Here is a 59,544-nt window from a genome sequence, read left to right as displayed (position 1 = left end):
AGTAGTATCTTGTTCTGAAGTTTCATGATCATCATCATTATCTTCCTCACTAATTGGTGTAGGTGTCACAGAAACCGGATTCTATGATATACTACTTTCCAATAAGGGAGCAGGTACAGTTACCTCATCAAGTTCTACTTTCCTCCCACTCACTTTTTTCGAGAGAAACTCCTTCTCTAGAAAGTTTCCGAATTTAGCAACAAAAGTCTTGCCTTCGGATCTGTGATAGAAGGTGTATCCAATAGTTTCCTTTGGATATCCTATGAAGACACATTTCTCCAATTTGGGTTCGAGCTTATCAGGTTGAAGTTTCTTCACATAAGCATCGCAGCCCCAAACTTTCAGAAACGACAACTTTGGTTTCTTGCCAAACCATAGTTCATAAGGCGTCGTCTCAACGGATTTTGATGGTGCCCTATTTAACGTGAATGCGGCCGTCTCTAAAGCATAACCCCAAAATGATAGCGGTAAATCAGTAAGAGACATCATAGATCGCACCATATCAAGTAAAGTACGATTACGACGTTCGGACACACCATTACGCTGTGGTGTTCCGGGTGGCGTGAGTTGCGAAACTATTCCGCATTGTTTCAAATGTACACCAAACTCGTAACTCAAATATTCTCCTCCACGATCAGATCGTAGGAGTTTTATTTTCTTGTTACGATGATTTTCAACTTCACTCTGAAATTCTCTTTGAACTTTTCAAATGTTTCAGACATATGTTTCATTAAGTAGATATACCCATATCTCCTTAAGTCATTTGTGAAGGTGAGAAAATAATGATATCCGCCACGAGCCTCAACATTCATCGGACCACATACATCTGTATGTGTGATTTCCAACAAATCTGTTGCTCTCTCCATAGTACCGGAGAATGGTGTTTTTGTCATCTTACCCATAAGGCACGGTTCGCAAGTACCAAGTGATTCATAATCAAGTGGTTCCAAAAGTCCATCAGTATGGAGTTTCTTCATGCGCTTTACACCGATATGACCTAAACGGCAGTGCCACAAATAAGTTGCACTATCATTATCAACTCTGCATCTTGTGGCTTCAACATTATGAATGTGTGTGCCACTACTATCGAGATTTAATAAGAATAGACCATTCTTCATGGGTGCATGACCATAAAAGATTTTACTCATATAAATAGAACAACCATTATTCTCTAATTTAAATGAATAACCGTCTCGCATCAAACAAGATCCAGATATAATGTTCATGCTCAAGGCTGGCACCAAATAACAATTATTTAGGTCTAATACTAATCCCGAAGGTAGATGTAGAGGTAGCGTGCCGACTGCGATCACATCGACTTTGGAACCATTTCTCACGTGCATCGTCACCTCGTCCTTAGCCAATCTTCGCTTAATCCGTAGTCCCTATTTCAAGTTGCAAATGTTAGCAACAGAACCAGTATCAAATACCCAGGTGCTACTGCGAGCATTAGTAAGGTACACATCAATAACATGTATATCGCATATACCTTTGTTCACCTTGCCATCCTTCTTATCCGCCAAATACTTGGGGCAGTTCCACTTCCAATGACCAGTCTGCTTGCAGTAGAAGCACTCAGTTTCAGGCTTAGGTCCATATTTGGGTTTCTTCTCTTGAGCAGCAACTTGCTTGCTGTTCTTTTTGAAGTTCCCATTCTTCTTCCCTTTGCCCTTTTTCTTGAAACTAGTGGTCTTGTTGACCATCAACACTTGATGCTCCTTCTTGATTTCTACCTCCGCAGCTTTCAGCATTGCGGAGAGCTCGGGAATAGTCTTATTCATCCCTTGCATATTATAGTTCATCACGAAGCTCTTGTAGCTAGGTGGCAGTGATTGGAGAATTATGTCTATGACGCAATCATCTGGAAGATTAACTCCCAATTGAATCAAGTGATTATTATACCCAGACATTTTGAGTATATGCTCACTGACAGAACTGTTCTCCTCCATCTTGCAGCTATAGAACTTATTGGAGACTTCATATCTCTCAATCCGGGCATTTGCTTGAAATATTAACTTCAACTCCTGGAACATCTCATATGCTCCATGACGTTCAAAACGTCGTTGAAGTCCCGATTCTAAGCCGTAAAGCATGGCACACTGAACTATCGAGTAGTCATCAGCTTTGCTCTGCCAGACGTTCATAACATCTGGTGTTGCTCCAATACATCTTAAAATGCTACCGTCAATCAAAGCAAGATAAGATGTATAAAAGATAAACATCACATGCAATCAATATAAGTGATATGATATGGCCATCAGCATCTTGTGCTTGTGATCTCCATCTTCGAAGCATCGTCATGATCACCATCGTCACCGGCGCGACACCTTGATCATCATCGTAGCATCGTTGTCGTCTTGCCAATCTTATGCTTCCACGACTATCACTACCGTTTAGTGATAAAGTAAAGCATTACAGCGCAATTGCATTGCATACAATAAAGCGACAACCATATGGCTCCTGCCAGTTGCCGATAACTCAGTTACAAAACATGATCATCTCATACAATAAAATTTGTCATCATGTCTTAACTATATCACATCACAACATACCCTGCAAAAACAAGTTAGATGTCCTCTACTTTGTTGTTGCAAGTTTTACGTGGTTGCTACGGGCTTAGCTAGAACCGTTCTTACCTACGCATCAAAACCACAACGATAGTTTGTCAAGTAGGTGCTGTTTTAACCTTTGCAAGGACCGGCTGTAGCCACACTTGGTTCAACTAAAGTTGGAGAAACTGACACCCGCTAGCCACCTTTGTGCAAAGCACGTCGGGAGAACCGGTCTCGCGTAAGCGTATGCGTAATGTCGTTCCGGGCCGCTTCGTCCAACAATACCGCCGAACCAAAGTATGACATGCTGTTAAGCAGTATGACTTATATTGCCCACAACTCACTTGTGTTCTACTCGTGCATATAACATCAACGCATAAAACCTAGGCTCGGATGCCACTATTGGGGAACGTAGTAATTTCAAAATTTTCCTACGCTCACACAAGATCATAGTGATGCATAGCAACGAGAGGGGAGAGTGTGATCTACGTACCCTCGTAGACCGACAGCGGAAGCGTTATGACAACGCGGTTGATGTAGTCGTACGTCTTCACGGCCCACCGATCAAGCACCGAAACTACGGCACCTCCAAGTTCTAGCACACATTCAGCTCGATGACGATCCCCGGACTCCGATCCAGCAAAGTGTCGGGGAAGAGTTCTGTCAGCACGACGGTGTGGTGACGATCTTGATGTTCTACTATCGCAGGGCTTCGCCTAAGCACTACTACAATATTATCGAGGACTATGGTGGAAGGGGGCACCGCACACGGCTAAGAGAACGATCTTAGAGATCAACTTGTGTGTCTAGGGGTGCCCCCTGCCCCCGTATATAAAGGAGCCAAGGGGTGGTGCGGCCGGCCCTAGGAGGAGGCGCGCAGGAGGAGTCCTACTCCTACCGGGAGTAGGACTCCCCCCCTTTCCCTAGTTGGATTAGGACTTGGGGAAGAAGGAAGAGAGGGAAGAAAGGAAAGGGGGGTGCCGCCTCCCCTCCTTGTCCAATTCAGACTTGGGGTGGGAGGGGCGCGCGGCAGCCCCTAGGCCTCCTCTCCTCTTCCTCCACTAGGCCCATTAAGGCCCATTAGGTTACCGGGGGTTCCGGTAACCTCCCGGTACTCCAATAAAATGCCGATTTCACCCGGAACACTTCCGATGTCCAAACATAGGCTTCCAATATATCAATCTTTATGTCTCGACCATTTCGAGACTCCTCATCATGTCCGTGATCACATCCGGGACTCCGAACTAATTTCGGTACATCAAAATATATAAACTCATAATGAAACTGTCATCGTAACGTTAAGCGTGCGAACCCTACGGGTTCGAGAACAATGTAGACATGACCGAGACATGTCTCCGGTCAATAACCAATAGCGGAACCTGGATGCTCATATTGGCTCCCACATATTCTACGAAGATCTTTTATCGGTCAGACCGCATAACAACATACTTTGTTCCCTTTGTCATCGGTATGTTACTTGCCTGAAATTCGATCGTCGGTATCTCAATACCTAGTTCAATCTCGTTACCGGCAAGTCTCTTTACTCATTTCGTAATACATCATCTGACAAATAACTCATTAGTTGCAATGCTTGCAAGGCTTATGTGATGTGCATTACCGAGAGGGCCCAGAGATACCTCTCCGACAATCGGAGTGGGAAATCCTAATCTCGAAATACGCCAACCCAACATGTACCTTTGGAGACACCTGTAGAGATCCTTTATAATCACCCAGTTACGTTGTGACGTTTGGTAGCACACAAACTGTTCCTCCGGCAAACGGGAGTTGCATAATCTCATAGTCATAGGAACATGTATAAGTCATGAAGAAAGCAATAGCAACATACTAAATGATCTCGTGCTAAGCTAATGGAATGGGTCATGTCAATCACATCATTCTCCTAATAATGTGATCCTGTTAATCAAATGACAACACGTGTCTATGGTTAGGAAACATAACCATCTTTGATTAACGAGCTAGTCAAGTAGAGGCATACTAGTGACGTTTAGTTTGTCTATGTATTCACACAAGTATTATGTTTCCGGATAATACAATTCTAGCATGAACAATAAACATTTATCATGTTATAAGGAAATAAAATAATAACTTTATTATTGCCTCTAGGGCATATTTCCTTCAAGAGTATCGTCCACGTACCCTCATAGACCGTAAGCGAAAGCATTAAGAGAACGCGGTTGATGTGGTCGAACGTCTTCACGATCCGACCGATCCAAGTACCGAACGCACGGCACCTCCGAGTTCAGCACACGTTCAGCTCGATGACGTCCCACGAACTCCGATCCAACAGAGCTTCACGGGAGAGTTTCGTCAGCACGATGGCGTGATGACGGTGATGATGTTGCTACCGACACAGGGCTTCGCCTAAGCACCGCTATGATATGATCAAGGTGGATTATGGTGGAGGGGGGCACCGCACACGGCTAAGGGATCAATGATCAACTTGTGTGTTCGAGGGTGCCCCCCTGCCCCCGTATATAAAGGAGCAAGGGGGGACGCTGGCCGGCCCCTGTAGGGCGCGCCAGGAGGAGGACTCCTCCTCCTGGTAGGAGTAGGACTCCCCTTTCCTACTCCTACTAGGAGGAGGAAAGGAAGGGGGAAGGGGAGAAGGAAGGAGATGGAGGAAAGGAGGAAAGGGGGGATGGCCCTCTAGTCCAATTCGGTTTGGGCTAGGGGGGCTGCGCGCCCTGCCCTCCTCTCTTCCACCACTTGGCCCATGAGGCCCAATACTTCTTCCCCGTATTTCCATAACTCCCCGGTACTTCGAAAAATCCCCGAATCACTCGGAACCTTTCCGATGTCCGAATATAGTCGTCCAATATATCGATCTTGACGTCTCAACCATTTTGAGACTCCTCGTCATGTCCCCGATCTCATCCGGGACTTCGAACTACCTTCGGTACATCAAATCACATAAACTCATAATACCGATCGTCACCGAACGTTAAGCGTGCGGACCCTACAGGTTCGAGAACTGGATAACCAATAGCGGAACAACATACGTATAACCAATAGCGGAACCTGGATGCTCATATCGACTCCTACATATTTTACGAAGATCTTTATCGGTCAAACCGCATAACAACATACGTTGTTCCCTGTGCCATCGGTATGTTACTTGCCCGAGATTAGATCATCGATATCTCAATACCTATTTCAATCTCGTTACCGTCAAGTCTCTTTACTCGTTCCGTAATGCACTATCCCGCAAAAACTCATTAGTTGCATTGCTTACAAGGCTTATAGTGATGTGCATTACCGAGAGGGCCCAGAGATACCTCTCCGACAATCGGAGTGACAAATCCTAATCTCGATTCATGCCAACTCAACAAGTACCATTGGAGACACCTATAGAGCACCTTTATAATCATTCAGTTACGTCGTGACGTTTGGTAGCACACAAAGTGTTCCTTCGGTAATTGGGAGTTGCATAATCTCATAGTCATAGGAACATTTATAAGTCATGAAAAAAGCAAAAGCAGTAAACTAGAACGACCAAGTGCTAAGCTAACAGAATGGGTCAAGTCAATCACATCATTCTCCTAATGATGTGATCCCGTTTATCAAATGACAACTCATGTCTATGGCTAGGAAACACAACCATCTTTGATTAACGAGCTAGTCAAGTAGAGGCATACTAGTGACACTCTGTTTGTCTATGTATTCACACATGTATTATGTTTCCAATTAATATAATTCTAACATGAATAATAAACATTTATTATAATATAAGAAAATAAATAATAACTTTATTATTACCTCTAGGGCATATTTCCTTCAGTCCCCCACTTGCACTAGAGTCAATAATCTAGTTCACATCTCCATGCGACTAATACCCAAAGGGTTTACTAGAGTCAATAATCTAGTTCACATCGATATGTGATTAACACCCAAAGAGTGATCATGTTTTGCATGTGAGAGAAGTTTAGTCTACGGGTCTACAACATTCAGATCCGTATGTATTTCGCATATTTCTATGTCTACAATGCTCTGCACGGTGCTAGTCTAGCTAATTGCTCCCACTTTCAATATGTATCCAAATCGAGACTTAAAGTCATCTAGATCAATGTAAAAGCTTGCATCGATGTAACTCTTTACGATGAACTCATTTATCACCTCCATAACCGAGAAATATTTCCTTAGTCCTCTAAGGATAATTTTGACGGCTGTCCAGGTATCTACTCTTAGATCACTAATGTACTCCCTTGCCAGAATGATGCTAAGGTATACAATAGGACTGGTAAACAGAATAGCATGCTTTATAGAAGCTATGACTGAGGCATAGGGAATGACTTTTCATTCTCTTTCTATTTTCTGCTATGGTTGGGTTTTGAGTCTTTACTCAACTTCACACATTGCAACACAGGGAAGAACTCCTTCTTTGACTGTTCCATTTTGAACTACTTCAAAATCTTGTCAAGGTTTGTACTCATTGAAAAAACTTATCAATCGTCTTGATCTATCTCTATAGATCTTGATGCTCAATGTGTAAGCAGCTTCATCGAGGTCTTTCTTTGAAAAACTCTTTTCAAACACTCCTTTATGTTTTTCAGAAAATTCTACATTATTTCCGATCAACAATATGTCATTCACATATACTTATCAGAAATGTTGTAGTGCTCCCACTCACTTTCTTGTAAATACAGGCTTCACCGCAAGTCTGTATAAAACCATATGCTTTGATCACTTTATCAAAGCATATATTCCAACTCCGAGATGCTTGCACCAGTCCATAGATGGATCACTGGAGCTTGCTCACTTTTTTAGCACCTTTTAGGATCGACGAAACCTTCTGGTTGCATCATATACAACTCTTCTTTAAGAAATCCATGAAGGAATACAATTTTGACATCTATTTGCAAGATTTCATAAAATGAGGCAACTGCTAACATGATTCGGACAAACTTTTAAGCATCGATACGAGTGAGAAAATCTCATCGTAGTCAACAATTTGAACTTGTCGAAAACATTTTGCGACAATTTAAGCTTTGTAGATAACTACTAGGAAAACGCTTATACATAGAAGTTTACCAGTAGCGTTTGTTTATAACCCCACGCTACTACTAGTTAGTAGTAGCGATGGCTATAAAGAGCGCTATTGGTATCAGTTAGCAGCAGCTCTTGTTACACAGCACCACGCTACTGCTAAGGGTAATACACCACACCCCCCGGTCAAAAAATAGCAGCAGCGCCTGTCGTCCAACCTGCGCTACAGCAAGTGGGCCTAGCAGTAGCGCTGGCCCATTTCCCGCGCTGCTGTTAAGCCCACTACTCCCCCCCCCCCCCCCCCCCCCGCGCCCCCCGGCCCGGCCGGCCTCATCTCACTCTCACTCACACTCCCACACTCCAGCCTTCTCGATCCCCCGCACGCCGCCGTCGGCCCCCGCACTGCCGTCCCCCGCGCCGGCCCTCCTCCCTGCGTCGGCCGCCCTCGCCCGCGCCAACCTCCTCCCCGCCGGCCGCCCAGCTCCCCTGCGTCGGCCTCCCTCCTCCGCCCGCCGCCCCGCCCCCTGCGCCGGCTCTCCTCCCGCACCGGCCCTCCTCCACCAAGAGGTACTCCTCCCTCCTTCCTTCTCCTCCCTCCCTCCCTAGTTATAGTTATTAGAGTAGTTATTTTGAATTCTATAGTTGAAAAAATGTAGGTTATTAGAATAATTTAGGTTATGCATGATCGAACCCTTGCTTGGACAGATTAGGTATGAACCCTAGTTAATTTGTATGAACCCTAGGTTTTTAAATTTAGCTAGGTTTTAAAGTTAGGACATAAATTTAGCTAGATTTTTAATTAGGTGTAGTTGATAGAATTTAGGTGTTTTAAGTGTATTTAAAAGAGTTTTAAGTGCTTTAGTTGTTTTAGGTGTAGTTAACAAAATTATAGGTGTTTTTTAGTTAAAGAAATTGTTGTTATTTTTTTAGTTAAAGCAAATTTTCCTGTTATATGCAAATTTGCAGTGGACATGTCATATTTTTCCGAGTGGCCTATGTTTTGCCAGAAATGTCAATTCGTTTACGTTCGGGCAAATTTCAGGCGCTCGATATGTCCTGTTTATAGCAAAGGTCATGCCAAATTTTGCTTATTGCGTTTATTAATTTTGTTTTCATAATTAACCATTTTGTTCTCGACGTCGACGATGCCTATCCCGCATCCTCGTCGTCGCCTCGGCAGAGGACTCCTATATATGTATTCATGATGTATTATATGATGATCTTTGCTACAAACTACTACAAACTACAAATTTTAGGTGTTTTAGTTGTTATATGATGAACTTTGCTACAAATTACTATATATGTATTCGATGATGGATTATTAATTACCTATTAGGAAATGTCTGACGACGAAAGGGAATTCGCTATGTGCGAGTACTGTGAAGATAAGCGCAATCTGTGCGACAGGCCTCACTTGGTAGAAGGTCGGCGCTTCAGCATCAAGCTCCAAGAGACCTTCGGTGTTGAAACGGTACGCAACGACGATAAGTTTTTTTGTTATTTTTTGCACGACTTCTCTGCTCCTTCAACGTGTAATTTCCGTCTTCTATAATTCGACTAGCTTATCCCATGCCATGCAAGACGCTATGTCTTGGAGAAGATGGGTTTTGAAGATCATGAAAGAATGGAGACAAAGATAATTCAACTAAGGACCCATCATGGTTATGATTTTGCTGTAAATCTATACAATTCTGTGAACTCATCCAATTTTGGTTGCGTGAATTGTGAAGCCCTTTGCAAGGCGTATGATTTTCATGAGGGTATGCTTCTCACCTCCGATCTTGGTGATCCTGACATCGACGAAAATGATATGACCATTTGGGTCCTTGTTGACACGCTTCCAGTTCTACCGCTGTGTGAGTTTATTAAACATATTTACTAAGTAATTTATATTGTTTATTTCAAAATATTTGACAGTTTATTTCCATTGACATCTTATTTTCATTCTTCAAAAAATGTACGGAAAATGCTAGACAGAACCTACTACTACAATGATGAAGGACAATTAACTTATAAGGAGCAAGATGGTCTTATCGCATTTTTTACTGATATTGAGAATTACAATAGCTATTATCAAACTCCTCCACATTATGGTCAATACGTGCCACTAGTGCACGTGTTGAACTACGGTAACATCATTGGAGATATCATGGAAAGATTTTCAACTATTATGACATTCGTGCATCTTTTGCATAAATTCTTCTAAAACTAAACTATATTGCTAACTACAAAGTTATTACTGTGTTTTTGAACAAAAGTCCCGATGGATTGTGTGCCTCATCTGATGTTGACGAGAGGTCGCGTTAATGTTATGAGCTTACGGCCACCACGGCCAGGTCAGCCGCAGTATCCACACCACTCATGTCCATGCCGGATTTCTAAAAGCGAGAAAGCCATGATAATAGATGATTTCAAAAAATGTTTGAACCATCATAGAGAGCTACTTGGAAGCAACATTGTACGTAGGCCAAGACTTGGAGACAAGATGATCTCCGTTCTTTATTATGGAGAGTCAATTTTCCTTAATGCAGCGTCAATGCCTATCTTGTTTTATGATATTTTACCTAAGAGAGTGTAGAGTAGGTCCTATGAGAGGAGTAGGTCGTAGCTAGAATGTGTTATTATGTGCTACAATGTGTTAGAGTTGATAATGATGATGAGGAGCTGTGATTATGACTAGTGACCAACTTGTTATATGATGTCTCATTGACGAACATTGTTTGATGGTGATGACAAGTGGTAATAAATCTTTACCTACTAATAAAGCAGCTATCGCTTATATATGGTCATCCATCATTAGTACTTTTGCATAAAAGCCCTTGAAGTTTATATGAATCAACCCGCAGTCCAAGGTCAACCCGAACAGTTACGAGCGATAGAAAAAAAACACTCCCAATCGCATCTCCACCTCTAGCACTCCGCCACCCCCTGCCGCGAGCCGCCGGCCCCAGCCCCGCCGCAGCTCGCCGCCACCGCCTACCCCGCTGGAGACACTCGAGGCCGCGGCCATTGCCGGCTCCCACACCCGCGGGTCTCCGTCGCAAGCGGAGGCGAGGAGGTGGCGGGGTTCTTGGTGGTCGCCGGCGTGGCAAGGGCCGAAGGGGTCGCCGGCACGGGTGTCGGGCGCAGTCGGAGCAGAGGAACGCGGGCAGCGGCGCGGCGTAGGAAGGCGGGGCTGGTGCTGGAGCTTGAGGGCGCGGACGCCATAGCTCAGGGTGGACGCCACGAGCAGGCTTTTTGGCCCGCTCGTGGCCCGCTGAGGACCGGACCGATCGGTCTTGGCCCGCTGAATAAAGTGGCCGGTCCGGTTACCAAATATCAGCCTGAAAAAACTTCGGATCCGGTCCGGTTTTGGATCGGTCCCACACGGTTAACCGAAGCAGCGCAGCACACGATTCAGCGACGCGCGCATTCAGCGGTTATTCATTCCTTTTATTCCGTGCGATCCACACATCTCGGAGATCATGACCGATTCCTACCTCTACGCCTCCCCACGATCCTATTAACGCGTGCCACCGATCAGAGGCAGGCCAGAACATGTACGAGTCAATCTATTACAAATGAACGTGGACATATACGTGACATGCACTACTTATTTGTAACATGCACATTGTAAAAAAGGTAGATATGGCACATGCAACAAACCTGCAACGTGGAATCCTATCGAGGCAACAGAATTAACGTGACACAAAATAGGAAACAACGAGGAAACAAGTTTTTTTCTTTGGAATCAGGAGGCAACAAGAGCCACGCCAGGAACAGACCCGTGCCTATGGACTTCATCCTCTCGGGGGTCTTCGAACGCCTCGCCGACGCCCACCACCAAGAACTGGGGCACCAGCCAGAACGCGCTGAGCCTGATGGTGACGCCGCCGCCGGCACCGCTCGAGGTGTCCATGCGCTTCTTCTCGGCTAGCCTGGAGACGGCCATGCCGAGCGTGGCGAGGGCGAGGCCCGCGGCTATTTTCCCTCTCCTTCTCCTTCCCGTGCCCCCTAGACTCCTGCGGACGTGCGCCGCCGCTCGCCGTCGCCATGCACCGCCGCTCACCGTCGCCATATGCCTGCATGGGCGGTCCTCTCGGTCCGGCCCGAGCTTCACCACCATCGGTCCGGTGCCTGAAAAGAGGACCGCGGCGCTGGTCGGTCCGGTCCGGTTCGGCCCGCCGGCGGCCGGTCCAAACGGCGGCTCGGTCAGGGACCGGACCGGCCCGGACCGTGTCCACCTTGGCCCATGGCATGCGTCCAGATGACGGCAGAGGGCCAGGCGTGGCTTGGCTTGGTGTTGGAGCTTGATGGCGCGGCCGCCATGGCATGTGTACACTGTACAGATGACAGTAGAGGGCCAGGCGTGGCTTGGCGTCGCTAAGAGCCACGAGGTCATCGCTGCCGGCCTCCGTGCACCAGCTGCTGTAAACCCCCATGCGCCGTCGCCGTGGGACGTCTGCGTTCTGCTGCTCCATTGCCGGCACCTGTCCCTGTGCGGCGTGTGCGAACCCGCTGTGAACACCTGCCCCGTGTGCACGGCCACCAAGAACGCCTCGCTCCATGTCCTCCTTTCTTGACCATCCAACTCCGAGCCCCGGCTGGGATCAATAGGCGACAGTGGGCAAAGAAATTAAAACTGAGAAAGAAGATGATCTTAAAGTGAAATCAAAAGGAGGAAGATGGATGGATGGATGATAATGAAAAAAAGGATATGCCGCTGGTGAGCAATATAGGACCCTGTTACCCAACCTGGGATGCACGGCGGGGCAAAGCGGCGTCCCGCGGGAGGGGTGCGCATCGGCTTGGGCGTGCAGGCACGGGATGGCGGGTGAACTCCACCGAATCTAGGAATGGGGACAGCGCAGGCCGCAGATCCGGTGGCGCGAGCTCTTCGTAGAGACCGGCGGCGGCGGTTGGGGCCTACTTGAGGCGACCATGGCCCGTTCCTGTGGGAGGGAGTAGAGAGAGAGGGGGGATGAAACGGGAAGAATAAAAGCGAAAATAAAGAGGTTGCGAAGTGGGGCCGTGGTTCTCCGGCGAGGTTGCTGCCGCCGTCGGGCATCGATGCTGAATGAACGCCGCGGTGGGTGCAGCCGGCAGAGGCGGCGCATCCCGAGGAGGAGCTCGTCGGGGTTGGGGAATGGATGTTTCTTTATAGTATTATTGGGTTGTCGATGGCGTGTGGAACCATAACGCTGGAGCGCCAGCGAGGCATCTGGTTTCTTCTGGCTATCAACCAACGTGTTAGCGCTGGCGTGCACGCATGTTGAGCGGACAGATGAATACCTCTGAGTTCATTATACGCAGATACACACAAGATATTAGGTATAGATAGATTTTTTTTTATTTTGTGCTAAAAAGGTTATTTCTTGGATACAGAATCCATATATGTACGTGGATTCAAGTTCTATACATGCATCCTACAGAATTAGTGGTTCGTATTTTTTCGTGAAATCTGCTTATATAATTTTACAAAGTGTCTGCATACTTTAAAAAATGGTTCTGTAATTTAAAATGTGTTTGTGCTTTTTGAAAAAATACAAGATTTTTCAAAAAGTGCCTTTGCATTTTAAATTGTTTGTATTAGTTTTTAAAAAAGAGTTTATGTATTGAAATATTGTTCGCATTTTCTTAAAAAAATCACCCTTTTTAAAAATGTTCATGTAATTCTAAAAGTGTTTGCATGTTAAATAGTTTTGTAGTTTTAGAAAGGTTATGTGATTTAAGAAAGTGTCCGTGTGTTTTAAAAAGAAGATGTTAATGCATTCTAGAAAAAAATACAATTAAAAGCAAGTTGGATTATGAGGAACGATGTATGAAGTAGGTGCAGAGTGTAGCTCATGTAGGGCGGCCCTTAGGTCCAGCTCGACTAGATTAGTTTTATAAAAATTATAAATACCCCTTTGCTTTGGCGCGGTTTAATGATAAGTTTGTTGTGTGATGGCCAAGATCAAAGGGGATTTTTTTTTCCTTACCCACTTTGTGGGCCCTAAATTCCTGATTGATTTTTCTTTACAAACTGCTAATTGGAGCAGTCGAATAACCTGGGTTAATTTGTTTCTCGATCAATCCTGTGTAAGGTTAATGCGTAGTGTCTTTTCACGCATTTTCTCTTGACATCGAATTGATATGCATATTGCACTTGGTGAGAAATTTTTTAATAACTCACACCAATATACTAATTTAGATACCGTCAACAATCTAGACATTATCCTTCATCTGATTGTTTCGTTGGCCATACACCAAGATCTGTGCCATATGTGGACGTGAATCAGATGTTGCCAACTCTGACATCACTGGTGAGGTCATCAGAATAACATTCCAAAGAAAAAGTTTAGTGTCATTTTATTGTATCATTTTGTTAGCATCATCCTTACAAGTTTAGAGTAGCGAGCCTCCGAAGCTTCGTCTTTCATCTTTTTTTTCTCACCCATCATTTCATACTAATCATATTGGGCCGTTATATTTTTTTCTGCACTCCCGTTGCAACGCACGGGCATTTGTGCTAGTAATAATAATATAAAGCTTCTGGTCGTGCGTTGCAACGGAAAGACCCTTCTCTTTTCGGAAATTGAACCCACACTACCTACGTAAGTGGCTCTGGGGAAAACGATTCGGTAAAAAAAATCCCTTCCGCGTATCCTCTGTTTCTTGGTATTCAGACCGGCAGTTGGAGGTGGTCGCGGCGAACGGGTGGACGAGGTGGCGGAGCAGGGGCCCCGGCGAGTGGGGAGCTTGAGGCACAGCGCATCCTGGCGCCGCACGGGGACTACGAGCCGGAGGCGCACCTGTCACCCACCAGCGCAGACCCCAAGGCCGTGCCGACGAGGAAGGAGAGAATCAGGATGAGGAGGATGTCGCCGCGGCAGCGAAGGTAGCCAGCAGCCTGATGAGGCATCTACGGCCCAGCTTCTCCGGCGCGCCATCCGGAGATGGGACGGACGGATCGAGGCGAAGGACGATGGAGAGGTGGTTGGAGGCGGCGAGCTCCAAGGCAGGCGGGGTGATGCGGTTCTAGATGGACGACGACTTCGCGGGCGGCTGGGCCGAATGAGCTGCCGTGGCCCAAGCGGCGGACGAACGGGCGCTCCTCTCGTCGTCCTCCTCCCGACGGCAGGCCAGGCAGGCGGCAGGAGCTTCTCCGTTCTGCTTGGCGACCTCAAGGTCCCGCTATTCGGGGCGCTGCTCCAGCACAGCAGCAGAACGCGCCTCCAATGGCAGGGGCGGCCGCCGTGGTTTGAGGACGTGATGCGGGCGTCGACGGCTACCGCGCCCCGGAGGTGGTGGACGCGCGGCGACACTCTCTGGGCGTGCTCTTGCTGGATCTCCTCAATGGCAAGTCCCTGACGCACGCGTCGCTGCAGGATGGCGACGGCGGCACGCTGGACCTGCTGCGGTTGGTGCAGTCGGTGGTGCGCGAGGAGTGGACGGCCGAGGTGATTGGCGTGGAGCTGGTGCGGCTAGGCGCCACGCCGAGGAGAAGATGGACTCGCTACCGCTGGTACCGGCGAAGCTACGGCATAGCACGTCGCTGGCCTGGCCAGCAACCGGCGCTCCGCACACATCCCTGCCTGACGGCCCCCCCCATCACATAGATACACAAACACAACAGCGAGCTTCAGTTATCTGAATTTTCGGTTCAGTGTCCACAACAGCGAGCTTCAGTTATCTGAATTTTCAGTGCAGTGTCGTGATTTGGATGGACGCCCGAACACAACAGCGAGGCCAGCTTCAGTTCTCTAAATCTTCAGTGCAGTGTCGTGATTTGGATGGAATTGGAGACCGTGTCCTTCTCCAACATAAGTCAATTTCAAATGTAATTGAGTTCGAGTCTCTGTTCTTCTCCAAGGCAAAAGCATGTAGTTCCCGACCCGGATTGGACTTCGCTGTCATAAGGAGGGATCCTCGACCGGAACGTCCATCAGGCCGCGTCCCTCGACCAGAATCTTCATCAAATCCCATCACATTGCAACTTTCAGAGGAACATCCAATGTCGTTGGCGGAGGAAAATCATCCGTCCAGCCGTACTATGCCGAGTTCGCCGGCGGAAGAAGAACACCCGTCGAGCCCTCCATCGCCTGAGGCGGCTAGACCAGAGGTATTTCTCCCCATGAAAGTTACTACACCTGAGGCTAGCATGTTTGCATCTCTGAATTTTTTTTAGAGATTTGTTCAGGATTGTTTGTTGTCTGAACAAGACACATATCTGAAGATTCAGTATTGACTTACACCTTGGAGTTTACATCTGTTGTGGTGTTCCTTTATTCTAAACTGAACCATGCTAATCCGACCAAGTTTGGGCCTACACATAGTCAAAAGTTTGAGTGATAGTTATGTTCCAGTTGCATCTATATTCAGATTTCACAAAGGAACAAAGTTCCATGAAAAACAACCTGTTAGTGTGTTCCTTGACGTCATACACCTGAGCACCCCTACTGTTAGCACCAAAATTAGCATTATTCTTGGCATGTATATGGATGCTTTGTTTGCATGATTATTTGATTGAAGTAGGGCAGAATAACAGTAAACTGAACCATGAAATTTTAGAACCAGAAAGTAGGCATATACATCGTCATTAGCTCCATTTTCTGAAGTCGCTCCATGTTACTCCAGTTTTAGGTTCTGTCCAGTGATGTTCATCAGACATGTCACAGTGCGTGTATGCTCTAAGCGATAGGCAACGGACTATGGGGAACATATTTGTTTTTTATAATCATTTTCTGATTGTTGTTTTCCTGTAGGATATGTCATTACTTTTTTTAGTGGGTAGTGACTGCACTACCGAACTGACTATGATGTACTACCTCTGTTTCAACTGATTCCAGCTCAATGTGTCATCACTATCTAAATTATTTATTAGATGCTCAATGAAATTCAGAACTAAGCAATTTTTTCTTCTGTCTTTTCAGTGATGGGAGGTAGATTGAGCTGATAAATTTCTGCACCCACCTTGAGGTCCATAACGTTCTCCTAATTATATGCAGCCCAATTCGTATAGATGTATTTGTTTGAGGGAGAGGACTATCTGTGATCAGAAGCAACAGCATGTCTGTATGTGATCATCATGTGTGCGAGAGATGGCAGGAGTATGTGATGTGTATTTCTGTGTACACTACTGAAATTTGAGATGGGCTCTAAGCCCATATAGCAATTTCTGAAAAATCTCTAAGGGCCATGTGGGTTATATGACACTAGGTGTAGTGGGAAGTTTAGTCCCAACCCGCTAGTGGAAGGAGAGTTGGAGTGGTTTATAAGGGTTTCTCTTCTACATCCTATTGGAGCTTGAGAAGAGAAGAGGCCCTCGCGCACTCCTCCTCCGCCACCCGCCTCGTCACGACGCGACGCGACGCGGGTTGCGGGATTAAGCTGAGCCGAGCTCACACCTACGCGCTTATTTTTGCCAGTCACTAACGGAGAGTTCTCTGACAGCTGGGCCACGATCTGAGACGTCGGATTATGGGCTGTCACGGACTCGGACGTGGGTCGAGCCCACGTCTCCCACGCGGCCCTAGCCTCCACGAACAGATCACATCTGCTCCACTCGCACGCCCATCGTCGTTCCCTTGCTGCTGCTGCCGCCGGTGACTCCATCCCGTCCGTCGCGTACACGGTCGACGGGAGAGCAGGTCTCCGAAACCACGCCCTTCTGGTTCCTGTACGGGGTGAGGGGCGAATAGGTTTTTGGGCAGCGATTACCCGACTGCTCGCTTCCGATCGTCTACTTCCTCTACATCCGCGTCGCCTTCATCATCACCATGTCCATCGACGCTGAACGTGCCGCCGCCGAGAAAGCTGAAGCCGACAAGAAGGCCGCCGAGGACGCCGCTGTCGCCACCAAAGCCGCGGCCTCTGCATGGCCTGCTGGAGGGTATAACTCGTTTATCCTGCTCCTACTGTTTTCTGTTTTAGCCATGCTAGCGTTATATGTAGATCTTTCTGCAATTAGCGTAGTATGTGCTAGCTTGACTGAATATTAGTATGTGTTTACTTGTGTCAATGTCATGCTAGTGATTTACTCGTCGATTAATTTAATCGAGAAATTGCCTATTTACTCAACAATCCAAAAACCTATTCTGTGTAGGAATTTTTCGGCAAGTGGCTTTGCCGCTGCACTGAAACCGGATAAGTTTACTGGTACATACTTTAAGCGTTGGCAGACTAAGACCACGTTATGGCTCACGGCTATGAACGTGTTCTGGGTCACCGGTGTCTCCACGGGAACGATTGCTCCTGAATAGGAGAAGGCGTTCAAGGAGGCTACCGTTGTGTTTCTCGGAGCAGTTCTTAGCGTGATCGGAGATAAACTGGTCGATGCATATTTACATATGCATGTCTCCAAGGACTTGTGGGAGGCGCTCGAATCTAAATTCGGGGCCGCCGATGCAGGGAGCGAGATGTATATTATAGAGCAGTTCCACGATTACAAGATGGTTGAAAACCGTCCTGTATTGGAGCAGGCTCATGAGATAATATGCATTGTTAAGGAGCTTGAACTTCTTAAGTGCGAGTTACCGGGCAAGTTTGTCGCGGGCTGCATAATTGCTAAGCTCCCTAATTCCTGGAGGAACTTTGCCACCACTCTGAAACATCAGAGGTGTGAATTCTCTGTGAAGAATGTCATTGGCCATCTGAGTGTTGAGCAGAATTCGAGGGCAAAAGACTCGCATGAAAAAGGGACCGAAGGGACTTCTGTCGCCAACATGGTGAACCAGAGAAACCATAACTCCCACAAGCCCAAGGGAAAGAACGGTGTCCAACAGAATACCAACTTTAAGAAGAAGGGTAAGAAGACCTTCAAGAAGAACAAGAAGGATGAGGGCTACTTTACTTGTGGTTCGGTTGAACATTGGGCCAACAAGTGCCCAAACAAGTACAAGAAGCCAGGACAGGACTCCAAATCTGTCAACATGATTGTGGGCAACAATGAGAATGGTGCATCTGGGTACGGTAATTTATTTACTGTTTTTTATGTTTTTAATGTGCAATAAGTACATGAAGCCAGGACACGAGGCAATGATAGCACAACTTAAGTGTGTGAACATATCAATATAAAATGATTGGCCGGATTATGTTTTTTATGCATTCTAGAAGTGGCATTTCCGTGAAATTAAAAACTAGCTTTACATTTTTCTCGGAACAATTTGTGAAATTTTATTGGAGAATATTTTTCTCCTTTTGCATCGTTCGTTGCCCATTCGTCATGTTCTGCTCCTGTTTGTCATGAGTAATGTGATGTGTTGAAATAGAGGACGTAAACTTGTGGGGGCTTTTAGCCATGGGGCTATTGGGCTAGAGTCATGTGATATATTTTTCTCCCGTTGCAACGCACGGGCCCTTTTGCTAGTATATGATTCAAATATTTAGTACTAGTATTAGCCCAAAAAGAAATAGTAATAAAGAGGATTTTTGCGAGGATGAAAGAAAGTTCAGTATAAGCAAAAAAAAATCACATATTATTAAATCAATTAGGTTTGTAGCTAATCTTGTATGATATGGATGTATCTCTTAGCTAGATAAATCCATTAGAAAGAGAAAAAAAAGAATCATGCTTGCCTGTATCTGCATGCATGCGTGTGCATGCTAGTACCAGCGACCACCTACACACACGCGTAACGGCAGAGGCATGCACGCACGCGCAACGCTCTCGCTGGTGAGGGTGTCGGAACTCGGAAGACAGACGTCTGGCTGGAGATCCTGGCGCGCATGCTCGGCTTTGCCGACCTCTTGCGGTGCGCAGCCACTGCTCCTCCCTCTTCGGCTTCCTCCTCCGGAAGCGGCGCCACGGTGGGGAAGGTAGGCCGGCCGGTGTCGAGCGTCGTCCATGTGCCTTTGTTACTGGTTCTTCCACTATTTGGACAGCAGGGAGGAACATAAATAAAAAGGTGTGCAAGGAACAGCGGCTCACCTGATAAACTGTGCGGTGCTTGGCTGCAACTGGGAAGAACGGAGGCGACCACGAACTTGGCAGCGGTCTACAACGGCGAGGATGACGACAATAAATGGAGCTCTGCATAGGATCAAACGGTCCTAGTCAGGTAGGTGCGAAGGTCCCCAAGATCATCCCAAAGATATGATGGACGAAAAGCGCTCGACGCCAGGGCCGGCCCTATGTTTTGGGAGGCCCTAGACGAACTCGACGACATGAGCCCTCCAAGTCCTAAGACCATCCATATATATATATATATATATATATATATATATATATATATATATATATATATATATATATATATATATATATATATATATATATATATATATATATATAATTTGTGTGTGTGTGTGTGTGTTTGCGTGATACATATATATAACTTCATTTGCATAATACTAAAAGTAAACTTTCAACCACACATCTTTAGTTTGAAATTTGACTACAATAGTTGTTGGACAATGCAAAATAAAACAAACGTGACATGATTACCTCAAATAGGAAACAAATTTATTTGCTCCTCTGTATACATTCGCAATCTTCATTGACCTTAACATCTGAATTTTCATGCTCGGGATTAGTTCCTTGCCTATGTTCTTCACTGACATCAACAATACTTGAAGATGTAAAATACTTTGTCAAAGAACCCTTCAGTGGTTGAATTTTCAGATGTATTTCTTTCTTTCTTTTCTTTTTTCAGCACCCGACAAATGCTTCTTAGGCAACATGGCATGCTAATGTCCTAATATTATGAAGCAAAGAGTAGACAACGAATTAGATTTTTATAGATCGGATGATCAGAACCCTAAACATGTACACAAAATGACAAAAAATTAGGATGGTTGAATACATACTATGAAAGATTGAATCAGAAAATTATACATCAAAAAATAGATACTTCATGGGATGAATAGTTCAATATACGTACTAAAGAAACTATTGAAATTGGAGATGGATGAATGGATTAAGAACATCCGAACATGGATATTGGGTACAGACCTGTGTTCGCATACATATGTATTTCCGTATTGCTCGAAGGCCGAGTTGTCGGATTGCTGCGTGCCGCGGCAGCAACGAGCGGCTGAGGCACCAAGCGAGGAACGACGGGGCGACGGGCTGATGAGACGACGAACAAGAATCGACGAGCGACGAATGGGAAAAGTTAGATTATTTTCGAGAAGAAAGGGAAAGCCAGACATTCCGATTGATTTGTTTAACACATGCGCGTGCATCGAGTGGCTGTGACTTGCGTGCATGACGCTTCGCTACGCATTACCAGGCGATCCGATGGGGCGAGCTCATCTTGCTTTCTTCCTCTCATAATTTTTCCCGTGTCTATTTTTTTGCTGGGCTATACTATATGTGTACTACATCCTGGGCCCCCCTCCGGCCTGGGCCCTGGGCCATCGCCCCTCTGCCCATGCCCCAGGGCCGGCCCTGCTCGACGCTCATGGTTGCAGCGGGCGCTCGGCTCGATCAAGTTGAGCCACTGTTAGTATCAAGAAGATGATTGGGAGAGAAGACATGATTGCAAGGGAAGGGGAAAAGACTCCACTAAACACATCTAGTGATCGGCATTAAAATCAGAACTTGCAATGGAAGAAGAAAAGGCTCCACTAAACAGGTTCGTATTTTCATTTAAAATCATTGCATTGATAGTGGGCCTAGTGGCCGGCCAACCGTGGATGCATGGCATAGATCAATGCTACTACATATACATGGAAGAGAGAAACTCGATTCACACGTGAGCGTGTATGAGTGGAATGCATGCAGGAGGTGGGTGGAGAATTGATGGTATGGCACATTGCTGAGGTGGATAGGCTGCATGTCAAGAGAAATATGTTAATGGGGATGAATTATTTAGGTATTATAGATGCTAGTAGGCGGGGTAGGTTAAACGCCACATGAATCATACACCACGGAAGCATAGCAAACTGCCATGCAATAAACAAATGGTGAACCGTTTCCTCCTGGTCAAACAAACAACATTGTTTACTGCCTTGTCACTTGCGCTTTGCCAGCTTATCTTTCGTGAGAATAACACCCCCTATGGACTAAACACATGCAAATTTTAGCCTTTGGTGGTACTTTGGTTTAATAGATACACTTTGAACGAAAGACTAGCCTAGAATTAATTAAATCCATATACATGGTCTAATAAAACATGTGTCACTCATTAATTAAGTGACCTCATCAACCTGCATACTAAATATAGCCTAGCAGTCCATCTATCCCTGATCCATAGCTCACATGAACTTCAAGGAGACATCCCAATAGTATACTCACAAAAGCATCCTTACATTGCACAATTTTGTACATACATGGATATTGCAGGGCTAAAGGTGTATCCCTATTAAGATATCCTCTCCAATTCTCATGGTTCGACCATCTTCAACTTTAAGGCTACCCCTATTAAAGAAAGCAACTTTTATTCTCATCAACACTTGAAAGTGAACATTCAAGCATCAGTGGAGTTTGGGTGGTGAGAGCCAAGCAGGGTGAATATCATGCCATGTTAAGCAGCCTGGATATGGTGATCTTGGTCGAAAAGAAGAGCGGCATGGCTCTAGTGTCTACGGTGCTTTATTGGGGCACATGAGGGCCTTCAAGGCTAGCTTCTGGTCGCAAGTTTGGGCATGAACATGTGAGAGCCTAAGAGAGACCAAACTCAACAGTGCATTTATTTCTTGTTGCTTATAATTTTTCGGAAAGGAGGTTGAAACACCTCGGCTTCTGCATCATTGTGATGCACACAATCATTTTTTATTAATTATTACATGGAGTACTTACCAAATGAACCATGTACGAACCATTACAAGATACAAAATTTGCACCTATGACTAAGTCGACTTGTTCGGTAGCAACGCCTTCAAGAAGGGATAAACCTCCTTGCACCATAGTCATCACGCCTGATCGTAGATGACCTGGACCAAGATTTGTATCATGGTTGCCAAGACTGGTCAATGAAGACCAGAATAACAACAAGTAGACAACACCTTCAACAAAGTGACGGCACAAGTTTGTTGTTGTTGAGCCCGATCAATAAAGGACACGACAAGAGTTTTCACTCTTGATATGAAGTGGTGTTCCAGTCAGCATCTTGATGCTAGATCATTTGATAGTCACATCTACCAGTACTCCATGCTAGGCCGAAAAGGCACTGATCAATAAAGGACACGACAAGAGTTTTCACTCCTGATATGAAGTGGTGTTCCAATCAGCATCTTGATGATAGATTATTCGATAGTCACATCTGCCCGTACTCCACACTAGGCCGAAAACGCATTTGCTGCTTGGACTTGAGACAAACAAAATCAGACCATAGATTTCATTACAAAATATTGTGAAAACATTCCTAATTATATGTTGGTTCTTTCTACTTACATACAAGGAAGATGCGACTCGGTGCCAGAAATATGTCAAGTCGTGGTACATTTGTGTAAAAAGGAAAACAAACTAATTAGATAAATTGCGCAATCAACATCTCATCTGGAACCAACCAACTCACTGTATGTACCTTTAATACTAGATTAGTTGAATATTTCACACACACAAAAATAATACTAGTTGAATATTAGGACATCCATGTAAAAATATTTGGCCATAGGTAGCTTGCCTGGTCACTGACAGTGGCTCTGTCAAAATGTACACGAGATTACATATGAAGGGAACAAAATCAGGCAATCAACCTCGCTATCGCTAACTAGTCAAGACACCTAGTCGATGATTACGGGTCATTCACTCCATCGACGCTGATCACGGTTAGCATTCTTAACGCATTTGTGACCGTCACGGCAATCTGTGATCGATTCATCCAGATCTTGCTGAATTGCTGGTAAAACGGTACTACGTACCTCACTAAATTAATATAAGACATTTTACCGAAAAAGGGTTTTTCCTGCTTTGTATTTCAAAGCAACCAACACCGTACACATAGCATTGCTGGGTGAGCAGCACATCAAACCCCCAAAAAAATTGCCAACAACGGCAGCTCGACAAAGTGCGGATGACCCGTCACCGCGGCGCTCTCAGGAAACAAACCACCACAGCCCGAGGCTCCAATCCGATCCGTCATGTACCAAGCAGCACCTCCAAAAAGGGATGCGACACCAATGACGTTGCTGCTCGGACATATCCTAGGGATTCCCCCGGCGCGCTGAGGGAAATGGAGGATGGCTATCATCGACATCCTCCAGGAAGGAATGGTGGAACCCACCGGTGTCACCGTATCGAAGGCGGACGAACCGACAAGGATTTCTCGTGGCGTTTTAGATCACTAGAGGGAGTAACATGCACAGAAATACTTGAACAAATCATCATCATGTAATGTGCTAGTGCTAAACAGTTTGAGAACTGTCTGACAGACAGCATCTGATGCAACACTGAAGAGCAAAGGCGTGCTGGTCGGGCAGGTGTGACCATTGGTCGATTTAATGCGGGAGCTCTGAAACATGCATCACAAGACGAGTTCAGGCGTGTTGCACGCTCTTGAGTTGAGAGACGGGTTGAATGGGTAGCTACTCATGGAAGCAGAAAAATGATGCATGGAGACGGAGTACTAGTGTTGATTTACTTTCCTTTTTTAAGAATCTACTAGTGTTGGTCTACTGATAGATATAACTTGCATAATGAAATGTACAGAGTGACGGAAGAGAAACTGGTATGCTAAAACAAACACTTGGTTGGGATATGTTCATGCCACTGGTCAGCAGAAAGTGAACATGCCGCTGGCTCCCTGCCCAATTTACATCTCAGTGAACTAAGGGAAGGGGAATGATTGATTGATTACAGGACATTATGATGATCAGCTCCTCAGTGGCACCAACAATATCTGATGCCGTAGCATCTCGGTTGGGCTGTTCTTTCGCAGGTCGACGGGCCGAGAACAAAGGAGCAGCAGCAGTACGTGCTTCACCCTTGGTTTGTGTCACGACGACAAAATGTCCATGGGCAATGGGTTTGGGGAGGACGCGATAAGATCGCACCGCTATTCTTTGAGACACCTTGATGACCGATGGGCGTAGTACGTACGTGCCGACATGCGTGTCGCCTGAATTATTGGGGCCGGCGGCGATCGCTACGTACGTGACGGCGACATGTATACGTGATACTCCTCCACCTGCCGGCGTTACCCGTGATACAGTAGGCACGTACTCCGTCACGTGTGGATGGATCTTTTTTACGTGAAACGGAAAGAAAAAAAACGCCGTTGCCGGGGATCGAACCCGGGTCACCCGCGTGACAGGCGGGAATACTTACCACTATACTACAACGACTTGGGTGCAAAACCATTTTGACTGTTCATTCACATCCTTGTTCATGCAAACCTATCAGCTCAGTTCACTGGTCGACATCCAGTGGGTCACATCCAAGCTAGATGGCGGGCGGGCGACCCAACCGGGCCACGTACGGTGTACTACTGGCTAAGAGCATCTCCAACAGCCGCGCTAAACAAGCACCGCGCCGTAAATTTGTTCATTTTAGCGCGCACACAATTGATAGAGTGACTTCAGCGGGCGCGGCATATAGGGTTGGACGCACGGTCCGAATCGCCAACACGCGCTGTGTATTTAGGGCGTCCGCTTTCGCGCGCGGCACACTCGAGCGCTGGCGTCGCACTCTCTCCTCCGCGCCACCTTCGCCCAATGCGCGCCGGCGCCGCCGAGCTGGATCCGATGGACGCACACGCCGGCACCCCAGATGAATCGGAGGAAGATGAGGACGAAGACGAGGACGAGGACGAGCTGGACCCGATGAATCGGAGGAAGACGAGGACGAGGCTTTATGTGTATTTCGTTTGTGTCATGAACTTGGTTGGATGAACTTGTGGGCACGAATTTGAACTTGTGGACATGAACTTTTATTCTCTAACTTGTTTGTGTGAAATTTTATGCCATGTTCATTGCATTTTGAATGTTTGAAATCCATTTTGTGTCACAAAAATGCAGCATATGGCACGCGCCAGCGAGTCACGCACGCTGCATTTTAGCGCGGCTGCTGGAGGCAGGGCTGCCCGCCGCGCCAAATCAGACGATGGGCGCACGGCAAAGTAGTTTTTAACCCGCGGCGCGTTGGGCAACTGTTGGAGATAATCTAAGATGAGCCACGTACGGTGTGCTACAGATTAGAATGAGCCACGTACTACTGGTTAAGATCTGCAGTACTAGTGGTTAAGATGAGCCACGTACGGTGTGCTACGGGGCGCTCTCTCTCCGCTGAACCTGTCAGTTCGGTTCAGTGGTCGACAGCCAGTGGGTCACGTCCAAGCTGGATGGCGGGCGACCCAACCGGGGTGGAGCCTACTGGACGACAGGAAGCGTCGGCGAGAGCGGAGACCCGATCGATGCCCAACAAGTTGCATCATGGAACACATGCCTGATCTGACGTGCCTCCCCTCTAATCAAAAGACAGAAGACGAAGTATCTCGGGTTGACAGTTCTTTCGCAGATGTACATGGATCGGCTGATGATCCGACGCAGAGAACAGGACGAGAACAGGGAGCAGCATATTATTTGCCTCGTCGTCGGTAGTGGCAGCTCATCGTGGCCGGGTCAGGAGCCTCTCTCAAATCACGATGACAAGATGACCATGGCCATGGGGTGGGGGATGGACATGATTGCAGAGGTTTCTTTCGGACACCTCGACGTGCCGATTGGCGTGTCGCCTCGATTATTGGGGGGCTGCGATCCGTTCGTAGGTGACAGGGGCATATATAGTCTACGTGATACGTACCCGTGTTGCCCGATAAGTACGTGGTAGATTAAATAGCTCGATCATCTCGGCGTGGATTCAAAGAGCTTCTGCTGATTAATCTGATCGTAAGACAGATGTGTGCATCCCACTGACGCAGAGGCCGAACGTGTCAACCTCTTCTAAAAAAACATAAGCTGATATGTCTCCCTTACCGTATCAGTTCAGTGGTAGGCAACCAATGGTAACATTCCAACGCAACCCGGCCTCTCGCCATTGGGTGAAGCCTAGATAAGCTACGAAATGTCCGAAAGAAATGAAACAGGAGAAGCAAGAATTATTACCATGGAGTATCTAATGCAACTACATTTGGGATGTTTTTCCTTTTTTTGCGGGTTACATATTGGATACTACTACATTTGTGCACCCGTGCATCAGCCTTCATGTCGGCCATGTGGAGCTGCCAGATTGACTGATTGGAGTGATTAATTTGAGGTACCACGTTGCACCTTGCTCGCCCAGCTGCTACCAGATCAATCAGCCATGGTGGTGGGCCTGGTCGTCTTTTAAGATACCAGACTAATGATGTCGTGAAATTGTCACGGCAGATGTTCTAGCAACAGGACTTAATCATAGGGCCATCGCAACTAGAAAGCTTAAAGGGGTTAATCGGGACAAAGGACACGAGAGGTTTAATACTAGTTCGGCCCCTTATGATGAAGGTAAAAGCCTACATCTAGTTGTGTTGATATTGCTGGGGTTTCAATCACCAAGAGACTAGTTCACCGGCTTGGTTATCGATCTCTTGTTTCTTGCCCTAAGTCGCCACCGGGTCGTCCCCTTATATACACGGGTTGACGCCTGGTGGCCTACAAAGTCCCGGCCGGCTCATACAGCGTGTCCGGCTCAGTGACTTCTTTTACATGCCTTTCCTTACAAGTCTTTCCTTACATACGGCGGTTTACAATATTTGGGCCTTAAGCCACCTCTAGGCCTTAGGCCTTCTATAAGCTTTAATAAACTATCGCCTTGAATGTTTATTGGGCTTCCTTTGTGACCCGCCATTGGGGCTGACCCGGCCTCTCCTGAGCGGGTCATAGCTGATAGCTATATGCCCAACATTAGTCCCCAGATTGATTTTGAACTTTGTTCTTTGTCAATCTTCAACACTTAAACAAAAATCCATCTTCTTATCCTCGCAGAAGTTTTTGTAACCCGCCATGACGTCATCTCTTGAAAACACGAAAAACTTTTATGACGGCATCTCTCAACGGATCATCATCTTTAATGCCTTCTGAGAATCGAAGCGTCTGTTTAGTTGGATAACCATTATTCGGGTCTTCCTCGATTTTCACGCCCGCCTGTTCGCTTATCCCCTTATAAATAGGCACGCGCCCGGTCTTTCTCATTCTCCTCTCTTCTTCGTCTTCCTCCTCTCGCGACCTCCGCTGCTGCTCGAGCTCCGTCGCCGTCAGAGAGCCTCTCACCTCTGTCAACCTCGGCCGCTGCATCGACCGGAATCAGTCTAGAAAAAACGGCGGCGACCTTGCGTGGAAGCTCTATGGCTGTAAGCGTTTCCCTTCTTGCCTCTTAGATCTGCATTTAGGGCTTTCTAGGTTTTTCGCATGTTCTTCATAGTTCTTCGCGGTTCTTCGCAATTCTTCCACTGTCACCTCTTCTTGATCCAAAAAGAGATATATGCTTGTGCGGTAACTGTTCGATGCCTACTCTTGACATTAGTAGATCCCTTTTTCTGGTGGAAAGGCCGCATTAGGACCGATGCATTCATCTGTGCTATATTTTTAGGTCTAGAAATTTTTTCATTTTGAACAACCATTTGATCCATAATAATATCCAGAAGTTAAGAAACTTGTTTGTCTCAACACTTAATCAGTTATGTTGCTGGTATTTCTCAAATGTTTGTAGTCATGGCGGCTTGCGGCGCCGGCTTACTTTTCCTTATATGACATTACTTTCCCTTATTAAGTCGCCATTACTCCCCTGTACCATTATCACTTAATTTAACCGTATCATTGAATTGAACTGGCATGTTGCTTTCCTTTCAGTTCGTTTTTGAACATCATGCCGTCCAAAGCGCCGATTGTCTGCAACTGGGTTCCCTCAACAGTCACTGAGGACAATCTAAAGGAATTCTTTACCATAGGTTTTTTGCCAGGGAAGAATGTTATGTCCTACCGTGCGCCTGACCCGGAGGAACGGCCCAATCTAAAAGATGGTGAAGTTATCGTCTTTTCTGATCACATGAACAGTGGCTTTTCCCCACCCGGATCAAAGTTCTTCAGAGATGTCCTCCATTTTTTCAAACTCCACCCTCAAGACCTCGGGCCTAATTCCATATCCAATATCTGCAACTTCCAAGTTCTCTGCGAGGTGTACCTTCAAGAAGAACCGACTGCAGAACTCTTTAGAGAGTATTTTTATCTGAACCGCCAGAATGAGTACACCAATGGCCCTAGCCTGGAACTTGGAGGTATCTCAATTCAGTGTTGACAAGGCGTCGTCTTCCCCCTAATAGTCTTGCCAAGTCATCCCAAGGACTGGAATCAGACTTGGTTCTATTGTCAAGACTCTTCACCAGCAAATGAGCATCCACTGTCGGGTTATCGCTCAGAGCGTCTTGACTCCAAATTTGCACTCCCTGACAAAACTCACTGCCGCTGAATGCAAGAAGCTGATACCATCCATTAAAAGGATTAACGCTTTATTGGGGAACGACTTAACCGCAGTTGACTTGACCCGCTGTTGGGTTGCGTGGCGGGTCATCCTTCTAAGTCGTCGATCAAAGTTGATGTGCGAATATGGTGGAGGCCCAGATGACTCTCTTCGTCACAGCTCCGTTCAATTAACTGAAGAAGATATTGTTTCAATGTCAACCCTTCTGGTGAACGGAAAATACGAAGACTGCAGTAAAGTCGGGTTAAACCCCTTCTACAAGCTTAACCCAGTGCCAGAGGTAAAGAAACTCTGATCTCTTCCTCTTTGTATTTTTCTCAATCGTTTTAAATACCTGCATGACCTTTCATCTTGCTTATTTGTTTATAGGCTAAATCTGATTTCTGGAAAGCCAAGTACGACTACGAAGCCGCCAAGAAAGCTAGAGCCGCCGCCATAACCGCCAAGAAGACAACCCAGAGATCTAAGAAGAAGAAGAAAAGCACCGCTGAGGATCTGTTGAAGCTTGATGATACTTCTGAGTCGGAGGTAGCCCTTGACTCCCTTGGCCAACTTTTTAATAATCTTATTAACATTGATCATTGCCAGGACGACACAGGGGCCAGTCAGGCCGTGGAAGAAGAGGTAACTATTTCCTCCAACTCAGCCCATTTGCCAAGACAGAAACTTCGAGTCATAACCCGGAAAGTAAGGTTTTCACACCCTTTGGCTTATCTAGACCCTCATTTTATTTTGAAAAAGCAACAGCATGAGAGCCGCTGTCAAGCCCGGAACGATGATGAACCGACTCCCGTTCTTCAACAAACTCCTCAAAAATGCCCGAATGAGGTTTATTTCTTCATCTTTTACTCTTCCTTAATGGATCTTCTCCCTTGCATTACTAACTTTATTTTTGTCTTCGTAGGAGGTGTCTCGCTCTTCTGGCGACTCGTCTCAAACTCAATTCCCGGCTTTTAAGACTGCCCCTAGGTAAGGAAGAAATCATCTTTCCTCCGTGTTTCTCAAACTGCTTTTTTGTACTAACTTTTCCATAACATCTTTCTTGGTGGCCAAGCCAAGTCCAAGAAGGCCAAGGTGACTAGGCCGGTGGAAGACCCGTCAATCCTTGCATCTGAACCGGCCATGCCATCTTCTCCCCCTCATACTGAAGCACCAGAAGAACCAACCAATACTCAATCAGATCCTCCTGAGTCGTCAGCTGACGAGACCATAGTTAACCCTTCTGCTACCGGACCATCCAGCTCGGCCAACCCGCCATCATCATCTGTCCAAGATGTTCTGATCACTGGAAGCCGCTTTGTTGAGCCGGGGAATCCCACCGTGTTGGCCCGTCATACTGCTAAACAAGAGGCACTGGAGAGATAGAAAGTGCGTTTTGATATTTCTCATTACAGCCATCTGAACGCCAATGACATATTGTCCGGCTATCTCAGCCATGTGCACTCCAGCAGTGAGTCGGAAATTGAAATGGTTAAGCAGTTGCAGCTGAAGTATGAGGTATGTTTTTCCAGCTTACTTATATTCTGCCAGTCCCCAAGTCCATAGATAATGATAAAACTTGAATGATCTGTAGACTTATGATGTAGGCTAAAAGCTTTACCTTTAGATTTTCCTGAAGTCCAAGAAAATAGAACAAACTTCACCTGTAGTCCCCAAGGGCCGGTTCACTTGATCATAAATGAACTGGTACTTTTAATTTCATAACTGTCTTGTACCGAACTCAACAAACATTGCAATCCGGCTTAACCTTGAGAGACTTTCTGAATATTATGCATTAGCCCCCAAGTGCCAAGTGCTCTTACTTTGTGAGGTACTTGGGACTTGAAATGTATTAGAGTCATAAGAAATTGTTTTGGCATACATTAGCCCCCAAGTGTCAAGTGGTTTTGCAGTGCAAAGCACTTGAGACTTGAATCTTGACTCTTGAACTTTGATTTAAACCTTGACATACTTGCGCATGCTTTGTAGAACGCCCTGTCTGAATTGGTTTCACAATTAACTGACGCCAAGACCCGGCTGGCGGATCAGGAGGCAGAAATCAAGGCTGCTGACGCTAAGCTTCAATTAAGTCTTACTGAGACAGAAAAATTGAGAAACAACTTGACTGCCAAGAAGAAAACCTGGGCTGAAGAGAAAACGTTGCTGACACAACGCGCCCAAAAAGCCGAAGCAGATCTTGAGGAGGTTACTACGGAGCTGACCGGCTTAAAGAGCCGGGTGTCTCAAATGGTGTCCGCTATCTTTGGTATGTCATCTGTACTGATCTCTTGTACCTTTTGCTGACCCGGGATATAAACCGCTAGCTAACCCTTTGTGTACAAAATATGTGCAGGCCCGCGAAGCAAGAATCTGAGCCAAGACAACATGACTAAACTGAAGGCGGTCTATACCTTAGTGGAGCAGTTGTACATTGGCGCACAACATGCACTTGCCGCTATCTCTCCTGCCAATCAAGGACCCAACCGGCTCGGTGACATCTTGAAGAAGTTGTCAATCTTACCCGCCAGGTTCCAAGAGGTCAAACGATCATGGGCTAGAGCCGGAGCTTTGACTTCTCTGAGCCGTTCCAAGGCTTGGGTGCCAGACCTAGACCCAGTGGATGTAGCTAGGGGATACCCGACTGTAAAGGAAGACGGGTCTCTCTTTGAGCAAAATGACTTCATGGCTTGCGTACGGGGAGTTCGACTTCAAGCTACCATCCACGGAGATGAAACTAATATTGACAAATACCAGCCGGGTTTTGATTTGGAAAATAACAAGATGGCGACTCCTTCCTACAAACTGACAGACCTGATCCCGCCAGTTCGTCAACACATGTTCGCTCCAGAGGTTGATCCGGCTGGATTGATTGACGATGAATCAGAGTTCGTTGCTATGAACGGCTTTGATTGGTCCAATCCCAGCTTTCAATTGATAGAAGGAGGTGAACCGGCGAGGGAAGAGTGAGAACCATCTTTATGGGCTTTAAGAAGCCTTGTAATAGAATTAGCTTTGAAATACTGCATATTTTGCCTATGCCATCGTGCATAAAACGCCATGCATGACACTTTGCTTCCTTATTTCAATATATGCATCATAGTCATGGTTATATTTGTAATATTTCCGCTCTGTTCCTATAACAAAAGGAAATACTTGCTTGGACGTTTAACATCGAACGGGTCAGAAAAAACCCGGTTCATGACCAAAAGTTTTATCATAGTAGATAAACAGAACTAAACATAAAAACAAAACAGGTTTGAAATAACCTTGGAGTAACACAAAGAAATTGTTCATAAACAACAGTCATACCTGTATCTTTGACCTCTGGACCACCGGTTTATATGACCCGGGTGATGAGGCTGATGATCCAGTCCTTTGGCGGCTTATTGTCAAATAGTCAAGCCGGCGAAAAGACCGTGCTGACTTGTTTAACGTTGAGATAATAAAAGACCAATAAGACAAATAAAACAAATAACAAATGGAACCAATATAAATTAACCTTGGAGTTAAAGGCTGGGGGTCTCTGATTCGAATACGATCAGTAAACCGGACCAAAGGGGTTAAGCTAAGATTCGAATACGACCATATAGCCCCCAGTGGCTTTGGCGTTGCGCCGATCAAGAGGGTACCGACAGCTATGTTCTCTTTGGTTCGAATACGACCTATGTTTGAACAGGAAGCCCCCAAATGACCTTGAGAGGTTTTTAACGACCCTGATTCGAATACGATCCAAGTTGGACCCAAAAGGGGTTAAGCTATGATTCGAATACGATCAAGAAACCCCCTAGTGAGTTTGGCTTTTGAGCCGATCAAGAGGGTTACGACAGCTATGTTCTCTTTGGTTCGAATGCGACCTATGTTTGAACAGGAAGCCCCCAAGTGACCATGATAGTTTACAGCTAGATTCGAATACGATCATAAGCCGGACCAAAAAGGTTAGACTTGATTCAGATATGATCAGCTCCTTAATAGTCATATTAAATAAAAGATAGTAAAGATATGTAATCTTTGAAAAGGAAAAAGACCGAGGTCCTGCTTTATTACTTATCATAGTATATACAACATCAAAGTATGTACATGATGAGAGCCGGTGGCTCAGGTGTAGTATGGCCGGAGTTGAGCAATGTTCCACGGCCGGCAGGTCTCCTCCTCCGACTTACGTGAGTCTTTGTGCTCTCGAATGTCAATGAGGTAATATGACCCGTTGTTTAAGTTCTTGCTAACCACAAAGGGTCCTTACCAAGGAGGGGATAGCTTGTGTGCATCTGACAGATCCTGGATGAGCCGGAGCACCAGGTCACCTTCTTGAAAAGTCCCGGACTTAACCCGGCGGCTGTGATAACGACGTAGGTCCTGTTGATAAATTGCCGATCTACTTGTTGCTAAGTCTCTTTCCTCATCCAACAAGTCAAGTGCATCCTGTCTGGCTTGATCGTTATTTGCCTCAACATAAGCCGCCACACGGGGCGAGTCATGACGGAAGTCACTAGGCAACACCGCTTCCGCTCCATAAACCATGAAGAAAGGTGTATAACATGTAGACCTGTTAGGAGTGGTGTTGATACTCCACAGCACCGAGGATAACTCCTCTACCCAAAAACCCGGCGTTCGCTGCAAGGGAACCATAAGCCGGGGCTTGAGACCTTTTAGGATTTCCTGATTTTCTCTCTCAGCTTGACCATTGGATTGAGGATGAGCTACATAAGAAACATCAAGCCGGATATGCTCACGTTGACAAAACTCCTCCATAGCCCCTTGGGATAGGTTAGTGCCATTTTCAGTGATAATCCTGTGTGGAAAACCAAAACGAAAAATCACCTTTTTCATGAACTGAACCACCGTGGCCGCATCACACTTACTCACTGGCTCTGCCTCAACCCACTTTGTGAATTTGTCAACTGCCACTAAAAGATGTGTCTTTTTATCCTTAGACCTTTTAAAAGGTCCAACCATGTCAAGCCCCCAGACTGCAAACGGCCAGGTGATTGGAATCATCCGTAACTCTTGAGCCGGCACATGTGCTCGCCATGCGAATTGTTGACATCCATCACACCTACTGACTAGATCTTCTGCATCGGCATGAGTCATTAACCAGTAAAAACCATGACGAAAAGCCTTGGCCACAAGGGATTTTGACCCGGCGTGATGACCACAATCGCCTTCATGGATCTCACGAAGTATTTCTTGGCCTTCTTCAGGAGAAACACACCGCTGAAACGCTCCAGAGACGCTGCGATGGTATAATTCTCCGTCTGAAATCTTCATTGACTTAGATCGCCGGGTTATCTGTCGGGCCAGGGTCTCATCCGCTGGCAACTCGCCCCGGGTCATGTAAGCCAAGAACGGTGCTGTCCAATCTGGGATGACGCGAAGAGCCGCCACCAACTATGCCTCCGGGTCAGTAACGGCTAGATCTTCTTCTGTAGGTAACTGGACAGACGGGTTATGCAAAACATCCAAAAAGGTGTTAGGTGGCACCGCCTTACGCTGAGATCCCAACCGGCTTAAAGCATCCGCTGCTTCGTTCTTCCTATAGTCAATGTGTTCCACCTGATAACCCTTAAAATGTCCTGCAACAGCATCAACTTCACGGCGATAAGCCGCCATAAGAGGGTCCTTAGAATCCCACTTGCCTGATATATGTTGGGCCACCATGTCAGGACCCCAATTCCAAGCCACATCGATCTAGCTGGTAACACCTCATATCACTTTGCGGCCTCACGCACGGTATCCCATGGGTGTCGCCTTACCATGGCCCGAGACCGTTTGTGCCTTTTGGCTCACGTATATGATAGTGTCGCTAGCATCCATATGACAGAGAACTCGGGCCGACATGGCTAGTCGTGAACCCAAAGCGGCACAGACCTATGGAGACAGGCATACATGAATCACATCGAGCATGTCGGTCATCAGCGAGTGATTTCGGGCTGTAGCACTGGGCTAACAGGACTCCGGGGAACCCGGGCTATAGCAGGCTAGGCAGGACTCCGGAAGTCACCGCGTGACTTTTCCCCGAAGGGACAGACATAGGAACGAAATGAATCACATGCCGGCCAGTCAAGTGTCCTGAGCAGTAGTGCTGGGCTAGCAGGACTCTGGTGAACCGGGCTGTAGCGGACTACTATGGCTCTAGGAACACTAGACTACATTTCCCCATAAGAAAGGCTGCCAAGGATAAACAACTAGATTGTCGGATCCCACTCATACCAAGCATTTCAATCATACACACAATATGCCCGATATGAGTACATACAACATGGCATCACAACAAAACTCTACAACTCAAGTACTTTATTTAAAGGCTCCAGAGAGCCATACATAACATGTTCATACAGATAGGGGGTCACATGACCCGACACTCAAGTCATACAATCATACAAGCACATGCGGAAGCAACCGGTTTGAGTACAGACACTAGAAAGAAAGAAGGCTTCTCGAAGGCTGTCTATCTACATAGGCCCCTCCATGGCTAGGATCACCACCTGGGTGGCTAGTCACTCGTCGACATCAAGGTCTACATAAAACCCATCAGAGGGGGCAGTGTTGTCGTCTGAAAACAATAAATAAGCAAACATGAGTACAAGGTACTCAGCAAGTCTTACATCAGAACCTACTATACAAGCTCATTCTCAAGAAGGTGGTGGGGCTATTGTAGCAAGCCAGCTTTGACTCTTGGCTAAGCTATCCTACGGAACTTCTCTAGTAAAATAGTTTTCGCACACAAGTCCACTATTCACCAACACAATACTCCACCGGGGATCCTCCCTCGTCATCCTACGAGAGGGCCATCCTCGGTACTCACACTTATCTTGAGTCTTTTAGTAGTATCCATTAACTTTTCTATGAAATCTATAGGCAACCAAGTAGTCCTTTACCGCGGACGCGGCTATTCGAATAGTTTTATACCCTCCAGGGGTGTACTTCTTCATACACGCTTTCACCACTTACCGCCATTTACACGACATGTACTCGCCAACCTTCAAGCAGAAGCCCAGCGAGGGTGCCGACCACGGCCTACCTAAACACTTAAGTCTCTAGTCCAGGTTTATCGCCTATCCAGGTTCCATCCGCAGGGAGTCCGGTCGAGGTTTCCACATACGACACTGAACGATGTGAACAGGGTTCCCGAGACACCAAACGGGTGACTCAGTACACCGTGCCACGGTGTATCTACCGCAACATAGCCCACCCCTAGGGTCAGCGCTACGCACGGCCGCCAACACATAACCTACAAACACCAGAAACTATTTGCAACTCCTGGACAGAGTATTAGGGTGATTAAGAAGCCGAGAGGGTCAATTAAGGATCCCAATGCATGGTAGTAGCTGAATCTTAAAATCACACATACAGATCTCAGTTCTTAGGGACGACCTCAATGAAACAACCCATCATGTACTCCTACATGGCCTCTCATCGATACCTTTACCAAATCATGTTCCACACATCCCTCACATTACCGACATAATCATTTCACTCTAGCTCATCACCCAGATGAACCAGACCTGACACAACTCTAAGCATAGCAGGCATAGCAAGGTAGGAATCACAAAACATGGCTAAATCAACTCCTACACATGCTAGTGGGTTTCATCTAGTTACTGTGGCAATGATAGGTCATGCAGAGGATAAGGGTTCAACTACCGTAGCACACAGCAGTTTGAAACGCGTTGTCTTAATGCAGTAAACAAGAGCAGAAGCGAGAACATAAGTTTGTAACAGAATAATCAATGGGTTGGTTGCCTGATGGAGTGGTAGTGGGATACTGCCCTTCAGTTGGATACCCGTGAATATCCTCAGAGGCAGAACCTACCACGGAGAACACATCGGAACACAATCAACACATGACGATATGCAACAATATGATGCATGCTATGACATGGCAATATGAATGTGTCTTGGCCTAATGCAAGCTAAAACAGAAAGGAATGAACTCATTTGAATCAAAGATTCACATATTAGCTCATTAAACATGGCCTTATTAGTGCATTATCTTATTCTGCCTATACAGAAAGGTAAACTTGTTTTGTCATGCATGAAACCATTACAGATGGATAGATTGAAATTTTCTGATAATTTTTCATATATAAATTATTTCATTTGGAGTTACGGTTGAATTTCTATGATTTTTAGAAGTTTTAAACATTTTCTGGAATTTTCTGAATAAAAATAAATCCAGAAAATGCATTACTGTGTCAGCATTGCGTCATGCTGACCTCAGCAGGTCAAAGGTGCCAGCCCAGGTCAAACCTGATTGGTGGGTCCCTTCTGTCAGTCTCTCAGTTAAATAACATGATTAGATTATTACTAATTAGTTGTCAGTGGGGCCTGGGCCCACATGTCAGTGACTGATTTAAATAAAATTATATAAAACTAATCCTAGATTAGTTAGCAGACCGGCCCCACCTGTCATAGACTCAGGGGGGGTCTACCTGGGCCCACTCAGGGGTCAAACTGGGTCAAACTCGCCGGCGACTCGACGCCGGCGAGGCCCGAGACGGCGGAGGGCTTCAGATTTGGTCCTCCGGTGACCAAATCGACGGCGGAGACATGCTACGCGTAGCTGGGGATCGTGCGCATCTAGTGGGGCAAGTGAGAGGAGCTGGCGTGGAGCGAGCTCGCCGGAATCGAGCTCGTGGCGGCGGCCTGAGATCGGACGGGGTTGGTTTCGACACTACGGTGCACGGGAAAGAGAGCTGGTGGTGGCTACGGGCTCCTGGTGCTGCACTTAGCACAACAACGAGCTTGGCTTCGAGCCACTGTGGCTCTGGCCATGACGGCGCCATGGCCGGCGGTGGGGGGCTCTTGGGTGCGGTGGAAAAGGCGGCTACAGAGGCCAAACGAGCACGGGAGCTAGGGGAAGAGGAAGAGGAGCTCAGAGCGGGGTCGGAGAGGGGGTCAGCGAGCTCGGGGAGGCCCTGATAGCGGTGAATCGATCGGAGATGGCTCGGGTGCCCGAGGTTGAAGACGAGGGCGAAGACGGCGTTCGACGGTGTTTGGAGTCGCGTGGGTCAGCGGAGAGGTCCAGGGCGACGAGGCGGAGCTGTTGGGCTCGTCGGAGGGGCGAGGGGGTGGCTCTGGTGGCGTCTACGGCGAACGGCGGCGAGGGACGCGCTCGGCCATCACCGGAGAGAGTGAGGGAGACGAGGGGGAGAGTGGGGGAGGATGAGAGGGGGACGTGGGGGTCGCGTGGCATCCCTGGGCGTCTCCAGGCGTCGGCGGAAGTAGGAGGTGGCCGGTGTGTGGCCGCGGGCACCGGCCACGCGCTCCGCGTCCTTCTGGCGGGAGGTGGACGACGACTGGCGAGGACAGTCAGCTGGGCCGAGCCAGGTGGGCTGGGCCAGCACAGGTAAGGCCCAGGTGGGCTTCCCTCTCTTTCTTTTTTTAATTTGTTTCTGTTTTTCTATTTAACTGCAACTGTTGGGCTTTAATTAAAATACTAAAACGTTTCCAAAAATCCTGAAAATAATTGTGAGCTCTGTTTAGAATATTTCCAACAGGAAACATTTATTCCCAGAATTATTTGAGCATATAAATTATTTTATAGCATTTAAATGCCCAAATTTAAATATTTATGATTTAATTCAATGACCTTCTGTTGACCTAGAAAATTGTGCACCAATTTTGCCAGAGGTTCTAACCCAAGACAAAGAGGGTGAACTTTTTAGAAGGGCATTTCAGGTTCATTGAAAATAATTTTAGTGAACCCTAGTTGTTTCCAGGGGGGTGTTGGGGGTTTCTGCCTTCCCCAATTCAAATTTAAGAGGAATTTAAACATGATGCACATTCTAATGCTTGAACTAGCTACGGTGTGACAACTCACCCCCACTCAAAAAAATCTCGTCCCGAGATTTAGGATCCTCTGGAAAGAAGGTGGGGTACTCGAGTCGAAGACGATCCTCCCTTTCCCAAGTGGCTTCTTTCTCGGAGTGGTGTGACCATTGAACCTTGAGAAACTTGATATTATGACGTCGAGTGGTACGCTCGGCTTGATCAAGGATACGAACGGGATATTCCCGATATGAGAGGTTATCTTGTAGATCAAGTGTTTCGTGGTCCACTCCACGGATAGGATCCGGAAAGCAACGCCTGAGTTGTGAAACGTGGAAGACATCATGAACTCTGGAAAGATGCGGAGGTAGTTCCAATTGGTAGGCAACTTCTCCTTGTTTGGCAAGAATGCGAAAGGGTCCAATGTAGCGAGGAGCCAATTTGCCTTTGATACCGAAATGATGGGTTCCCTTTAACGGGGTAACCCGAAGGTAAGCCTTCTCATCGACTTAATAAGTCATAGGCTTATGTTTACGATCATATTGACTCTTTTGACGAGATTGGGCTGTTTTCAATTTCTCACGAATAATGCGAACCTGCTCTTCTGCTTCCTGAATCATATCCGGGCCAAAGAGTTGTCTTTCCCCGGTTTCTGACCAGTTAAGAGGCGTTCGACATTTTTGTAAATAGAGAACTTCGAAAGGAGCTTTGCCCAAGCTAGCTTGATAACAATTGTTATAAGCAAACTCCGCGAATGGAAGGCATTTCTCCCAACTCATTCTGAACGAGATAACAGAAGCTCGGAGCATATCTTCCAGAATTTGATTGACTCGCTCTACTTGACCACTTGATTGAGGATGGAAGGCGGTACTAAAAGAGAGACGAGTTCCCATAGCATTTTGGAAACTTTCCCAAAATCGAGAGGTGAAGAGACTCCCACGATCTGAGTTAATTTCCAATGGGACACCATGAAGAGACACTACTCGGGACATGTATAAATCGGCTAGCTGGCTAGCGGTGATACTCTCACGAACAGGTAGAAAGTGGGCTACTTTGGAAAGTCGGTCGATCACGACGAAGATGGCATTATTCCCTCTCTTGGTCCTGGGAAACCCAGTGATGAAATCCATATTGATTTTATCCCATTTCCATTCAGGAATAGCCAAAGGTTGAAGGGTGCCAGAAGGCCGTTGGTGCTCTGCTTTAACACGACGACAGATGTCGCATCTAGCAATGTATTGAGCGATTTCTCTCTTCATCCTAGTCCACCAAAACCTCTGGCGTAGGTCTTGATACATTTTAGTACTACCGGGATGAATGGCGAGAGGGGATTCATGAGCTTCCTTAAGGATCAACTGGCGCAGATGTTGTTTCTTGGGAACCACCAGACGGTTCTCAAAGAAGACAACACCTCGCTCATCCATGGAGAAACATTTAGCAACTCTGCTAGCAATGTTTTCCTTAATCCGGGATGTGCCCTTGTCATAACGCTGGGCGGTTATGATTTGATCCATAAGGGTAGGTTTCGCCACCAGGGTGGATAGGAATCCTCGAGAACAATGTGAAGATTAAGCTTACGAAATTCCTTATGGAGAAGTGGTTGACTTTGTTGTAACATCAGGTTGTTACAATAGGACTTACGGCTTAGCGCATCAGCCATGACATTGGCTTTGCCCGGGGTGTAAGTTATTCCTAAGTCGTAATCCGAGATCAACTCAACCCAACGTCTTTGCCTGAGATTCAAATCTGGTTGGGTGAAGATATATTTCAAACTTTGGTGATCGGTGAAGATCTCGCAACGATTACCGATGAGGTAATGTCGCCAAGTTTTAAGTGCGTAGACTACAGCTGCCAGCTCTAGATCATGTGTGGGATAATTTTCCTCATGTGGGTGTAATTCCCGTGAAGCATAGGCAATTACCTAACGATCTTGCATGAGTATGCAACCTAGTCCTTGTCGCGAGACGTCACAATAGATAATAAAGTCCTGGGAGAAGTCTGGTGGTACCAGTACGGGAGCAGATGTCAGGCGTCTTTTCAGTTCCTGAAAGCTGAACTCGCACTGTGGAGTCCACTCGAACATTTTATCTTTCTTGAGGAGTTCAGTTAGAGGTTTAGCAACCTTGGAAAAAAATTCGACGAAGCGGCGGCAATAGCTCGCTAAGCCAAGGAAGCTCCGAACTTGCTTGACCGTCTCAGGTGGAGTCCAATCAAGGACGGCTTGAACTCGCTCGGGATTGACAGCAATACCCTTACCAGAAATTACATGGCCTAGATAGGTCACTTCTGGCAACCAAAATTCACACTTGGAGAATTTGGCATAAAGGCGATGCTCTCGAAGTTTCATCAATACCAGCCTTAGATGTTCAGCATGTTCCTCTTCATTCTTGGAGTAGATGAGTATGTCATCGAGGTATACTACTACGAATTTATCCAAGTACTCCATGAAGACCAAGTTCATTAACCGAGAGAAGGTGGCTGGGGCATTGGTTAAATCGAAGGACATGACGGTGTACTCGTATTGGCCATAACGAGTAACAAAGGCCGTTTTGGGAATGTCCCCGTTTCTGATTTTGATTTGATGGTAGCCCAACCTCAAATCCATCTTAGAGAAGAATGAGGATCCAGCGAGCTGATCATACAGATCGTTGATCCTGGGAAGTGGGTATTTGTTCTTGATGGTGACCAAGTTGACAGGTCGGTAATCCACAACCATCCGATCCATTCCATCCTTCTTCTTAACGAAGAGGACGGGGCAAGCCCAAGAAGAGGAACTAGGATGGATGAAACCCTTTTTCAAGGACTCATCGAGTTGGTTCTTAAGCTCGGCTAGTTCTAAGGGTGCCATCTTGTAGGGTCTTCTAGAAATTGGAACGGTTCCTGGAACAAGGTCTATCACAAACTCGACATCCCTGTCAGGTGGAACACCTGGCAGTTCTTCTGGAAAGACATCCGGAAAGTCTCGGACTACCGGAACATCCTCAAGGTCTGGAAGGGGGTTGGCATTTAGGGAGTAAAGTTGGCGCTTGGCCACTCGAGTTAAGACATTAACTATCTTGCCCGATGGGTGAGTAAGTTGAACGGTTCTAGTGGCACAATCTATCTTAGCATAATGAGCTGACATCCAGTCCATACCTAAGATGATGTTTATGTCCGAGGACTTGAGAGCTATTAAGGATGCAAGGAAGACAAGTCTATCGACAAGAATTTCGTTCCCATGGCTTACTCTAGAAGTTTGCCATCTAGAGCCAGGGGTTTGAATTTCCATGGTAGAGGGCATGTCACAGAATGTCGAGTTGTGCAATCGAGCATAGTTCTCGGATATGAATGAATGAGATGCTCCAGTATCGAAAAGAACAGATGCCGGATGGCAGTTAACAAGGAGCGTACCAAGGACGACGTTGGGATCCTCATGAGCCTCCTCGGCTAAAACATAGTTGACATGGCCACGTGCAGTGGTGGCCGGCTTGGCGTAGAATGTTTTTCCCGCGGGATTACCATGGCCAATGGACTTTCCAGTTTGATTGGGGTTGTTGTTCTAGGGACACTCTCGGCTATAGTGACCCGGCTCTCCACACTTGAAGCATGTCACCACATTGGGGCGTGGAGCAGCATTAGCAGCGGGGCCACCATAGGGCTTGGGCGGTGCAAATTGCTGGTTGGGACGAGACGCCTCAAAGGATGGCCTCGGAATGAACCTGGGTGGCAATGCCGTGCTTGGGATCCACACCCAGCGCTTCTGAGCTCCAGAGCCGGATGAAGAGCCAAAATCACAGGAGTGCTTGCATGAAGCGTCATAATCAGTCTGGCCTGTCTCAGCACTGATGGCTTTATTGACCAACTTCTGAAAGGAGGTGCACTCGTGCAGACGAAGATCGCGGCGAAGCTCAGGGCTAAGTCCCTTGCGGAACCTTGCCTGCTTCTTAGCGTCAGTAGATACCTCTTCAGGGGCATAACGTGCCAGATTCCCAAATTCACGACTATAAGCATCCACAGTCAGTCTTCCTTGAGTGAAGTTGCAGAACTCCTCCCTCTTGCGATCCATGAGAACTTCTGGAATGTGATGCTCACGGAAAGCCTCACTGAATTCAGCCCAAGTAGTGATTTGGCCGACCGGGCGCATAGCTTCAAAGTTTTCCCACCAAAGGCTAGCAGGGCCTTCGAGGTGATAGGCAGCATAGGTAACCTTGCCGGCTTCGGCTACGTTGGCAGAACGTAGCTTGTGGGTGATGTTGCGAAGCCAGTCATCCGTGTCGAGGGGCTCGACGGAATGGTTAAAATTTGGTGGGTACAGCTTGATAAAGTCATTGATTGACACCAAGTCATTTCGCGGGTGGCGTGCAGTGTTCTGCTCAATCCACTCTAGCAGGCAGTTAGTCTCACGCTTGTTTCTTTCCGCCTCCAGCATTACTTCGGCAAGGGAAGGCGGGTGAGGCAGATTCTCACCTCTAGCTGCACTGGCTTCCCCCTGCTCCGGGGCAGCAGGGTTGCTGCGGGTGTTGACCATCCTAGGAGAAAACAAGACAACGGTTTAGACAAGGATGGCTCAAACTTAGCAAGGAAGTGCAGAATGTAATGGATAACACGTAAAGCAAAGATGTTCATCCGTATGTCATGGTAATATAAAACTGCCATATATATACCAACGGTCATACACATCATACATAGTTTAGTACAAGCCCAAGCTACAGTACAACTATGATGAAAGACGTTACATCTCATCGGAGGCATTCCAAGCTCCTATACATTATTTGTCTACACCTCCGGGATCGATTACACGCAAAGTCATATTCCACAAGTCACGCAGGACAATGGAGATACAACTACTACAATACTAGTGGTACTACTACTATCTCAGACAGCTCCATAGTAGTCCTCATAGAAGTCACCTCCATAGCCTGGAAGTTCAACGTGACCATCCAGGAACAGACGGTCCTGAGGAGCCTGTGGACCATAGGGGCTAGGATGAGGTCTTGGACCAACAAACGGTGGCCTGCGAGGACCACGGGTGGGGTGATGCCTCCTACATCACGCCAATCCACCACGTCTGGCAAAGCAGATCTCACAGGATACAGATCCCTTGTATCCATACATCCAGCTTGCACCGCAGGTGCAAACCGAGTCAATGTGGCCCAATGATCAGCACGGGTATTAAAAAGCTCCAGCCTCAAGGCCCGATTCTCTCGGTCCTTATCTTCGAGCATCTCGGCAGTGGTACGAGTTAATGAGTCCTCCTGAGTGGAGTCAGCATAGATAGCCTGAAGATACCCTTGCGCTCCCGAAAGTGAAGCTAGCATGTAATGGAAGTCGGTGTTCCGAAGCAGGCCAGTCCGGACTCGCATGATGGTCATCATGGAATAGGCAGCATCCTGCACAGCCATCTCAATGGTAACCCCGAGTCCATAGGAACAATGAAGGGGCTCGGTAGATCCAGGATAAGGAGGAAATATCCTGACGGTGCAGAAATACTGGCTTTGATTAAAGTCGCGGAACTGCTCTTCGACAGTGTATTCGCGATACCAACGGTAACCCGTCTTGATCATTACCCGGACTAACATAGCAGTATGACCGGGCACGTCGAGGCACCGGGTCAGGCGAACCACTTGGTTTTGAGCACGGTTGGCCATCTGAAAGCACAACCACAAAGCAAAGACATTAGAATTTCTAGGGAAAATTGGACAGCATAACAGCTGTAAATGCTCAGAAAACGATTTGAGACATCCACAACAGTTCGTAATACCACTCAACAACATCATATCAAGGTTCTGATCCAATTAGCAACATACTAAGAATAGTAGAAACTGAACTAGAACTCGTAACAACAATCCTATAAGGTACTACGGATTAGTAACACGTGAACCTGATAGAAGAAGAGAGCCTAGTCCTTAACCCACGTTGAATGAGAAGAGAATGACTCATATCAGAGGCATAGTGTAAAGAAGTAAAAGAGCCTTACGTTCCCTTCCACAATCAATTCCCTTACATATAACTAAAGCATTTCTAGACTCGACATCGACCAGTTTGGCTCAACGAACCTACAGGCAGTCCGGCTCTGATACCAACGCTGTCAGGACCCCGATTCCAAGCCACATCGATCTAGCTGGTAACACCTCATATCACTTTGCGGCCTCACGCACGGTATCCCACGGGTGTCGCCTTACCATGGCCCAGGACCGTTTGCGCCTTTTGGCTCACGTATATGATAGTGTCGCTAGCATCCATATGACAGAGAACCCGGGCCGACATGGCTAGTCGTGAACCCAAAGCGGCACAGACCTATGGAGACAGGCATACATGAATCACATCGAGCATGTCGGTCATCAGCGAGTGATTCCGGGCTGTAGCACTGGGCTAACAGGACTCCGGGGAACCCGGGCTGTAGCAGGCTAGGCAGGACTCCAGAAGTCACCGCGTGACTTTTCCCCGAAGGGACAGACATAGGAACGAAATGAATCACATGCCGACCAGTCAAGTGTCCTGAGCAGTAGTGCTGGGCTAGTAGGACTCCGGTGAACCGGGCTGTAGCGGACTACTATGGCTCGAGGAACACTAGACTACATTTCCCCATAAGAAAGGCTGCCAAGGATAAACAACTAGATTGTCGGATCCCACTCATACCAAGCATTTCAATCATACACACAATATGCCCGATATGAGTACATAAAACATGGCATCACAACAAAACTCTACAACTCAAGTACTTTATTTAAAGGCTCCAGAGAGCCATACATAACATGTTCATACAGATAGGGGTCACATGACCCGACACTCAAGTCATACAACCATACAAGCACATGCGGAAGCAACCGGTCTGAGTACAGACACTAGAAAGAAAGAAGGCTTCTCGAAGCCTGTCTATCTACATAGGGCCCTCCATGGCCAGGATCACCACCTGGGTGGCTAGTCACTCGTCGACATCAAGGTCTACATAAAACCCATCGGAGGGGGCAGTGTTGTCGTCTGAAAACAATAAATAAGCAAACATGAGTACAAGGTACTCAGCAAGTCTTACATCAGAACCTACTATACATGCTCATTCTCAAGAAGGTGGTGGGGCTATTGTAGCAAGCCAGATTTGACTCTTGGCTAAGCTATCCTACGGAACTTCTCTAGTAAAATAGTTTTCGCACACGAGTCCACTACTCACCAACACAATACTCCACCGGGGATCCTCCCTCGTCATCCTACGAGAGGGCCATCCTCGGTACTCACACTTATCTTGAGTCTTTATTAGTATCCATTAACTTGTCTATGAACTGTATAGGCAACCAAGTAGTCCTTTACCGCGGACGCGACTATTCGAATAGTTTTATACCCTCCAGGGGTGTACTTCTTCATACACGCTTTCACCACTTACCGCCATTTACACGACATGTACTCGGCAACCTTCAAGCGGAAGCCCAGCGAGGGTGCCGGCCACGGCCTACCTAAACACTTAAGTCTCTAGTCCAGGTTTATCGCCTATCCAGGTTCCATCCGCAGGGAGTCCGGCCGAGGTTTCCACATACGGCCCCGAACGATGTGAACAGGGTTCCCGAGACACCAAACGGGTGACTCAGTACACCGTGCCACGGTGTATCTACCGTAACATAGCCCACCCCTAGGGTCAGCGCTATGCACGGCCGCCAACACATAACCTACAAACACCAGAAACTATTTGCAACTCCTGGACAGAGTACTAGGGTGATTAAGAAGCTGAGAGGGTCAATTAAGGATCCCAATGCATGGTAGTAGCTGAATCTTAAAATCACACATACAGATCTCAGTTCTTAGGGACGGCCTCAATGAAACAACCCACCATGTACTCCTACATGGCCTCTCATCGATACCTTTACCAAATCATGTTCCACACATCCCTTACATTACCGACATAATCATTTCACTCTAGCTCATCACCCAGATGAACCAGACCTGACACAACTCTAAGTATAGCAGGCATAGCAAGGTAGGAATCACAAAACATGGCTCAATCAACTCCTACACATGCTAGTGGGTTTCATCTAGTTACTGTGGCAATGATAGGTCATGCAGAGGATAAGGGTTCAACTACCGTAGCACACAGCAGTTTGAAATGCGTTGTCTTAATGCAGTAAACAAGAGCAGAAGCGAGAACATGGGTTTGTATCGGAATGATCAATGGGTTGCTTGCCTGATGGAGTGGTAGTGGGATACTGCCCTTCAGTTGGATACTCATGAATATCCTCGGAGGCAGAACCTACCACGAAGAACACATCGGAACACAATCAACACATGATGATATGCAACAATATGATGCATGCTATGACATGGCAATATGAATGTGTCTTGGCCTAATGCAAGCTAAAACAGAAAGGAATGAACTCATTTGAATCAAAGATTCAAATATTAGCTCATTAAACATGGCCTTATTAGTGCATTACCTTATTCTGCCTATACAGCAAGTTAAACTTGTTTTCTCATGCATGAAACCATTACAGATGGATAGATTGAATTTTTCTGATAATTTTTCATATATCAATTATTTCATTTGGAGTTACGGTTGAATTTCTATGATTTTTAGAAGTTTTAAACATTTTCTGGAATTTCCTGAATAAAAATAAATCCAGAAAATGCATTACTGCATCAGCATTGCGTCATGCTGACCTCAGCAGGTCAAAGGCGCCAGCCTAGGTCAAACCTGACTGGTGGGTCCCTTCTGTCAGTCTCTCAGTTAAATAACATGATTAGATTAACACTAATTAGCTGTCAGTGGGGCCTGGGCCCACATGTCAGTGACTGATTTAAATAAAATTAGTTAAAACTAATCCTAGATTAGTTAGCAGACCGGCCCCACCTGTCATAGACTCAGGGGGGGTCTACCTGGGCCCTCCCAGGGGTCAAACTGGGTCAAACTCGCTGGCGACTCGACGTCGGCGAGGCCCGAGACGGCGGAGGGCTTCGGATTTGGTCCTCCGGTGACCAAATCGACGGCGGAGACGTGCTACGCGTAGCTGGGGCTCGTGCGCATCTAGTGGGGCAAGTGGGAGGAGCTGGGGTGGAGCGAGCTCGCCGGAATCGAGCTCGTGGCGACGGCCGAAGTTTGGACGGGGTTGGTTTCGACGCTACGGTGCACGGGAGAGAGAGCTGGTGGTGGCTACGGGCTCCTGGTGCTGCACTGAGCACAACAGCGAGCTTGGCTTTGAGCCACTTTGGCTCTGGCCAAGACGGCGCCATGGCCGGCGGCGGGGAGCTATCGGGTGCGGTTGTAAAGGCGGCTACAAAGGCCAAACGAGCACGGGAGCTAGGGGAAGAGGAAGAGGAGCTCACAGCAGGGTCCGAGAGGGGGCAGGGAGCTCGGGGAGGCCCTGACGGCGGCAAATCAATCAGAGATGGCTCGGGTGCCCGAGGTTGAAGACGAGGGCGAAGACGGTGTTTGGCGCCGTTTGGAGTCGCATGGGTCGGCGGAGAGGTCCAGGGCGACGAGGCGGAGCTGTTGGGCTAGCCGGAGGGGTGAGGGGGTGGCTCTGGTGGCGTCTACGGCGAACGGCAGCGAGGGACACGCTCGGCCATTGCGGGAGAGAGTGAGGGAGACGAGGGGGAGAGTGGGGGAGGATGAGAGGGGGACGTGGGGGTCGCGTGGCATCCTTGGGCGTCTCCAGGCGTCGGCGGAAGCAGGAGGTGGCCGGCGTGTGGCCGCGGGCGCCGGCCACACGCTCCACGTCCTTCTGGCGGGAGGTGGACGACGACTGGCGAGGCCAGTCAGCTGGGCCGAGCCAGGTGGGTTGGGCCAGCACAGGTAAGGCCCAGGTGGGCTTCCCTCTCTCTTTTTTTTAATTTGTTTCTGTTTTTCTATTTAACTGCAACTGTTGGGCTTTAATTAAAATACTAAAACATTTCCATAAATCCTGAAAATAATTGTGAGCTCTGTTTAGAATATTTCCAATAGGAAACATTTATTCCCAGAATTATTTGAGCATATAAATTATTTTATAGCATTTAAATGCCCAAATTCAAATATTTATGATTTAATTCAATGACCTTCTGTTGACCTAGAAAATTGTGCACCAATTTTGCCAGAGGTTCTAACCCAAGACAAAGAGGGTGAACTTTTTAGAAGGGCATTTTAGGTTCATTGAAAATAATTTTAGTGAACCCTAGTTGTTTCCAGGGGGTGTTGGGGGTTTCTGCCTTCCCCAATTCAAATTTAAGAGGAATTTAAGCATGATGCACATTCTAATGCTTGAACTAGCTAGGGTGTGACACACCAAATCTGAATCACCAAGACACCGGACCCGGCTCAAGCTCATCTCTTTAGCCATTTGAAGACCATGGAGCAAGGCTTCATATTCTGCTGCGTTGTTAGTACAAGAAAACATCAGTCGCAACACATAACAAAATTTGTCACCTCGCGTGGAAGTTAACACAACTCCAGCCCCCGAGCCCTCCAACTATCTAGACCCATCAAAGTGAATCGTCTAATATGTGTTGTCTGGTTTCTCCTCTAGCATTTGCATCTCAGTCCAGTCATTAATACAGTCAACCAGCGCTTGAGATTTGATCGCAGTGCGTGGTACATACTTCAACCCATGAGACCCAAGTCAATGGCCCACTTGGCGACTCGTCCAGTGGCTTCTCTATTTTGAATGATGTCTCCCAAAGGAGTAGAGCTAACCACGGTGATTGCGTGACCCTGAAAGTAATGTTTGAGCTTCCGGCTTGCCATGAACACCCCATACACGAGCTTCTACCAATGTGGATATCTTTGTTTAGATTTAATCAACACCTCACTGACGTAGTAAACTGGCCGTTGAATCGGATGTTCCTTGCCAACCTCCTTGTGCTCCACCACAATTGCCACACTAACAGCTCGTGAGTTGGCGGCTATGTATAACAATAGTGGCTCTTTCTCAACTGGAGCAGCAAGGACCGGCGGCTCAGCAAGCTATTTCTTCAGATCCTCAAAAGCAGAGTTCGCATCATCGCTCCAAATGAAATCATCCGTTTTCTTCATCATTTGATACAAAGGCATCGCCTTCTCCCCTAACCGGCTTATGAACCGGCTCAAAGCACCAACACGACCCGCCAGGCATTGAACATCATTGATGCATGTTGGTTTGTCCAGGGATGTGATTGCCTTAATTTTCTCCGGGTTAGTTTCAATACCTTGGTTGGACACCAAAAAACCCAAGAGCTTGCCAGCTGGAACTCCAAAAATGCACTTGGCCGGGTTAAGCATCATTTTGTAGACCCGGAGGTTATCAAAGGTCTCTTTCAGATCTGTGACCAAGGTTTCCTCTTTCTTGGACTTTACCACTATATCATCCACATAGGCATGAACATTACGCCCAATCTGATTGTGAAGGCAATTCTGCATACACCGTTGATAAGTTGCCTGGGCACTCTTGAGCCCGAAGGGCATAGACACATAGCAGAAAGCTCCAAACGGGGTGATGAAAGTTGTCTTCTCCTGGTCCTTGACTGCCATCTTGATCTAATGATAACCTGAATAAGCATCCAGAAAACTCAAACGCGCGCAACCCGCTGTAGCATCAATGATCTGATCAATACGGGGGAGAGCAAAAGGGTCAGGTGGACAAGCTTTGTTTAAATCGGTGTAATCCACACACATACGCCAGGTGCCGTTCTTTTTGAGTACAAGCACCGGGTTGGCCAACCACTCTGGGTGAAAGACTTCCACAATGAACCCGGCCGCCAAGAGCCGGGCCACCTCTTCTCCAATGGCCTTGCGCCGTTCCTCGTTGAACCGTCGAAGAAACTGTCTGACTGTCTTAAACTTTGGATCAATATTGATAGTGTGCTCAGCGAGTTCTCTCGGGACACCCGACATGTTGGAAGGTTTCCATGCAAAGATGTCCCAGTTCTCATGGATGAACTCGGTGAGCACAGTTTCCTATTTTGGATCCAAGTTTGCACTGATGATGAACTGCTTGGATGAGTCGCCGGGCACAAAATCAACCATCTTGGTGTCATCAACTGACTTGAACTTCAACACTGGTTCATGCTCCGTTGTTGGCTTCTTTAAAGACGTCATGTATGCCAGGTCAACATTATCTTTATAAAACTTTAACTCTTCTGTTGCACAAATCGACTCAGCATATGCAGCATCTCCGTCTTCACACTCCAGGGCTATTTTCCGGCTTCCATGTACTGTAATGGTGCCCTTATAACCTGGCATTTTGAGCCGCAAATACACATAACATGGCCGAGCCATGAACTTGGCGTAAGCCGGCCGTCCAAACAGAGCATGATATGGGCTTTTGATCTTAACCACCTCAAAGGTTAATTTCTCCGCTCTGGAATCATATTTATCCCCAAAGGCTACTTCCAGTTCAATCTTACCAACTGGGTATGCCGACTTGCCAGGTACCACACCGTGAAAAACAGTGTTGGATTGCTTAATACTCTTATCAGTCAACCCCATCCGACGAAAACAATGTGTGCATGATATGCTCCTGATCTCTACATGAGTTTTGTTATATGTCATGCCATATTTACAGAGGTGTTTACCATGTATTTTCGTGATATGTGTGGTGACTATCACAAGCTTGCAAAGTAGCAAATTCGGTAATGCTGATTTCAGGGGCTTAGAATTTCTCTAAGTCCTTGTCCTGATTTTATCGTTATGCCATATGTTCATGTTTTTTCCTAGTGATCCGTGCCTCTTTTGAGGATGATCAGTAAGGATGATTTGTTAACTTTGTGGTGCTCTATCCATCCATGTCTTTGTTTGCATTTATGGAGCACCCGAGTGTAAGTCAATCGAGCTCTACTTTTGCTATATCGTGAATCCTGGCAGATTATTGACTTGTTAGCGATTTTGTCGAGGATGTTGCTATTGATCCGTGCATGCTATGTTGTTGTTCTTGCCATGTCTAGCTTCTATGCCATGTATTCTTGATGGGTGTATGCTTAGTTTGTCATGCCATGCTCTGTAGTGAGTGCATCGAGCTCGTAAACATGCCTACTCATTAACTGATTTGCATGCTCCAGTTTTTCTCTAAATCTGAGATCTATTTATGTTTTTGCCATGTTCACATGCTTGCAATTGTATTTTTTGATCCCTTTTGGCTCAAGGTCACTAAGGGACCTGACCCGCCCGACCGAGGGGGTTGCCTACCCTTGCGCCGTTGATTGTTGCCCTGCGCATTGGTGTTAGCCACAAATTCGTCAGCCTTACGTTTATTACCTCCTTGACTCGCCGGGTTATGTTGGTGACCCTTGCCGTTGCTTTTCTTCATCAGACACAGGGTCCTTGGTACTATCAGAATCAACATACTTGACGAGAGCCTCCATCAACTGGACCATGTCATTCCAGTCACGTTTAAGCCGCCCCGGCTTCTGTTTCAGAGGTTCAAAACGGCAATTTTTCTCCAACATTAAGACTGTCGAGCCGGCATCCATCTTATCAGATGAATGAAGTATCTCTTTGACCCGGCGCACCAAATGGGTTGTGGAATCACCTTCCTCTTGTTTACAATTAGTCAGGTCCACGATTGACATAGGTTGTTTGCATGTGTCCTTGAAGTTCTGAATGAACCGGGCTTTCAACTCTGCCCATGAGCTGATGGAATTGGGGGGCAATCCTTTTAGCCAAGTGCGAGCCGTTCCATCCAACATCATAGTGAAATACTTAGCCATTGCTGCGTCGCTGACTTCCAACAGCTCCATTGCCATCTCATAACTCTCAATCCAGGTCCCAGGCTACAAGTCGGCCGTGTAATTAGCCACCTTATGAGGCCCCTTGAAATCCTTTGGCAAACGCTCATTACGTATGCCCGGCACCAGGCAAGGGACACCTCCGGTTCTCGTGGCCACTCCTGCCTCAACCGAGGTTGCTGGATAAGCCGGAAAAGTCTGATGAGCCGCCTGCTCCGCTGCCAGTTGAACCGCTCGCTCAGCCTCTTGTCGGATCCTCTCCTGATCCGCTAAGTTAAGGGCTCCAGCCTGTACCGGCTCATGCCTGTGCGTCCGGTTGCGGCGTTGAGCATTGCTTCACATATCAGCTGAGTCCATATGCCTACTGCAGCTTGGGCTCTGGCTCGGGCGAGGGTTTGAATGGATTCTGTCCCGACAGTAAGAGTACGCGTCCTGCCGCGCCAGAGCTGTTTCAAGAAGTTCTCTCACCCTTCGCATCTCGATCGCCGCCGGAGAGTCGCCTTCCATTGGGAGAGCCGCCAAACGAGTCGACGCAGCAATGAGGTTTTCCAAAGGATTGGAGAAGTGACCCGGTGGTGTTGGCACATAATGAGGTGGAGCGGTATGTACACGAGGTGGTTCCATGGCGCGCGGCTGAACCGGTGCCCCGGTTGTCGTGATCCGATTTGCCTCCGGCGGGTTACTTGACCCGGCCCCGGGTGTATGAAAAAGGTTCCTAGGATCAATCTTTGGCATCACGAGTTGCTTCATGGCACTCAAAACATTTTGGAGCCATCTTTCAGGTCATGCATAATGACGATATCCTAAGACTGCATCATTGCACTACTAAAATACTAGTAGTGCATTCCCAATGAAGCCAGAATGTGTTTACTATGTTCCTGGTACCTCTCAAACCATGATTCGGAAAGCCTTTTGGGTTCTATATATCATAATCAATGTTTGGAACATTACAATGAATTTCCCTTTCTCTTGCTTCTCTGCTTCATATCTCAAATTTAGGTTCCTCATTTTCGGCGCTAAGTTGCCTTTTATAGCCTTTTCGGCGCTAAGTTCCCAAAATAAATGCAGATGAATGTTGTAGATCAAATGTAAAATAATGGCTCTTGATTCTCTTGTTTTGGTGTGGACATATGGGTAGAGATCACGTGGTAGATCACTTCCCTTCTCTTAAAAGTCCTCATGCAATTTTGTGTATATTTACTTTTTGAAAAATCATTTTGCATTTCTGAAAAAAATTCTTGATGTGATTCCCAACACAAATGTAACCAACTGGTGGACTTCCGATTGTGGGGTTGGGGGGGGGGGGGGCTTGGTTCTTTTTTGAGAATTCCTGCATCCACTATGGTTGATGAACTGTTGGTTCAAGAAAATGGCAACTAATACAAGTCAATAGTAATTGTTGTGAATAAGATGAAGTTAATAATCTCTGTGGGGTAGCACAATCAACATTGTTGTCATGTTGTTCCTTGCACATTATTTCGCTACAAGAACAAATCGCCATGGATAGCTGGTGTTTGTCACTGATAGTGGGTCCATTGTACTCTTGTCAAGATTTTATAATAAAGAAACAAATTTGGCATTATAGTAGAAGTTCTTTGTGTAGATATACCAAGTAGATTAAGGGCAACTTTCGAGTTAACATCTACTACAAATTTGCTTCCCATGGCCTTTACCTCCACCAAGGTCACGATGCCACACGGCTGTGATGCCCCGCTCGTCGCAAGGGTCCCATCTTTTCTAGCAACGATTTCACAGAACTACAATATGTATTGTATTTTATCATACTATAGTAAGCACTAGCTTAATTATTATAAACTACTAGCAAGAGGCCTATGCGTTGCATGGAACATCAAGATGCATTTATACGAGTTGTTTATCTTGTGGGAGACAAAGATGAACAAGGGAATGCCTTATCTGTAAATGTGGAGAGGGGTGCGGGTATCTTTTTGCAAAATTGCCATAGTTTGCTTTCTATCCGTCAGATATAGATCGGAGGGTCTATATTGAAGGATGGCAGGCACACCATCATCACTAACTCGGTTTTTTATGAGAGTAGAGAAACGCTAGCGGACAACCGCTTTCCTTCCGGTGCATGCATGGTACTCTTTCCAATCATTTTTCGACCCTTTTACAATTGGCATTTCGGAGCCTATGGTAGTGTCATAATAGCTAGGTAACACATGGGGTATTTGTCCGATACCACACCCGTAAAATTGTATGTGCATGTCTACATAGTCATATATCGCCCCCTAACAAAAGAAGGATCTCACTTTTATGAAAACAAAGCACGAGCCCCATGTGCTTCTTGGAATCACTCAAAACCAGCTTTGGGTATGTGTCCTTTTCCATCTTATGCCTAAAGGTGATAGCTTAAGATTACGGCCTTGCACCAGTAACAAATTAATAGTACATCTTGAGAGAAAGTGGTATGTGATCTTTGAGTTCTGGACGCCTCTCAAGCTTAACACTTGAATAGTGTTGGTTCCCGTCCAAATCAATGTTCAAAACATGGCGACAAACTTTTCTATTTCTTCCTTCATTCCCTTCCTCACACCAGCATCCCTCATGCTTGTGCCAAGCCGTCTTTTATAACATTGTTTGGTTGCGAGCCGACGGACAATGCTTCACAAAATAAATGCATATGAGTTATTATAGCTCCAATAGAGTATAATGACTTGTATAGGTTATTTTGTTCTATTGTATCCATATGGGTCGAGGACACGAGGATGACCACTTCTTTGATATCGCTTAGTCATTATGCAGGTCCACATAATTTTTCGCATCTTAAAGATACTTGAAGTGACTCTCGAGACCTTTTTTCTACAAAACTAAAATAAACCCCAGTCTCTACATCTTTACGATGCACACAACCATATATTTATTAATGTGTTATTATAAAACTCCAGTACTGAAGTAAAAAAGGACAAATAAGCAGGCCATAACCCGCAAAAATAGAAATATATGCTACACATATAGCCTATTATTGAACCATCATCCAAACCAATTGTATGTATCTCATGGTACCATCTTTCATTGGTTGCACCCAGATACCATAAGTTCCCACACTTCCACAAGGTGTAGAGAGGACCATGTACGGATCCATCCTGTAGCTCAGAAGATATTGTACAAAAAATTGTAGACCTCTGCTCTGTTAAAGATACAATCATTCCAGCAATCGCATATTGCCTAGAGCAAATGGAACAAATCCCAACAATGATCCATGCCTTAGTTTTAGTCTTAAACCCAACTAGTCGCCAAACATATTTGATATACTAGTAGGTGGGCTAGCTCAAAGGCCACATGAATCATATGCCATAGTAGCATAGCAAACTGGCATGCGACAAACAAATGGTGAACCATTTCGTCCTTGTCAAAGACGATGATACGTCTCCAACGTATCTACTTTTCCAAACACTTTTGCCCTTGTTTTGGACTCCAACTTGCATGTTTTGAATGGAACTAACCCGGACTGACGCTGTTTTCAACAGAATTACCATGGTGTTATTTATGTGCAGGGGCAAACGTTCTCAGAATGACCTGAAACTTCACGGAGCCACTTTTCAGAAAATAAGAAAAATACCTGCCAAAGATGAAGGCCAGGGGGCCCATCGTCTCTCCACGAGGGTGGGAGGCGCGCCTGCCCCCCTAGGGCGTGCCCCCTACCTCGTGGGCCCCCTGTTGCCTCTCCGACGCCAACTCCACCTCCATATATCGAGTTTCGGGGAGAAAAAAATCGGAGAGAAGAAATCATCGCGTTTTACGATATGGAGCCGCCTCCAAGCCCTAAAACTATCGGGGGGGCTGATCTGGAGCCCGTTCGGGGCTCCAGAGAGGGGAATCCGTCGCCATCGTCATCACCAACCATCCTCCATCACCAATTTCATGATGCTCACCGCTATGCGTGAGTAATTCCAATGTAGGTTGTTGGACGGTGATGGGTTGGATGGGATCTATCATGTAACCGAGTTAGTTTTGTTAGGGTTTGATCCCTAGTGTCCACTATGTTCTAAGATTGATGTTGCTATGACTTTGCTATGCTTAATGCTTGTCACTAGGGCCCGAGTGCCATGATTTCAGATCTGAACCTGTTATGTTTTCATCAATATATGAGAGTTCTTGATCCTATCTTGCAAGTATATAGTCACCTATTATGTGTTATGATCCATTAACCCCGAATTGAAAATAATCGGGATACTTACCGGTGATGACCGTAGTTTGAGGAGTTCATGTATTCACTATGTGTTAATGCTTTGTTCCGGTTCTCTATTAAAAGGAGGCCTTAATATCCCTTAGTTTCCGTAAGGACCCCACTACCACGGGAGGGTAGGACAAAAGATGTCATGCAAGTTCTTTTCCATAAGCATGTATGACTATATTCGGAATACATGCCTACATTACATCAACAAACTGGAGCTAGTTCTGTGTCACCCTAGGTTATGACTGTTACATGATGAACCACATCCGGCATAATTCTCTATCACCGATCCATTGCCTACGAGCTTTCCATATATTGTTCTTCCCTTATTTACTTTTCCGTTGCTATTGCTATCATCACTACAAAATACCAAAAACACTGCTTTTAATACTATTACCTTTTGTTACCGTTATCACTACTATCATATTACTTTGCTACTAAATACTATGCTGCATATATTAAGTTTCCAGGTGTGGTTGAATTGACATCTCAGCTGCTAATACTTGAGAGTATTCTTTCGCTCCCCTTGTGTCGAATCAATAAATTTGGGTTGAATACTCTACCCTCGAAAACTGTTGCGATCCCCTATACTTGTGGTTTATCAAGACTATTTTTTGGCGCCATTGCCGGGGAGCATAGCTCTATTCTTTGAGTCACTTGGGATATAGATCGGCTTATCATTATGAAGAACTTGAGAGATCCAAAAACCAAGATCTATAGCTCAACTACGAGGGGAGGTAAGGAACTGACATCTAGCTCTGCACTTGATTCACCTTCTGTTATGAGTAAGTTTGCGACACCTACATCTGCTTCTGCTATTCGTTCTGATATGTTTCATGTTATTGATGATGCCACTTCTACTATGCATGATACTTATGATGAAACTACCTCTATGCCTGATACTACTATGCCACTTAGTGATTTTCTTGATGAACAACTTGCTAGGGCTAGAGAATTGAAAATATTGAATCTGATGATACTGATGAAAGTGATGATGAAGAATCACTTGTTATTCCTAAGGGTTATGTCTTTGATCAAGAAGCTTCTTTAGCTATTTTAGCTTGCCAAAATAGAAATGAACTCAAAAGGTTATTAGCTAAATGGAGTAAGCAATCTCTAAATGCTAGAATGAAACCTGACCCTGCTTTTGCTACTTCACCTATCTTTGTTACTGATAAGGATTACGAATTCACTGTTGATCCTGATATAATTACTTTGGTTGAATCTGATTCTTTTCATGGTTATGAATCTGAAACTGTTGTGGTACATCTTACTAAATTGAATGATATAGCTACCCTGTTTACTAAAGATGAGAGAACTCGCTACTTTTATATCCTTAAAATATTTCCGCTCTCATTAAAGGGTGATGCTAAGATATGGTTTAATTCTCTTGATCCTGGTTTTGTGCGTAGTCCCCAGGATATGATTTATTACTTCTCTGCTAAATATTTCCCTGCTCATAAGAAACAAGCTGCTTTAAGGGATATATATAATTTTGTGCAAATTGCAAAAGAGAGTCTCCCACAAGCTTGGGGGAGGCTTCTCCAATTACTTAATGCTTTGCCTGATCATCCTCTTAAGAAAAATGAAATACTTGATATCTTTTATAACGGACTAACCGATGCCTCCAGAGATTACCTGGATAGTTGTGCTAGTTCTGTTTTCAGGGAAAGAACACCGAATGAAGCTGAAATTCTATTGAATAATATGTTGACAAATGAAAATAATTGGACACCTCCGGAGCTGATTCCCGAGCCTATTCCTAAACCAACTCCGAAGAAGAGGGGTATTCTATTTCTCAGTCCTGAAGATATGCAAGAGGCAAAGAAATCTATGAAAGAGAAAGGTATTAAAGCTGAAGATGTTAAGAATTTACCTCCTATTGAAGAAATACATGGTCTTAATCTACCGCCTGTTGAAGAAACATATAATCTTAATCCTTTACCTATTGAAGAAACCCATGGTCTTGATAACCCGACACAGGTAGTAAAGGTAAATTCTCTCTATAGATATGATAAAGCTGTAATTCCATTTACTAAAATTGCTAGCCCATGATTAGATGAGTTTGATAAATTTATGGCTAAGCAAGAAGATTTTAACGCTTATTTTGGTAGACAATTGCAATTCAAATATGCTTGAACACTTGGGTGATTATATGGCTAATGTTAAAGGTGAACTTAAACTTATTAGTAAACATGCTTCTATGGTTACCACTCAAGTAGAACAAGTACTTAAAGCTCAAAATGATTTGCTCAATGAATTGAATAGTAAAGATAATGATAATGATGTTAGAGTGGCGACTAGAACTGGTAGAATGACTCAGGAACCTTTGTATCCTGAAGGCCACCCTAAGAGAATTGAGCAAGATTCTCAGAGAAATAATATAGATGTACCTAGTTCTTCTAAAAAGAAGAGAAAAAATGATAGGACTGTGCATGCTTCTAGTGAACCTATTACTGAAACACCTGAGAATCCAAATGATATTTCTATTTCTGATGCTGAAACTCAATCTGGTAATGAACCTGAAACTAGTTATAATGTTAATGATAATGTTCATAATGATGCTCAGCCTAGTAATGATAATGACATAGAAATTGAACCTGCTGTTGATCTTGATAACCCACAATCAAAGAATCAACGTTATGATAAGAAAGATTTTGTTGCTAGGAAACACGGTAAAGAAAGAGAACCATGGGTTCAGAAACCCATGCCTTTCCCTCCCAAACCATCCAAGAAAAAGGATGATGAGGATTTTGAGCGCTTTGCTGAAATGATTAGACCTATCTTTTTGCGTATGCGATTAACTGATATGCTCGAAATGAATCCTTATGCTAAGTATATGAAAGATATTATTACAAATAAAAGAAAGATACCAGAAGCTGAAATTTCCACCATGCTTGCTAATTATACTTTTAAGGGTGGAATACCAAAGAAACTTGGAGATCCCGATGTACCCACTGTACCATGCTCTATTAAAAGAAACTATGTAAAACTGCTTTATGTGATCTTGGAGCCGGTGTTAGTGTTATGCCTCTCTCTTTATATCATAGACTTGATTTGAATAAGTTGACACCTATTGAAATATCATTGCAAATGGCTGATAAATCAACTGC

The 59,544-nt window shown here is 46.1% G+C and overlaps 1 protein-coding gene and 1 non-coding gene across 2 annotated transcripts; both read right to left on the bottom strand.

The window, feature by feature from the left end:
* Positions 1–11,251: 11,251 nt before the first annotated feature.
* Positions 11,252–12,674, bottom strand: LOC123150550 (uncharacterized). The gene is made up of 2 exons (XM_044570388.1): positions 12,291–12,674; positions 11,252–12,139 (listed from the first exon to the last, which is right to left on the bottom strand). The coding sequence occupies exon 2, from the start codon at positions 11,935–11,937 to the stop codon at positions 11,287–11,289; it is 651 nt and encodes a 216-aa protein (XP_044426323.1). The 5' UTR covers positions 11,938–12,139; positions 12,291–12,674; the 3' UTR covers positions 11,252–11,286.
* Positions 12,675–24,674: 12,000 nt separating this feature from the next.
* Positions 24,675–24,746, bottom strand: TRNAD-GUC (transfer RNA aspartic acid (anticodon GUC)). Its single transcript has one exon. It is a non-coding gene; the product is annotated as a tRNA-Asp (tRNA).
* Between the last annotated feature and the right edge of the window lie 34,798 nt (positions 24,747–59,544).

The sequence above is a fragment of the Triticum aestivum genome, chromosome 7A (genome assembly GCF_018294505.1).
Source record: "Triticum aestivum cultivar Chinese Spring chromosome 7A, IWGSC CS RefSeq v2.1, whole genome shotgun sequence".
Classification (NCBI taxonomy): Eukaryota; Viridiplantae; Streptophyta; class Magnoliopsida; order Poales; family Poaceae; genus Triticum; species Triticum aestivum.
The sequence above is the reverse complement of the archived record's forward strand: the minus strand, read 5'-3'. Positions and strand labels throughout refer to the sequence as shown.

Excerpts from the sequence above, each read along its gene's own strand:
- LOC123150550 (XM_044570388.1), bottom strand. The coding sequence starts at position 11,937 with ATGACCTCGTGGCTCTTAGCGACGCCAAGCCACGCCTGGCCCTCTACT.